The sequence below is a fragment of the Phycodurus eques genome, chromosome 10 (assembly GCF_024500275.1).
Source record: "Phycodurus eques isolate BA_2022a chromosome 10, UOR_Pequ_1.1, whole genome shotgun sequence".
Classification (NCBI taxonomy): domain Eukaryota; kingdom Metazoa; phylum Chordata; class Actinopteri; order Syngnathiformes; family Syngnathidae; genus Phycodurus; species Phycodurus eques.
In genome coordinates, this window is record NC_084534.1 from 23,344,818 (window position 1) to 23,416,906 (window position 72,089).

Here is a 72,089-nt window from a genome sequence, read left to right on the forward strand (position 1 = left end):
ATTATTAAATTCTCAATTAAGTGTGGATGCACTTATAGTTCATATACAATAAATGTAAAAAAAAACAATTTTGCTAGTGCTGTTTTGAATTAGTCAGAATTATTACCACTATAAAAACAGCAGCATTAAATTATTAATACAAATATTAGCACATTTAAAAAAAAGCAGTATTCAATTATTAAGAAAAAGTTGAAAATAATAAATTAATAAGTTATTTTCAATCATAAAATATTGATTTGAAAAAAATATTACGTTATTAAAGACAAACTAAATCAAATCATAAAAATTTGTGATACATTGTTAAATCGAATTTCAAGTATAAATACAATTGTTAAAATGCATGACTAATAATAATTGTTAACCAAAAATCATTAATAGAATTACAAACTATACTCTCCACGCCAAACTGAAGCTGTGTTTTTTTCCCCCCCTCAACTTTATGAGTTAAAACAAAATCAATAAATGATGGTGCAATGTATTGTTATGAACACTAGATAGCAATGTCGTAGCATTTATGCCTCCACTTGTACTGTGTGTATCCTTTAAGTATGCGAGTCGTTAAGTAATTGTTTAAGTTTTCCCCGGGTCCTCTAACTTTCTCCCACTTTCCAAAAATATGCAGGTTAGGCTCATTGACGACTGTAAATTTGGCATTGGTGTGAGTAGTTGTTTGTCAATATTTGTCAAGATTATTATTTATTTTATTTCAAAAAGGAGCAGCTGTTATTTTGTCATTCCCTCACGCAAAGCATCATTTAAGTGACATCACTGGCGTGACTATCCGGATGTAGTCGCACTTAAATGACTCAAATGCACTCTTCACACGCTACGATCGGTTCTGTCTGGTCACATGACAAAAAAAAGTGTACATATACCACATTGCTACTGCATTTTGACATCTTTTGTCTGATGTCTTATTATAAGCCCAATGTTGTGTCCTGTCAACGGGGCTAATGTAACCCCAAGTAACATCCGGGGCACACGCTTATCTGGAGCCTATACCAGCTGACCTTTGGCGAGAGAAGCGGGGTCCACCTTGGACTGGCCAGATTTGGACAAGCGACCGCTCTCATTCACACCAATAGATAGATTAGAGCAGTTCATCTCAAACTTTTAACCACCTAAAAGAAAATGTCATAAAAATCGCTCTCCAAGTTGCACCGAAATGACCAACATTAAAATACAATAGCGTAGTGGGCCTAAGTGGTCAACAAAAAACGGGCTAGGTTTTTTTTTTTATTCCTAAATAGCATATTCTATAATATTATAAGCCACTGTAACATTATGCACTATTTGAACATTACCACTGTGCTTAATTATAGAAAAACATAAAAACTGTACTAAAATAATGATTTGATTCAAATGTAATGCGCATAAAAGTTAAAAAAAACTGTATGTAAATAAAAGTTTAACAAAAAAAACAAAAAAAAACATTTTTTACGACTAACTGCAAAGATATTTTACAACAAAGTTAAATACAACTGAACGGTGATTAGTTTTTGCGAACCACCAGAGGGTCCAGAGGAAGAACCGAGCCGAGATTTGAATCCCGAACCTCCGAACTTTATGGCAGATGACCACGAACACACCGAACTGCCAGTGCAATTATCGTTTTTTGGGTTTTTTTTTTTTGGCCTCATATTTATTCTTGTCAACTCCAGTGTTGTGACTAGTTGTATTTGTGTGTGCGTGTGTGCGTGCATGTGTGTGTTTGTGTGTGTTTCCTGTCTCCTTTTGTGTTGTGACAGCTGAGCGGAAGCCAGCGCATGCACCAACAGCAGCTGCAGGCCGGACGAACTTCTTCCACGCTATCCTAATAAGATCTCATGTTACAGTTTCATACAAATACTTTGTCTATACGTCTCTTTTCATATGACTCTCATGTCGTCACAGTATATGAGATTATAGTGTATATGATTTATGGGCATCAGATAAAGAACAAAGATGACTCGATGTCTTTTTCAATATTCAATGGTGATTATTTTATTTTATGCATCACTTCCTGTCTTTATCATATTACAGTAATATGTCCATAAATATATGTAATATTTATTACTTTTTCCAACCATTGGACTTTTTGTTCAAATTTTTTCAAAAACTACTTTTTGGAGAATATACCAATGTTTATTTTAAAAACAGAACTTTTTCTGATGAATTAGGACTGTAATATCTACATCTTATGAGGCATTATAAATAATATTACTGTATACACATATCGTCATATTACTTATTTTTATTGCACATGGTTACTCATATGCACACAATTCCACGCCCACGAGGCTGACTCGGGATTGGATGAGCAACGTGAGAGCTCCCCTTGAATGGACGCACGCACACAACACACACCACGGACACACAACACGGACACACGCGAGGTTCGTCACTCGGTGTTTGACTCGTTTGGCGTCACGCGAAGCGAGGATTCCACCGGATTCCACCGCTGCAGAGCAAACATCTTCTCAGTCCTCCGCAGTCACGATGCGACTCGTTGCGTGACATCTGTTTTTTTTTTTTTTTTTAATTTCTCATTATTACTTTTTGTTTTAATTCAACACGAGATGTCCAAGAAGAAGAGCATGGATGTTTGCCTGCGCAGATTGAAGCAGGAGCTGGTACGTGCTGCCCTTTTTCCTTCTGTCGTCTCCCTCCTGTGTGCGTGTGGAAGTCATGCATTATTGCTAATCATTCATAATTATATAAATGTGTGGACGCCTGTTTAGTCAGGCTAGGAGATATGTAATATTGGAACTAATGTGTGGGTCATGACATTTGTGTGTGTGTGTGTATCAATAGCCACACTTGAGTCCTTGACACTGCTCCTAAAACATACATGAATACGAATACATTTATTATTATTATTATTAGTAGTAGTAGTAGTCTCCTGTTTATATTTTGCAATTACATTACATATTATATATTATTATTATATATTAAATATGATATTATATATATTATATTAAATATTATATTATGTCAAAAACTATATATATTTATTCATATATTTGTTTTATTTTATTTTTATTTTTTTTTAACAACTTTCCTTTTGTTGACTTTTGCTTTTTAAGTAAACATATATATATTTTTAATCGACTTTGATGGTTGATGACCAATTAACCAATTAAGACGTAGTACAGTAGTCCATTATTTTTTTTAATGGATATATGTTATGCAATATGAAATAAATGCAGCGTACAGTTTTTAAATAACATATTTATATCATATATAATAAATATAAATAAATATAATTATTGAAAGTAATTTACAATAATTTTAAATTCATTGTTGTTATTTTATTTATTTGTAGTTGTTAATGGTATTCATTTTTATTTATTTATTAGTCGGGCAGATGTTGATTTAGTCCATTATCTTTATATAACGTTACATAATATAAATGTGTTTCTATATAAAATAAATGTACATTATTCAATGAAATACAGTGTAGAATTATTAATAATAATAAGGATGATATATAATGATTTGAAAACACGTTTCAGTTTATTTTTAATGTAATTGATTTCATCTTTCCCCCGCCCCGTGTTTTTAGGTAGCTGTCGTCGTCGTTTTATGTTGGACGAAAAGATTATCGCTCTTCCCGCCGCCGGGAACAAACTTGAGCGCTGGCGTCACAACGGACAGTCGACAACATGCCGACTCATCGTTTTGCTCCTTCACTCACTCATTTGGCACACTTAAGTAGGGTTAGCGTGGCGGATTAGCGGTTGGCAGTAACGGCCGAGCGGTCCCGGGTTTGAACCCTGGCTTGCGTGGGTTTTCTTCCGGTTCTCTGGGTGGATCCCGCTTCTCTCACCAAAACGTCAGCTGGGGTAGGCTCACTTACTTGCAGGGTTCTTGCTCTGACAAAGAAGAAGCTTGCTCATTGGTCCGAGCACAAAGTGGATGTCCTGTGACAATGTGACACCCAGAAAGGACCACGAGGGTCGCGACCTAAAAGCAGACACCTTATGAAAGTGGGAACACTTTGCCGGGTGACGGGGGTAGTAAGGCGGCTTCGGTGTCCGTCTCTGTGGGGCTCCCGCTTTTGACCCTTGAACTTACAAGCTGCGCTGGTGCTGCCGACCCCTTCGAGTGTCAACTTGTGCAGTGGACGCTGGTGGCGAACAGTGAACTGCTAGTGTTGCCATTACAGTTCAGTGAAGCTCAACGCTGCGTGTGAAGGAAGGATAAGCCACATACAGTAAATAGTGTGACGTCATAGCGGTGTAACAAATAGTGAATATCCTGAGCAATTGGTGTACTAAATTTCACAAAATTCTTTCAATTGGAATTTCCCATTGAGGCATTACGATTTGTATGAATATAAGCTATTCCTCATAAATTGTCTTTGACAAATAAAATGACCAAAAAAAAAAAACACAACAACACAGGATTTACATTTTTGCTATAGAAACATGGAATAAAATTATGTAAAATAAAAAAATTCCCTAGACGGTTGAAAACTTCCAAAATAAATTCTTAAATCACATCTTAACATTTTTTGGTCTCTCCCAGATGGAATTAAAGTTTGTATAGCATTAAAGAAAATCTATTTAGAATTAGTATGCCACATTAAACAAAATAAAATAAATAAAAACATTAGAAATGATCCGCTTGGCATTAAAGTTTGCATAATGCATTCAAAAGCAGGTTAAATCTTAATACTATGTACCCATGAAGGAATATAAATCACATTTTAAATGTAAAATCAAGTTTCCCCTGAAAGCAGCCGCTCTTAAACTTTCTACACTTAAGTATCACCCCCGAAAAATTATGAACAACATTTAAATACAGTAGCGTAGTAAGCCCAAGTGTTCATCCAAAACAAGTTGTATTGCTAATAAGTATATTTCATGTCATTGTAAGCCACTGTAACTTTAGGCATAATTTCGACATTAACACGGCGGCTAAATATCGTAAAATAAAAAATGGTATATCATGAAACAATTAAAATACAATGCACATCACATGATTTTTGCAAGAAGTAGCGCCCCCTACATGATTTAAGTGGAACAACAACGATCAGAACATGCAGCGTAAGCGCTTCAAGGGTTAGCGTTGACGTCATGTCGCAGGCGACGAACGCAGTGTGAGTGAAGAATGCTTGAGCTGGTCGTCAAAATAAAACACGTCGTGACTCAGTCAGTCAGACAGATTGCCAGACCGTCACTGAGACGCGTTTGTGAGTCATGTGGTGTAAAAGTGTGCTTCACACCTGCGTTGGGGCGCACAAGTCGTCTGAGCCTTTGACGTGCTCACAGTGAAGGTGTTTTTTGGGGGTTTTTTTCCCCTTGTTTCTTTCATCTCGTGGTGGCAAAACATGACTTTGGAACGTCACCACTAGAGCTCGAATGCATGAAGGTGTGAAATGTGAGAGACGGATGAAACAGTAGCTTGTGTAGTTCACCCTAGAACAAGTTTTTCTTCGAGTAACACTTGGAATTTGCCAAAATGTCTGTTAAATGGCTGCTTTGCACCAAATGGTCCTTCCTGTACCCTTTCAGCTATCGGTTCTTAAGGGGCTGAATTTTCAAAAGAATCTCCAGGACAAGGTGGCTTTGGAGGAACCCAGAAAATGACCCTAAAATGTTTGTTTCAAATCAAGATGGCAGACTTCCTGTCTTTCCAGCTATATTTATTGAGACTTTTTTTGTGGGTCTATTCATGATAGACATGCTTACCAAATTTTAAGTAGCAAAGTGAAACTGGCTTTGGGGGCTGAAGCTTTAAAAGAATCTCTTGGACAAGTTCATCTTCGAAGGAGCCCTGAAAACGACCCAAAGATGTTGGCTTCAAACCAACATGGCCGACTTCCTGTGTGTTTTACAGCATGGCGTCTTGAGACTTTTTTGTGGGTCTACTCATGATAGACCTGCCTACCAAAAGTCATGCTGTTCAGTGTTTATCCAGCTCCGAAACATGGGCACACATGAGCTTATTTTCATGTTTATCTGAATGGACGTCACCGCGAAGCCTTCAACAAGCTTCACTTGTTGAAGACGACACCGTTGCTTGTTATTTGCTTTCCCGCTTTTATTAGCCTGGTGATGTTGACCTCGCTCCATATAGAGAGACCCTCTATGTGCTCCACAGAAGCCGCCGTTCCTGTGGCCTTGACACACACACACACACACACACACACACACACACACAGTACCATTCATTTTTAATGAGCCGGCTGGAGGGGCAGGAAGGGGTCCGATAACCTCCATTTTATAAAGCCCCCATCCCGACCCACCAAACAAACAACAAATCTCGCATGTTAGAGCCATAGAAGAGGTGCTCGTGTGTGTGTGTGTTTTTAATATACAAGTATTTGTCATGTAATTATAGAGTAGAAGAACTCAACTTATTTGACTGGCTCTCTCCATTCACGGTGGACACGTTTGGACATGTAAGCGGTGAAAGTGTGTGTGCACTGTTAACTTCTTAAAACAAGAGCAAAGTGACTGAGATGCCAACACATCAATCAACAATCAATTGCACACAAATGTATCAAGTCGTTTCACAACGAGCAGCGGTTTGGCAGATAGTCAACAATTCTCCCAAAATCAGGCTTCAAGCTGTTTATTTTCGCCACCAATTGAAGATTACGGTCAAACATAAAGCAAAGAAAATTACACGTATATTTCTTTGCTTTAGACAAAGCCATTTAGCTTTTTGCTAACAAACAATGCAAACCACCCTGGAGCGGCTAACAAATAGCATCGGTGCCGCTGTGTTGTATGGGAACTGATACTTAAACACAAACGAGTCATTAGTGAAATTCTTCTTCGTCTGAGTCTCTATGTCTGCCTTAAACTGATGGCCGAGGCATTAACATCAGAAGGAGCAGCACAATGTCCATTGAAGTAAAACCAAAACTGTTTAATTCTTTACAATCTATTTAATTATGTAATTACTGTATGTTTATGGGAAGTATTTTACTCATGAGAAAAAAAACGATTTCGAAAATGTAATTTTCGGGGGGGGGCTTGAATGGATGAATGGTATTTCCATTCATTTTAATGCAGAACGATGATTTGAGATCCGAGTGTTTTAAGTTACGAGTGTGGTCAAGCAACGAATTAACCTCGTATCGCAGGACACCACTGTAATCTGTCACAGAGTCAAACCATGGCCAATGTAATAATTAAAAAACAAACATTCTTAACTGTCATTCAAGTGCAAAAAGAAGTTCACTGAATTAAACTAGTGGAGTCTAGTAAAAAAAAAAAAAAAAAAGAAGCAAACTAAACATCACCTATTTGATGATGTTGTCCTGAGCAGCCCGGACACAGCAACAGAGCCACAACAATATGTACCTTTTTTTATTTATTTATTTTTGTATTGTCGGCATTTTAATTATTTAAAGGGAAATTTAAAAAAAAATTAAATTGCTTTTTATTTATTTTTTATTTTTTGCTGAACTTTATTTGGGATTAATCAGATGCTGACTCCCATTTAAAATGCATTTGAATGTGATTGGTTAATTCTGAACCCAGCCACATCCCCACTTATAAGAGGGAGGTTGTGTACACTCGTGCAACCAAAATATCTCAGTCATTTAATTTTAGTTCCCCTCTCAAAAAAAGAATTCTTTTTAATTGAGTTGAACAGCTTCTCGATCACATTAATGGTGGAAAAAACAAAAACAACAAAAACATTTGAACAGGGATGTGTAGACTTTTTATATACTCCAATATTGAATTATTATTACTACTATAATACAAATTACTCTCCGTGCATCATTGGGGCTCTGAAATCAGCAGTCACTATTTAAGGGATTCAAACAATCTAAACTTTATTGAAACACGGCCAAGACTACACACGAGCACGTTTCATCTCGTCTGAACATCACAGGAGCAGACTGATGATGCAAAAAGTGCACCAGGGCAGTAAATCGGTTCCCCACGGCTTCAGTTTCACCACCGCCTTTAAAATCGGACTGGACGGATGGGACTGGAACGAGCTTCTCAGGCTGTTAGCGCCTTTTAAAAGAGACGTCCAAAACGTGTGCTTCACTTTCAAGTCTTTTTAAAGCAAATAAATGCCAGGCGGCTAAAGGTTGAAGCTGACATATTTGGGCCACTAGCTTGAGTCGCGAGTCAGCTAACATGAGCAATAATGGGGCACTCATGTACTTTACTTTGTGATGGAATATAAATTATTAATGTCACCTTTGAAAAACACAAAAAAAGTCTGTGTTGACCTTCTAAAATATCTGCGATGATTCAATCTTTGATGAGCTGAACTTTGATGAGCTGAACACACGCCGCCAAAGGTTACAAGTTCACGGTGCATGATATTAACCGCACATTAGCACACCCATCCATCCATCCATTTTCTGAGCCGCTTCTCCTCACCAGGGTCGCGGGCGTGCTGGAGCCTATCCCAGCTGTCTTCGGGCAGGAGGCGGGGTCCACCCTGAACTGGTTGCCAGCCAATCGCAGGGCACATAGAAACAAACAACCATTCGCACTCACAGTCATGCCTACGGGCAATTTAGAGTCTCCAATGAATGCATGTTTTTGGGATGTGGGAGGAAACCGGAGTGCCCGGAGAAAACCCACGCAGGCACGGGGAGAACATGCAAACTCCACACAGGCGGGGCCGGGGATTGAACCGGGGTCCTCAGAACTGTGAGGCTGACGCTCTAACCAGTCGGCCCCCGTGCCGCCCACATTAGCACAATGATCAGAATATTAGATATAGAAAAAAAAAATAATAATAATGAAATTTTTAAGTTTTATTTCCCATATTTTGGAGATAAATGTGTGTCATTAGACAAAACAACTTTCAAACATAGTCATTGTGACTTGTCTATTTTTGTGATTATACTGTATTTAGCAATATGCATTTCATAATAGTCTTTTTTCATTTAATTGTCTGTAAATTAATATACATATATACAGTTCAATACATTTTTGATTATTTTGATCATTTTATTCATTCAGTTATTAAATGTACTGTATTTATTTTTACATTTGTAATTTATAGTATTTTTTTATGAAGAATTTTACATTATTAAATATTTACTATATTGTATCCATATTTTTGTGTAGGTGACAAGTAAATGAAATAATTACCTTTCAATTAAAAAATCCTCTTTTAAAAACACAAATTCTATAAAATAATACAATCTAGTTAAATGTGTTTTTATTTTTTTATTTGATGCTATTATTATTTAACATTTTTATAACATCTTGTGTTATTTTGTTTTTAATTTGATGAATTTCATACATTTTTTTTACTTTAAAAAAATACTAAGAATTTTCTATAAAATTTTACTAAACTTTTTAGAATGTTGATTGTTCAATAAATGTTATCATTTAATAGAGTTTAACAATTTTTACACTTTTTAATTGAATGACATTTCAATTCAGTGTTCATTTCTTTTAAAAAATAACACATTTTACATTTTGAAATGCACTTTTATTTTTCCACCTGATGCTTCAAGGATTACTACATTTTCAATAAATATTTTGACATTAGATTTTCATATATTTTTTAGTTTTAATTTTTTTTAAATGTATTACATTATTTTGTTGAAACCGTTTTTTTTTTTTTTTGCCATTAGGTATTTTCTCATAGCCACAATTTAATTTAGAAACATGAAGCCATCTCCTTTTGCATCACATTTGTGTTTTTTCCTGAGATTACAAACATTGTGCAACATGTCTTCCTCTCACGGGGCTTATAGGTTGTTTTACACATAGGGGTGGGTGGGGGGGCACCACAGTCATATATCACAGTCTGGTGTTGTTACGATCTTCCATATGTAACCATTTATAATTGAAGCCGTGGACTCTCATCGACATCTAAGCATATGGCCGAGGACCCCCGCAGTCCCACCCCACTGACTCTCACTGGCAGTCTCTCGTCTCATTGTGACCCCCCTTACGCAGTTTGGGGATGACTCTAGACTTGCAACTCTGATTGGTTGCCTCCATGCGAGACTGCTACATATATACATCCGTACACATGAGGGGCAGTTAGGTTGGTGCATTTGTGACATGACAGTGACGGTCTGACTTCATAGAAGGTAAGAGGATCACTTTGAATGATGTTTTATTGTTATTTTGTTTGTTTATTATTAGAATGATTGCAATTGCTGTTCATTATTATTGTGACAAATGATTCACCTTTTGGGGTCTCAGCATGCCCGAAAGTTCACCAATTTTGGCAAGCGTGCATATCTTGGGGGAAATGTATCTATTTTAGGGGTCTTGAACATGATCCCTCAAAAGTCACGCTGTTGCGTCCCCTGGAAAGTTTGAAAGAAATTAGCCCCAGGCACCAGTTTCCCCGATCAATATGAAATTGGGAGGAAATGTCTATTGTAACTGGTTGCATTAAAAAGTCTGAAAGACCCATGCCTAAAATTGAAAAAGGAAATCGGCCATTTTGGTTTGTTAGTGCTGCGAGTGGCTGGCGACCAGTTCAGGGTGTACCCCGCCTCTCGGCCGAAGATAGCGGGGATAGGCTCCAGCGCGCCCGCGACCCTTGTGAGGATAAGCGGTACAGAAAATGGATGGATAGATGGTTGGTTTGTTTGCGTTATTAAGTAGTCGGGTAAGCTAAGTTATTAAACTTCATGCATGCTTGTGTATAGCGTGCTACGTATGTACAGTATCCATGAAATGCGTGCAAATGTTCTTGGGTGACGACAAAACATGATGTCAGTGATTCACAAAGTGGGTCAGGGAGGGCAAATGATTCAGAACTTGGCCACCGGGGCTTTTCGTCTGTCTGTGTGCGTTCCAGAGAAGATGTTAGGTCACATGACTCAGCCTCGAGAACAGATGAGAAGCGAAAGCAAAGAGGAGGAGTAGGAGGAAGATGAGAAGAGTATGATTGCAGCAGCAGACAAAAAAAAAAAAAAGGCGTGAAAAACAAGCTTGACTGTCCTGATTACATTTTTTAGCAAGCACATTTTACGTAAGTTGGATGCTAGGAACTTTCTTCATGCACTTTATTTGGGATAACATGATGCCTCGATCTCATAACTATACTGGATCGTACAAATAGCAATACCACCACCAGCAGCAGCAGTAGCAACAACAACAACAACAACAATAATAATAATAATAATACAATTGGTATGCAGTAAAATCTCATATATTATATATACATATTTTTTAAATATATGTATTTATTTATATTGCACGTACGAAGACCCAAGTATATACAAATATCTTTCAATTTTTGTTTTCAATTAAAACATTTTTGGGGGATAAAATGTAATAGAACGAAATAATGGTAAATAAATAAATACACATTTTAAAAAATGAAATGCTATAAATGCAATAATAAGTAATTAAACATAAAATATTGATTTTAACAAACATTTAATTCTTGTTCTATTCATGAAAACATTACTATTTTGAATAAAAATAAAATGTAACATTACTTTTTAAATCATGTTAATTCATCAAAGAAATATTTTTGTTCATAATTCTACATTAAATTTTAAATCCTTTGTAATTATTAAATAAAAGTATTTTAAAAAATCTAAATCTTGAAACTTTATATACTGTTAAATTATTACATACATGTTTTTATTATTCTTAAATACAACATTACTTTTAAAATCATGTTAAATCAATAAATAATACTCAATTTTAAATATTTTTTTAGATATTTAATTGTATATATATTTTCCTGTGTAATGTACTGTGCAACAGTATAGTCTATAGTACATGTAATGGCCCTGAATTAGTGCAATGTGATGCTCGTGCGCCAGCTTGAGTATATTTATTTATGGAGTGAGAGATTTGTGGGTGCAGCATAGAGTACATGAGTGCAAAGATGGTAGCATACAGTATTGTACCGGTTTTGGTAAGTAAAGACTGAATGAGAGTGAAGGGGAAAGCTGGTCTGTTTTGCAGCTGTCATGTTTTGAATGCGAGCCATATGGGTCAACGTGTACGTCCATCCAAAACAGCCTGTAGACCCGCTGTCATGTTTCATTCTGTCAATTCATGCTGTTGTAATTGGATTAAAAAAAGGAACAGCTGGTCGGTCCAGATTTGGACACCGTGAAGCTGAAGCGGACATGTTCTGATTGTCATCACTCTCGTCACTCTCCAGGTGTCCATGAAGGAAGCAGGAGATGGCCTCCATGCTCAGATGAATTCCATGATGGGAGCCCTCCAGGAACTCAAGCTCCTTCAGGTCCAGACCGCTCTAGACAACCTCAACCTGACAGCTCCAGGACGGACACATCTGCAGGACGCGACAGCTTCTGACACAACGTTCATGAGTTTTTCGGAAGCAGATCCCAGGTTGTGCTTGTCCAACGACCCCAGCCCAAGTCCAGAGCCATCTACGGAGTTCTCACAAAGCAGATACAGCGAAGGGACCCTCTCTTCATCTAGTTCCAGTCTGGAGATGGATAGAAGCGAGGAAGGAGACCTGGAGGCCATACCGCGGAGATGGTCAGGCTATGCGGCACCGCAGGTTGATTTCTGCGGACCCACAGTAGGGAACCCTCCGCCCGAGCCCTACATGCAGCCTCCCAAGCGTAACCAACCGGTGGATCTGCCGGGCATCCTCTACAGCCTCTCCAGAGAAGGTCCATCCCTGGACAACGACTATTCCCAGGACAGCACGGACGATGCCGGCGACTGGACTTCGTCGCTCATGAACCGCTGCCGCAATCGCCAACCCTTAGTCCTGGGCGACAACGTCTTCGCCGACCTTGTAGGCAACTGGCTGAACTTGCCCGAGGTGGAACTGGAAGAAACAGGGGAGGAGGAGGAGGAGAAAAGGGAGGCGAGGGCAGCGGATGGGGGCGGCGACAGACCAGACACACCGGCTCACCCACTGCGCCTCAGCCGATCGCAGGAGATCTGCAGGAAGTTCTCACTCACGACCAACATCTTCAAGAAGTTCCTCCGAGGAGTCCGGCCAGACCGGGACAGACTGCTCAAAGAGAGGCCCGGCTGGATGGCACCGGAGATCTCCGAGGGCGTCCTGGTCAGGAGGCCCAAAAAAGCGGCTCCAAAAAGCTCAAAAGGCAGCTTCTACCTGCCTTTCTGGGCCAACGGACAGCAGAGTAAAGGGCGGCCAGAAATGCATCCGAGTAGCCAAAACCACTTCCAGCAGTTCCACGAGAAGCCGTTTGCGGGGGTATACTTGGACCGGAGACCACCGGAGGGTAGACTGCGGAAGGTGCAGCCCTTGTTTGACTACAACACAGCTGTGTGGGTCTGATGCCGCGCCAACAGACACCACATTGGACCGGCAGCAGGTGCGAGCTGAATGAACGTGTTATCCAAAACATGAACGTCACACTCACGGTCCTGGTGATCAGGTTTTGTCTGACAATCAGAAAACCTTCAACCTCTTTTGGCAGTGTCTTTTGTACAATCGACATGTTGTCATTTATTTCTGGCTGTCTGACTGGCTCTATCTGAGAAGACGGTACTTTAACGGTTTTTACCAGACACGACACTCTTGGGTCGAATAGGTTTGTGTTTCATATATTGTATGTTGTCACTATACGCACACTTGAACATTCTTTCAGTTTCCAAGATGCATTGGCAACTCTAATTAAAACGATTTTTTTTTTAAACAATTTCAAACCCTCCCGGATGTTTTAAGAACACGTTAGCCTGTTTTTAAGGGCAAGTCCTGTCTCGTGCAAGTGAGCAACAGTATATTCAGCCGCATACACTGCTGGGCCAATGGCACATTTGTCTAAAGTTACCAGAGGGTTGGGTAAAGGATAATAAAATTATTTTGAGACACCTGATCAAACACTAGTACCACTCCACCGCCACTGCGTCTACAACTTAACCAAGCAATCAAGTATGTGCCACTTACCAGAAGTTCACCCCAATCTGTGCATCCGACGCAACTCAGGGCTGTTTAACGTTTGACTTTGACATGTCACTTCTGTGGTGAATGTGGGTATTTCTGCATGAGAGGGCCTCTGCATGATACTGTTTCAGACAGTGTAGTCCGGCCTTGGCTTGAAAGTGGCTGTGGATATTTGCCCATCATAGCTAGCCATATGATGGGCAGACACATTTTCAGAAAAAGACTGATAACAGAAGATCTACTCGGTTGTTTAATATCACCCCCGATTGGTGCGTCGGTACTTCAGAGACCAAATATTTGTATACATCCTTTTAAACAGTCCGTTTTACCCACGATGTCTCCTTTAAACATTCTGTCTGATTCAGAGGCAGGAAGCAACAGACTGCCTCTGTGGTAACCAACAAAGGTTCTAATAGCAGTTGGTTCACCAAGTCAATGGGAAAGAGCAAAAACTGTTCAGAAAAGTAGAATTCTGAAGGTGATTAGATGAAGGCCATGTGTCACATCCGTCAAAGTTACAGAATAAAGTACATGCATGGTTCCGGTTTTGACAAGCCATCCACTCATTTTCTACGGCGCTAATGAGAGTCAATGGTAACTTGAGCCTAACCTAGCTGACTTTGGCTCAAGAGGTGAGGCGCTAGTGGCCAGCCAATTGCAGAGCACATACAGTAAAGACAAACAACCACTTGCACTCACATACACCTATGGACAATTCTTCAATGGACCCGAAAGTGTATGTTTTTGCAATGTGAGACGAAGCTGGAGTACGTTTTCCATCTTGTAAAATGCAGCATCATTATCATTTCAATGGAGAAAATTGATTTGTTGTACGAGTAAAGTAAGTTTTGAGCTTGGTCACGGAACAAATTCAACACGTGAAATAAACTCAAGCGGGGCTGGACTGATTAATCGGTTGATATTCGTCCTTTTCAAATCAGATGGATTTACACATTAACACATTACAACACAAGACAAAGATAATGACAGTTAAACATAAAAAAAATTGGCCAAAATTGGCAAAAGTAAAATCGGCCGATTTTTCTCTCTGTTTTAAAGTTAAACAAATGCTAAAGAACAGTTGCTAAAGTATTGTAAAACTGTTTAATCTTCTGCCTATAATTCATATCTTTATTGTTGTAAGCATTAAGGGACCCAAAAAAATTATATATTCTTTAAATTAATTGGCGGAATTTTGCCAAATATAGGAATCGGCATCAGCCGCAAAATTCGGTCGGGCCGTACTCGTTTTTTTTGTTGTTTTTTTTACTCATTTGAACTACGTGGGATGTGAAAACCTTAAAATGCCTGGGAATGCTAATATGAACTTTGTGACATAAGGCCGGGAACGCAACCAGGATGATGAGTGCTCCATCCATTTTTGGACCGTTGCATCATTGCATCATCTTGGCCCCAGCAGGACGTGAAAGCAATCAAGTGCATGACTAGTTCACTTCAGTTAAATTTCTCGTGGTGTTTTCTTTTTGCCAGCTGTCATGTCACATATTCTTAATGAGTCTGCTGTGTGGCACATACTGAGTCAACTGTCAGTCCACATGGGTTGCTGGCAGAGTGGAAGGGGGTGAGCATGGCACGGCCCACCACTGACTGCCATCTGCTAACAGGACAAGACTGGACATATATATATATATATATATATATATATATATATATATATATATATATATATAAAGTATGAAATGTCTTGATCTTACACATATTACACTTGGACCACTGGTAGAATGCAAGGACAATCTTATAAATGTCATTTATTGTAAGGTTTTTTGTTTTTTTTTCCTAATTGACCAATAGCCAAGGGGCCAGCAAGGATTAGACTTTAGCTCTTTTGCAGCCTCTTGGCCAGTTGATCCATATGTTGCAGTCTCAGGATGCAGGTCACACACAAATTTTGCAATACGACCTCACTCACACTATGCAGATGTCATTTTATTGGTTTGTTTGCTCCCAAATTGGGAATTCTCACCATTGTTGTGGATGTTTTTGTTTTGTTTTGTTTTTTAAATGAAGTGATCAAAGTGTGTCGTGCTTTGTAGACTTGTCACTTGACTCTTTGTATACAATAAATTTGCTTTAAGAAACAGAGAGCAGTTTTGCGCATCACTCGTTTTTTGTTTTCGTGTGGTAACTGCATTATAAATAAATTAGTAGGAAAATGTACTTTTGGAAAAAAAATACGTCATTTTTTATCTGATGTCATGTAAAAATATAAAATAAAATCAAGCAAAATAAAGATATGAACTAAATAGAAAATGAAACAAAAAAACTAATCAACGACTAGAATGTTCTGTATTAAATCCAATCAAATAAAAACACATTAAAATCCACTGCTACATATGAATGTGGATGTGATAAAATGTAAATCAAATTAAATAAAACCATAAAATACATTACAAATAATCTACTGTATATGAGTATGTATGTGATAAAATATAATATAAATGAGATAGAATTATAAAATAAATTATGTATCATTTTCTATAATTTTCTGAATTAAATTAAGAAATTGAAATTTAGAAAAATAGATATTAAAATACAAAACAATTATTGTAATTTGCTGCATCCAATAAAAAAAATCATATAAACAAATTACGATAATGTTCTCTAAACAATACCATTTTTAGCAAATGTTTATTGTAAAAAATATAAAATACATTACAAAGGAGGTACTATTATTTTATGGAAATAAATAATAAAATGAAACAAAGTAAAAACTAAAATACAAATAAACTCATCAAATGTTATGCATTGAATACAAATAAACTGATAGAATCAAATTAAATTATGAATCAAATACTAGTAACAAATGAATAAATGGGAATAATACAATAGAAATTAAACAAAACAAATTTTCCTAAAATAAAAACTAAACAACAATAATAGGACAATAATCTATCTGAGGAAAATCAGACATTTAAATCATGACATTTTTTTTTCAAGAAATATGATTAAATATATATATATAAAGTTCTTAAAATGCACCATACTGAGAATATTGTTTAATACATTTGATGACATGATGCTCGTTGTAAACGGATGTCCTTCGGTTGTTAGATTGTACCCAATGTGGCAAAAAAGTTTCCACGTGTTGTAGCCGCGATAAAAGTAATCGCATGTAACTTTGGATGGATTTTGCTTGAGAAAGCCGGCGTGGAATTCTCTCTCGGTCAAAGTGCTGCTGCATGACTAAAAAGTGGATGGAACTGCCTCGATGGTAGCTCTCGAAATTGATTTGTAAATATGGAGCGGCAGTCCGACAGCGTCTTCAATAAATAAAACGTTGAGAACATGTGACACGCTTCTGACCGCATCGACTTTTGTGTGCCTCTGAGGAAAAAGGAAAAAAAAAAAAAAAAAAAATGAGTTTGGTCTTGAATTTCTCTGGGCTCCACGCTGATGATATCATAGATGCTTGTCAAATGGAATAGATGCAAACAAAGCTTCGCTTGTTGCAGTTGTGGAGATGAAGCAGAGTTGATGTTACCAACAGACTTTCCACAAGCCACCATTTTCAGTCCAAAATAATCCTGACAATCCATCCGGATGTTTTAATCCATAGCATACTATGCACTCTTGATCTTGATATTCTTAGCAGCAAAGAGTTTACCGCGCACTATAGCGACCATTCCAATGTCATACTCCCAAAACTGGCATTTCATCTACTTGTGCGTCTGGTTGTCATGCACACTTTCATCAGTGACACAAGCATAGCATTACTATTTACAGTACATGCAGATTTTGGCCTTTTTTTTTTTTTTAAGTCAAAATGAATCCTGACAATCTATACTGCTAGCAGCATAGAATGAATTGTATATTATGGAGTTTCTTCTTCTAGCAATTCCATTTGTATGGAAATTTCGGCATGATTGTATTTTTTGTTTTGTTTTGAAATCATAACCAGCCTTAAAGTAGAGCCCGTGTGCCTGTGTGGGAGAGAACGCGCTCAACAGCTGCAACAGTAGAGCCGTCGTCTCAGCTAATTCAATTTGTGTGTCTGGACAACCCACCCCCCCACCAACCCCCGACTTTTGTCAGCTGTCGCTCTCACACGGGCCGAGACTAAAGTCACATTTTAGATGTATATGAAGAGTACTACTTGCACAGTGCTCCATCATAAAGTAAAGATGTTTAGTGCTTAGCTCAGTTCCTGTAGCTACTGATTACTCGCTCATAAAGTCACCACTGTAATGCAAAACACATTTTTAGCTTGTTTTCTACAATTGCACCATTTCTATCTTGCTTTCACTGTATCTTGATTTTGTTACACTTGTTATTCTGTAGTGACACCCAGAAGGATTCAATTCCCATTATAAATGACATTTACTTGCAAAATACACAAACGTTCGATAAGATTGATGCATAATGGCTGAGTTGTTTTAATTTAGATATTGTGATGCCATCCATTGCCTGTACACACTGTATTTGGCTTTTCCTCATCACGGTCGTTCGTGGATGAGATGCGGCCTATCCAACCTGATTTCGGGTAAAAGGCGGGTTGACGAGTTCTGTGGCAGGGTATATACAGTGGAACCTCGATAAAACGAACCCCGATATCACGGATATCGGATAGAACGGACCGTCGGGACGGAACAGTGTGTCCAAAAATTGTTTCCGTTTGTCACTTAAACCGCCGTTGACAAAGTCTGTCAGTTCCAGAATTGTACGGCGTTGTTTACTGGCGCTGAGGCGCAATGCAGGCAGAGAATGTCACGACCGAAAAGGCTAAAAAGAGTCCACAACGCACAATGAACATGAAATGACAAAAAAAAAAAAAAAAAAGTATAAATGAAGGAGAAGGCTAGCAGAGCTGTCGTAACAGGCTGCACATGCAAAGGCGCCTCTCCATCATCTCAGAGACAAAAAGAAATGAGTAAATGTCTTCGCCGTCCATCAATACAGAAGTTAACAAGGAAAATGTAAACTATAAACACATGATATTACTCGGTTGGGTGATTGCGGGTGCAACGATGCGTGCCTACGTACGACGCAATGCGGCCCCGCGTGCTTCCGTTTCCTCCCCCCGGCCACGGCGCTCATCTTTCAGTGATCCTTCAGCTGTGCGCCCACACCAGCTCCGCCTTGAGCCCGGCCGGCGCTGGAATGCGCTCACGTTTCACTTTTTCTAATCGGTCAGCATGAAGAAGACGGAGAAGAAGAAGTGGAGAATCGTCGTCACTCAGCATTGCTTTTTCTCCCACAGGAAACATGAGAGCTCTTCAATGGCGGCATGCTGAACCGTTGCACATAAACACCCCCAACGGCCCCCACCCCCAACCCCCCGACCCCACCACCACTCCTGAGCGAGAGGATTTGCGTGTAGACTCAATAATCAGGATTGTGCGGCCCTGTTTACACAGAGGAAAATCTAGGCGATGAGTAGCTATGAAAATCTGCCATAGATTAATCAGTTCCAGTCCCCCCCCCCAAAATAGAAAAATGTTGTAGTGTGTTTTTTTTAATGCGAAAACGTACACAATATAATATTCTATTCTCTGAAATTGTACGCTATCATTAACAAGAAATGAAACCAATTCAACTGTTTCTGTCACACTTTGCATCAATTGAATGGCAATTGTGCTGCTGCCCGCTTCGGCCACCTGGGGGCAGTATAAGACAGACGTACAGATGTACTGTACATGGATGTCGATACAGTATAGACCGCTCAGCTCCTCGCGGAGGATAAAAAATATATGACTGTGAGTGCGGTTATATTGAATGTCAAAATGTGTTGCTGCACCGTTTGTGTTCAAATATCATTTGCTTGAAGGGTTATAAATTATAAATTATGTGTTACGATTTGCATTAAGCTAGCAGAGAAGTTATCCTAGTTTTATGTTTAGTATCTATCTATCTATCTATCTATCTATCTATCTATCTATCTATCTATCTATCCATCCACACACACACACACACACACACTTGTGTAAAACCACATGGCAAAGCCAGATTGGAGCGTGAGAGAAAAGAGTTAAAACTGGGGCGAATTATTGGGGGATTTAACATCTGGCCGGTCCGGTCTCACACTCTTGTTCCGCTGACGTTTGCAGAGACGGACTTGGTACACGCACACATTGGAATATGCCGCATGAAACATTATTAATGCCACTGCATTGTGCTATACAGGCAAAATGCATTTCTAATGCTCACTGCTGCAGTGTTTGAAGTAGACCAAAAGCGTTGGGAGGCAGAAGAAGCAGCAGCGTGTGCAGATGTTGCCTGTGAACAGTCCCCCGCTGCGTTAAATAGGTCACCATGTTGGTGATGTACTGTGTGTGTGTGTGTGTGTGCGCGTGTGTTTATACTTGCTAGACAATATACAAAGCTTACGATATATCTAAGATCGTTCACAATTGTAAGCATTTGCCAATGAGTAGTTGAAGAAAAATTATAATTAAAATCCCCTTGCTATTTCTGTTTTGTCATACTCTCTCATGACATATCAGCAGTGTTCATGAACTACTTCATATTGTGTGTGAACGTGAACTGAACTTAGTTCATTTCTGCCTGATGAACGGAATTGAGAACGCACTCATTCTGGCGTCAAAGCACAGTTTTTCAACCAAAGTTCATTTTCATTCAAGAGTGTCAGGTTTTGTTAGGGACTTACAGCAAAAACCCTGCGAGGAATGCAAAGTTATCAAATGACCTTTCACCATCGTTCGATCGCGATTGTAGGGTGAACGCTGCAGCTGGCAGCTAGTGTGGACTGAATGGGTGGCAACAATGGGGAAATGAAATGCCAGTATTTTGAGGGTAATAGCCCGTCAGCAACATACTGGACGAAACAAAAAAAGAACTAGTTCATTTTTGGAATGGTGAACTTGCTTCAAAATGTTTAATCATGAACTATGACCTAAACAAGTTCATTTTTGGAATGGTGAACTTTCTTCAAAATGTTTAATCATGAACTATGACCTAAACTAGTTCATTTTTGGAATGGTGAATTTACGTCAAAATTTGTAATCATGAACTATGACCTAAACTTTTTGGAATGGTGAACTGTTTTGGACTCGTTGGTAGTAGAAAATGAACTTTCCCAACACTGCAGTTCAGTTCAGTGAACATCTAATCAACGTTGTGACAGGTGGCGGGGACCACCTTGGGCCCTGGCAGAACCCAAAAATGGCTAAAAAGAAAAGAAAAGGGAAAACTTTCAATCAGTATGTGCGCACAATAAAAACTAATAGCAATTCTTCTCGGATGCTGAATTTCCGCTCCCTTTTAAATCACAAAAAGTGGGAACACTTACATTTTGTGAAAGAAAGTTCAAAGTTGAATGGATGTGTGGATCACATTTGTCGGTTAAATTACGACAGAAAATATACCTGGGGGAAAAGGGACTGGTCGTTGCTTTTTCATGGGTTTACCATTCATTTGCAGTGGGAGAATTTTGGGAATTTTGAAGGAATGTTTCACCAAGGTTAGACAAAAGCATCCCGTCCGTCGGCACACCTCATGCGAATGCAAGGAATGCTGTAACAAAGCTTACTTCCTGGTGGACACAAATTGTCGTGTTGATGTTTGGATGAATCCACTAACTGTCACATTTATGTTTGATATAACATATCAAATGATACATGAAATGATACAATATATGCACTCACTGGCCATAACATTAGGTACACCCCTCCGTGGGCAACGGCCGCATCAATTGTCATGAAGCCCCTCCAAACCCTCTTAAGGCAAACAGTGAATTACGTGGTATTATCTCGGTAGGGTGTTGCTCTTATGAAATAGTCACACACACACGCAGATAAACGCACACAAATGCTGGTCGCCATAGGGTGCCAATGTCCTCGCCCTGGTTTTCATTAAATCATAAAGAGTGATCCAAAACGGGGGGATGCTCGCCGTGATTAATCCAGATTTTACACAAAGCTTTGCTTCTGACTCACACACATTCACAAAGATTCACACAAACACGCACGTTATTTAACGCCTCCTCCAGTTACTCACCACAAGTCATCCTTGACTCCATGCGTCATCTTTTATGTCGCACATTTATGAAGATTTAAAAAAAGAGTTATCAAGTCAAGTTTATTGATATAGCAATTTAGCACAAAATAGTTCCAATGGGCAGTAAAACAGGCCAAAATCTAGATTTCGGGAGCTGGGGCAGGGCGAGAGACTAGTTGCATACGAGGTATGGTTTTACCAATGGGAGAGTCTAGAAATAAGTCTTCAGTCGAGATTGAAACATTTGTACAGGGTCGCTGTTCTCTAATTTCCGCGGGTAAGGAATTCCAGAGTGTTGGAGACCAAATTGAGAATGCGCTATAGATTAAAACATGCTGACTTCATTTCATCTCTCTGACAGTCCAAAAGACCAGCATGTTGTACTAAGTAACAAAACCTGAAAATCACATCTCAGGTGGACTTGTAGCCATCATAGGAGAAGATTCTGGACGAAATGCAGCGTAATCATAATAACTGACAATGAATGAATGAAGGACATTTCTGTGAAATACGTGACTTGCAGCCTACACTCACTCGTTTTAGTTTCACTGATGTCCGCGAGTCTGCTTCTTCTTCACGTCTTTCCTCCTCAGCTCAGCATATCGTCACCCTCCAGAATTTCTAATCATACAGTATGTGAGTTGAGAGAATTAAAAAGTATTTCCAAGTACTTTCATGCTCATTAAGATGGACTAAATGAGGACGGCTTGGCTGGGAAACTGCGAGTGATCCCTTTTTGAAAAATGCAATTCAGACACTCACATCATCTTCTGCAATGTTTGTATTATTTTGTTGGAAAGTGTATTGTCGTCAAGTTTCGGTGACCCACTTTGCTTTCTTCAAGCGTCTCTCTCCAGCTGGAAGAGCGCCACTTTTTAGGAAGCAGCGGTGGGACGAGAGCGCAGAGACATCCTTGCTCTTCATTTGAGTCTGGGGAAGAGGAGGAGATGGAGGAGTGTGATGGGATGAGATGAGACACTCAGCACTTCCCCTGAGGACGAACAGAAGCGCAGCCATGTGTGTGTGCGAGCATGTGCCCGCGTGTGTGTGCGTGCGTCACAGCTACAGTAATTGAGGACCTGGAGATAAAGCGTGGCTGTGTAGCTGTGTTTTAAAAAAATAAATAATATTTTGGCAAAAATAAATTCGTTGGGATTAAAAGTGGTGACAGAGATTTGCTGAGTCCATTTAAGGACAAGGGTTCGGCACGCTTTGCTTCTGCTCATTTATTCCTCTGCTTTCCGAGCTACTCAACCGAGTTCATTTTGCTTTGACTTGCGAGCGCAAACTTGAGATACGATCGCTGTATGGTGGCAGTGAACTCGACTCAACTCGGTTCAGATCACAACAAGCGGCAGTTTGGCAAGTAGTGAGCAATTCTTCACAAAAGCGGCGTCGAGCTGTTTATTGCCACTCCAAGTTGAACTTTACTGTCAGGCTAAACATAAAACAAAAGAGAATTAAACATTGCGCATTTCAAACAACCACAGTGTAGCCTTAAGGCCACTATCTTAATGTTCATGCTAACAAATAATGGGGAACTCCATCGACGCACAAACACTCGTGATAAATAGCGTTTACGTTGCGGTGGATATTTGAATGCAAACAATGCTGCAACAAATGTAAACGTACAATGTAACACCACTCACGGTCATATATTCTTTATCCTCTGCAAAGAACGACTAATATCAGTCATGTACAGAGGAGCTGAGACCTCCATATATCTGTCTATCTGTCTTATAGTGCCATGACCAAGGTGGGCACACCGAAAGGAGCAGCCAACGGCCGTTCAAATGATGGAGTGTGACAAAAACAGTTGAATTATTTTAAATTCTATTTAATGATGTCCTTACTGTATGTTTTAATAACGTACAATATGAGTGCTATTTTCTCTTTAAAATAACACATCACAATGTTTTTTTTTTTTTTTACTGGAACAGATTAATCGCATATCCATTCATTTCAAGGGAAAAAGTGTTCGTACTGTACACTTTGCCCCGACTAAATGTTTACTTTGGATGTGAGAGGCTGCTAAGGACAGTGGTTAGGGCCAATGAAGCATACAAATGAGAAAAAGCCAAAGTCGACGTAGAATCCAGCGAAAGTAGATGGAGGTCTCTTTACTCTGTGATTAAGTCCTCTTCTAAAAAACATATTCCAAAATGAAACGTGCATTTCGAAGCTCAAATCACATGCAGCTGCTTGCGGCTTGGAAATTAAAGGTCGTTACGGTTTGAGCCACAAACCACCCCGAACAAAAAGGTCACCGCGCAGCCATGCTGGTGACCCACCCATGTGTGTTTGTAAAAGACCGACTTGGGAAGTCAGTCCTGTCAACAATGTACTTGAATAAAGAGATTTATTTTGGGAAAAGAAGTGAAGCATGTTTTTGGGTCATATTTTGTGCAAAGGAAGACCACGAGAAGGCGGTGAAGCTCTTTCACAACATATTGACAAACACATTAAAATTTCACGTGCGCTGCTTTTATTCTGCATGTCTGCACGCAGTTAGAGAGAACATTAGTGTAAATTGTCTCCTTGCACATGCAAGCTTGAATGCCTAAGTGCATTTACACGCTTAATAGATTTTTATTTTTTTTTTTAAAACTGAAAGTTTTATTTAATGTACACAAAAGTACGACTAAGTAAAAACAAAACAAATTGACTGACTAAAGTGTAGCCTAAGTATAACAACACTGTAATATGCATGCCAGGCCAGTAGGTGGCAATGTGACTTTGGAAAGAAACATTGCACTCTTGCTTACCGTGAGGGAAGTAATTCTTCAATCCCTTGCTGATTTTGTAAATTTGCCTACTTACAAAGAAATGAACAATCTAATAATGGTGTTGAATAGATTTTTAATGTCATTCTCCAAAACACAGCAAGGTGAGTTGTGAAATAGCTCAACTTTGGTTTCATCTGACCACAGCGCTTTCTCCCAAGCCTTCCCTGAGTCATTTCGATGTTCACTGGCTAACATGAGGCGGGCCTGTACACGTGCCGTCTCGAGTGGGCGGATTTTGCGGACACTATGGCACATCGTGTTACCAACTGAGATCCCGATTGCCTTCAGATCATTAGCAATTTCCTGCCGTGTACTTGGAGGCTGCTTCCCTTCCTCTTATGATCGTTCTCACTCCGCGAGGTACACTCTTGCATGGAGCTACGCTCTTGTCCCAGACATCTTTTGACAAGCTCCTTCAGTCTTGCCCATGGTGGTATCGAGATTGGAAGGTAAGAAATTGATTCCAAGGATACATATGACCAGATCAGGAGTATTGATCATTGGTTGATTGTACATGGCTACGTGCGCCATACAAACTATGGGATGGGAAAGAAATACTTATTTCACTCAATAAAATGCACACAATTATATAGTGTGTTCTTTTACACATTAACAGTTCTTGTCCACAGATCATAAAAATTCCACAGCAACAGTGGACTCAAGCGGAACGAGAATTTTGAAAGTGTAATCATCGATTCGATTAAAATGTGCAATCAATCAATTACAAAGCCCATATTGTGTTTAATTAGACTGCGCAGGCGTAACTAATGTTTTGGTCTGGCGGTTGAATGGTCTCACTGGGAAAAATCTAGTAGCAAGTGAAACACATTGTGATAATGATAATGAATGTGAAATCTTGTCAAGGTCTCTTGGAGGGGTCAACAAGGGCCACAGTGTGAGGCTCCGTCTGCTGCAAACAACCACCACTGTGTTTTTGTGAGACCCCCAGGAGCAACTGCCCACTAAAACCAGTTGGACAGTCTGTGACGGGACCCCCGGAGGGCCACTGATTCCACACAGCACACACGCAGACACATATAGGAATGCGTTGCAGATGCACATTCACAGGAACACACACAGCCTTGGGGCCACACACACATACACACACACACACACACATTCACGCATACACACACTTGCACGCATCGTTGCTCACTTTCGCTCCTTGCTGAATCTCTCTCCAGCAGCAGTTAATCCCAACAATGAAAAATGTCATTTTTTGTATACATTTGTAGCCATTATACACAACCTGAGCAAGGTAATATTATTAGATTGACTGTATTTTAGTAAGATCCCCGCGAGCATGGTAATGTTTGCTAATTAGCATGAAATAACTAGCAGTGAGTCTAGATTCTGGAACTACATTAAAGGAACATTTGTGAGTAAACGCAGACTACATTTGTTAAATTCATGTTCCGTGATTATCGTTACAGTTGGCTCGCACGATTACTGGATTGATGCTAAAAATAGACATTGGCTCCCCCGAAGACTGTGTTTTCTGGTTGTCGTCTGGCTCCGACAAGCCGAATTTGCAGTCACGCGGATTGGTCGCCGGGCGACATCATTCATTTATGTGGCCTGGAAGCAATGACACACATTTCCTGACTCATTGCACAAGCGGAGTACCAAGAGCCCATGAGGTTTGCAACGAGGGGACGGTGCCATTTCCCGTTAAAATACCAACTAATACAATTAGCGTTGACTGAAAGTGAACACCTCAGGCTGCTTGGAGGAGGTCACACGAAAAGCAGAGCAGTGTTTTTCGAGAGAGAACATAACTAAAACTATTAACTGAAAAACTCACCTTCAGTATTTGTGCCTAGCTGTGTATTTTTGTCATCTTTCTGTAATTCCCTAAAATGGCGCCCAAACCCTCAAGCACCACGTTGCTAGCGCTGTTAGCCGGTTAGCTTGACAGCGAACAGTAGCAAGGCTCCTTGCGGGGTTGAAGTTGGAGAAAGCAGGGTGGTAAACTTCTGAAGAGGATGGAGGGAAAGCTCTCGATTGCTCTTGGCAGTGGGAGATGTCAACAGCGGATTAGCTGCTAATGGCTAGCTGCTCAATGCGAGGTGCAGTACCGTAATCTCTCGTCTATAATACACGCCCCCAAAATTGCATTTACACAGCTGGATTTTCTTTGGACCTATGTATAATACACACCCCAGAATTGCTAAAGCACTGCCCAAAAAACTCAAATCGTGTTTAATTCATGTTTCATTCATTTCACGGTCATTGTAGGACACCGTCCCTTTAAAAGCACCATAGGCATGCACTGCACTGCCTGTAGCTAATGTTGATATAATGGTGCAAGATGAGGGTTACTTTCAACTGCAGGCCACATGCAGAGATGAAATGCTATTTTGTGACAAGTAAGTGCAACAAGAAGTGATACACGTAAAAAACGATAACGTCTTACCATTTGGACATCGGGAGATCAGTAACCATATTTTCTTTCTTCTCCTTCATGTATTTGGTACTCAGCAAGCAGCGTGTAAAATAAATACTCGAACAAACCTGCAGGACTGGAGTGGAACAGTTTTACCCCAAATACATTTTTAAACATGACGTTTTGTTTTGTTTTTTTATCGTGGGTTTGTTAATTATTTGTGAGCGCATCTTTCGAGCAAATTAATGTCAACATGTTCAGCGGTCGAATAGCTCGTCCGTGTTAAATTGTAAGTGTTTTATTTGTGTCCTCTGGTGTGACATCACGCTCCAATAAGCAGCCCTGTTCGGCTCCTCAGACTTGACTGCTTATGAAGTGTAATATGTATGTGTATTATTATGCGCGCGTGTGTACGTTGTGTTCAAGGACTCAGGTGATGATGAATGAGTGTGGAGTTCATTGTTTGTTGTGTGCAACTTCCAGTATACACGAATTGTTTGTAATATTATGTATGTATTTATTAAAAGATAAAATATGTAATGCATGGCAAACAGATCAAATATAAAATACACACATGTAGATTTTAACATTATATATAACATATTTCCTTAAAATATCAAATAAATATATAATACCTAACCATTTAATACACAGCAAATGAAAATATGTACATGCTTATATTATTACATTATCAAATATGTGTTAATACAATAATTCAATATGAACTAATATACTGTAATGCAAATACATAATGTAGTATGTTGATATTAGATCATATTTATTTGTAGAATAGTACAATAAAATATGAATTAATATATAATAATACAACGTAATTGTACTAAATATAAAATATATATTCATAAAATAATACCATTAAAAGTAATATATAAACAGAAAATAAAAAATACACATTTTATATTATATTACTACATATTTACCTAAAATAATGAAATGTATAAAATAATACAATAGAATATAGAGTAATAAATAAATAATAAAGCCTACATTAAATATAAAATACATGTAAAATATAAATATGTATTTATGTTTCGAAAAACTAATACAATCTAAATATAAAAATACACATACATTTACTCGTAATATCAAATACAAATAAAAATGTTATATTATACTCTTTTTATATTGTCACATTTACTAAATGAAACACATGATGACTATATAAATATTTTTAATTGGAAAATATGTACACCTTTGTTTGTGTTTCATTCATAAAATGCTACAGTAAAACATGATTAAAAAATATCTACACATAAATGCATTCATGGGGGACACTTAAAAGAAGAAAAATTGCAGCTTTACCACAGATTACATGATAAGATTATAACAATAAAAAGTGAAGTGAACTCACCCCCACCTCCAAAATGTTGAATTTTGTGTAACAGTTCTGTCTTTATTTATTGCAATATTCACGGAGAGAGAGAAAAATGAATGTTGTGGACTGGTACTGTATTTAGCCAGAGCAGCACACACGGACCACTGTACGCGTGTACTAGCGTTTGTTTGTTTTTTTACTCCAGCAGAGGCCCAGCGTAATTAAACACCAAAGCCAAAGTGACGACTGGACGTAGAAACAATTACACCTCCAAATGATTTTCCGGAGGGCTTCAATTATTACTGCTGTGCACCCAAGCTGCAAAATATTATTATAAATATTAAAACACACAGACACCATACGGAGTAAGCCGTAGAGGTGCGAGTAATGTATTTTTATCGAGAAGCTGGGATGTGCTTGAGTTGAATACAGAGCAGCCCCCGCAAGCCCGGACAATGTATTCATTACACCTCAAATCTCACAGTCACCAGTCACACGCACACACACACACACACACACACACACAGACACACACGTGCGTGCATAAAATGGCGAGAACAATGTGCAAACCCATCTCGAGGATTAGTGTGTGTGTGTGTGTGTGTGTGTGTGTCTTTGTATGGAAGCCATGTGATCATATGAGCCCCCCTCAGCTCCTTTGTCAGGGTTAGAAATCAATGCTTTTTGTGCACTGTAGATCCAATACAAAGTGATGCACAGGGCTCACAACATATGTAGTATTTACTATGTCTGGTTTAATAATTATTGTATATGAAGTCTCTCTTATCATTCTGCCTTGAATAAGATGACTAGTAACGCACGACTGTAGCTGATCGCCTGTATTTTTAAAGTGCATTCTGATACATAAGTCTGTGTGTAGTTGTTAATCATAATGACAATCATAACATATTAGTCATGAATATGTCCACAGTTATATGTTTTTGTTTTGGTGTGTTTGGATTGTGCTTCAAACCCATTTACACAATCATTTCATTATTATAATTATGCCTAGTGGTTCAAATAATATTCGATGAAATGACCTCTCTATAATGTTGTGAACATTGGCACTTATTCCATAGTTTTGGACTTTAAAATGATTTTTTACAGAAATAATTCCCCGCAAAATAGACTCAGTAGTCATTTTTGCCCTGTTTTCTGATGACATGTTTGATTTTCAACCAGATTTAGGCCCGCCCACATTTTGGTCGAAAACGACACGTCAGCCTGTGACATACATAATTTTTTAAAATGATATTTTAACAATAATTTAATAGTAATTCATTATGGCTCAAATGAAATACATTTTGACAAGAATTTAATAGTAATTATTTGTATTATTATTTTGTATTTTCTTGATTTTATCATTCTTTTTAAACAACATTTTAACAATAACCTAATTATTAAAAATACTTTGTAAACAGAAACATTCTAATATTTGTTTGGTACATTATTGCAGTATAAATACAGTGTTTATTTGTATAATATCTTAACAACAAGTCAGTCAATAACTTTGTAAAAATATTTTAGTTTTTCATCTCTCTATCTAGATTATATTGCAGAAGAGAGTGTCGCTGTATAGTGTCGATGAGGAATGATCAATAGCATGAATCCCAACGGCACTCGCGGTGACTTCATCACCGTGAAGCAAGGACAAGGTTGGATTAAAGATGTGGGAGGACGGCCTTGTTAAGTGGAATTGATGGTGAAAATGCCCTCGCACCTTTCCCGGCTACTACCGTGTACAGTATACGTCCTCTCCAAAGATGATGCATGCTCATGGCCAAGTAAGGGCGGGATCACACATTTCCTGTGGTAAAACCCACAGCATGTGGGATTTAAATTTGTTTTTTTTTTGCCTTATTACCAAACATGAAACATATAAGAAGGGGGGTGAGGTAAGCAACTCAACTTCCATAATCACAATAAATACATTGAAGGCAGGAAACGGCAGGCGGGAGGTCAAAGATATCGTCAGCCCCCCATCCCCCCCGCTCAGAAAATGCGTCGATATTTCCCTCGATGGCCAAGCTCATATTCTGCACAGAACACATTAGACGTACATTTGATATCCTGCACTGCACCGCAGCCTCCATTTTGACCACGCAAGCTCTTAATTGATCGATCTGCCAATGGAAAAGCGTGGGTGGGTGTGTGCATATTTACGTCATTTTTTTCTAATGGTTCAGCGAAGCTGCGGGATTCTCGTGTGTTTTTGCCACCGTTATTGCGCACCAAAGAGTTTGCAACAACGAGTGATTCGTGCCACTAAAATTGTGAAAATGTCCGGGAAGAATAATGTCATTGGTGGCTATTTTCTAGCCTCTTATAAACCTTTTATTTGCGATATGCTACGATGTATTGTAATGTATTTTGTAAATTCCATGATTGATGAAACTGTTACCTTTGCTGTAAAATGAAAAGAATTACACACATTGTACATTTAAACACAACACATCACGAGCTTAATGCTAACATACAGTGTAAAACGCTATTGGCAGGCTGATAAAAATTAGCATCAAAGTCAAGGTAGTCATTTACTTTCAAATAATGAATATTCACACAAACGCCGTAGGGACACAGATAGCAACAATAACAAGGTGCAACGTTAAAAGAAATAATGGCGTTCAAGGGAATTTGCGTTAATGCGTTATTAACCCGTTAATTTTGCCAGCCCAGTAAAGTATGTAACGATATCATTTCGATATTTATTTGTTGCATTGTATTTATTTGTATTGCTTGTATTTTTGTTTTGTTTTACTCTGCTGCCTGCAGAGTAAAACCGAGAAATAAAGGTTAAGTATTTTTAATTATATATTTTTTTATAAATTGAAATATTAATTCAATTAATAATAACAACAATAACAATATCCCTCCATCCATTTTCTGTACCGCTGTATCCTCACAAGGGTTGCGGGCGTCCTGGAGCCTATCGCAGCTATCTTCTTGCGAGTGGTGGGGTACACCCCGAACTGGTCGCCAGCCAATCTAGTAATTTTTAATGTATTCAAATTTATTTTAATGTATTTTATGTGAATTTTAAGATCAAGGTTGCAGTTCCAAGGTGAATGCAATTGTCGCCAGAAACCAAACCAAACACTTGCGGTAATGAATTGATTTGGAATGACTGTGACCTTTGCTCAGTTGCATCTTGCTGATTGGCTGATGTCTGGGAAGACATCCGCACACGTGAAGGTGACATTCCGCATGTGGACAGCGCTTTGATGTGTCTCCAGCCCACCTGCCTGGTACCTCAGGAGCATTCTTCCTACATCTCCACAGGGGGCAAGAAGAAGAAGCAGCAGCCTGGAGGATTGTGGCGCGCTACTTCCGAGTGAAAACACACACCTTCTAACACCGCTGCTCAACGACTAAGAGGATTTAAGGCCTTGACGAAGCTGCGGCGAAGGTGATAAGAGTGAAAGACAAGAGCGAGGCTGTGAGTCACATGGTTAAAAACCTTCTGCAGTGCCCTCTTCTGCTCCACGTTCCCCCTTTGGAGATGTAAGGAGCTTAGGTGAGGATACACAGAGGCAAAATGATAAAAAGAGGCCATAACATGGTTCTATATGAACTGAGACATTTGTCAAAACACATTTATTATTAATATTATTCATAAAAAAAAATTACATATTTGATACTTTTTATTGTGGTTCAAATCACTACATTTTATAACAGTATTGTCACACAAACGTATTTAATAACACATTTTTTAAATAATTTTCCAAAATATTGTTGTTAACAATAACTAAAAATTAGTTAAAATGAATACATTCATTCAAATTTTTATAATAATGTACAACAATTCAATTTGACTAATTATTTTAAATGTATTTTATAGTGTAGTAGTGATTATAATTTAAACATATTTAATGACTAGTTATATTTTGGGATCATGTTTTACTGTTTTTATTGTGATTATGATTTATTTATTTATTATGTATTTATTGGTATTTGCAATGTTTTACATTAATTTGTCTTCTATTTCTAGTGGCAGCATCAAAAAAAAAGGGAAAAAAAGAAAAATGCACTCAATGAGCGGAAATCTAACGAGTGCAACCTATTGATGAGAAAATTACATGTGACTACAATCAAAGACATTACGCAATGCACGTACGCACACTATGATTATACATTATCCCTGCTTTCGTTTAAGCATGTACAATGTGATGTGTGCTGAAATACTGCCCTCTCGTGCTCCGATTTTGTATTGCAACATTTCAGCAACTTCTTCGGTGTTTGAGGTTTTCGTTCTTAATGAAACACGCGGCACGAGTTGCTTGCGCCATCTGCCGGTGACCTTACACCCGCTCGCATGACGCAGCACATCAGCCATCCAGCCATTATCGTCACACACACACACATTATTAGTAAGAACTCTTGATTTTAGCTTTGACAATTGTGTTTTTGCATTTCATCAGCACGCCAGGGGCCCCGGATGAATCCTTAAACAGCAAACAACAACAATGACAATAAAAACAAACATTCCAGCTTGTAGAAAGTACTAACAACTTGAAGTGGATGCAGTGACTTTTAACACAGTTGTTTCTAGGCTTTTTTTTTTTTTTTTTCAGCCTCACAGGTGCACTTTGGATTCGTTGAGTTAATGTTTGACCCTTTTAAATATGAGGAAATGCCTGCTTTGGCATGATTCATCATGGTGCCCTTAAAGGAGAATTGAAAAGACAGTTAAAGGAGGCAGTAAACGCATCATTTGTGTTTTCCTCATGGAGGCAGCCATTCATCACCAAGCCGCCGAGTTACACTTCCTCAATTCGTTTTGGGGATCTGCGCATGTGGTGCATGAAGTGGGCACATCGGCAAACATGAATAGTACTCCACTCCCACTTTCATTACTATGGCGGCTAGCGGTGGAGCTCCCTGTGAACCCAATGCAGCGTTTGGCTTTCGTTACCATGATGACCGGGCACGCAGCTAGGGCGTTGCGACTAGGTGAGCGGCTACTAGTTATCGAAAAGCCCAGAGCCTGAAGAGAAAAAGTGACTACATTTGTCAATGAGTGCAGCAGATCCATGCTAGTGGAGCATGCAGCGCCCAAAACAAATTCTCCAACTGCCTTCGAGTCATTAACTTCGCCGAACATTCGAGTATGTGCCGTTTATCAGATGCTAATGCTCATTTGTGCTCACACTGGAGCTCTTTTTAGCTTAGGCTCTTCCTGTCGTTCAGCATTCATTTGAAAATGTCAGATCTTCACCCTAGCACCTGACAAGTCATGTGTGGATATACAGTATTATGTGTTTTTATGTACGTATGCATGTACTGTATGTACAGTATTTATCCAGGTAAGGCAATCGAGATAAAATACTTGCAATGCCAACCTGGCTGAATAAAAGCAAAATAAAAGCAAATAGAAATACATCAACTCTGCACTTTGATAGTTACACATTCACATCATATAGTTAGACATACAGTAATACATTGAATTCCATCATATCACATGGTTAATAAAAGGTTCATAACAGGCTTAAAACAGGTGCAGCGACCATGGACATCATCCCTCCTCACTAACCTTTTAAACCACGACAAGTAGTGCGGGCTTTGTGAGCGAAAAGGTTCACAAAAGTGCTGCAATGGAGAGTGCGGGTGGCGGTATGCGTGGTGAGCAGAAAGCGAAGACGGGGCGGGGTCTCTCGCCAATGAGTGTCGTATAGATAAACACGGAGGAGTGAATTTGTCAAGTCTATTTCTCATCATACGCCCCCTCTAATAGCCAAAGCCCACATGTATTTGTTAATGTGGATTCCTGTTGGCTTCTACAGGCGGAAGACATTCTTGTCATACTTTCCAGACTAAAAGTGAAAGCGATCATTACTCATCTCGCACAAATCCATTTTGGGAAAAACAAGCACACAGAGAAAAGACTGTTTGAAAAGTCTCAATCATACCAAATGTACTGAATACAGAACAAATCTGACAGGACACGTGACATCAACATGACACAAATGACGAAACCGTGAGGATGTCTGGTGGTTTTCAGGTTGCGCAATTGTGTTTTATTTCTACAGCGGGTGCGGCCAACACACACACACACACACACACACACACGCACACACGGGCACAAGCTCGCAATGAAGACTGGAGTAAGTGTTTCTGGTCAGCACCTTTCATAATAAAACTCAAAACATTTCCCAAGCCTCATAATAAACATCAATGTTTTTGACCCTCTTTAATCGGTCTAGGTCACCTACCTACCCACATAAAAAAAAATTAAGGGTGGTCTAAAAACTGTTAATATTTTAAAAAGGATTTAATTCATAATAATGTTTTACAATATTTGTAAATGGCAAATTAGATGTTCTTTTGCATGTTTAATAATACTTCATCAATAATGCAATCCGCAAAAAAATATTTACCATGTAGTTTGGTATTGTTTTTAATAAAGGTTTAACAAGTTTTTAACTTTATTGCATTGTCGTTCAAGTAAATATATTTCTTTTTACTTTTATAATATTTTAACAGTCGATTCCTAATAAAAAAAAATAGTTTTTGAAGCAGCTTGCAAAATATTTGTGTTCTGGTTATAATAAATGCATTTCATTTTACAGTCAATGTTTTTAAAGAATTTAATTAATACTTGTTAAAGTGATTTTGGGTGAAATACATTTTTTAAAATTGTAAGAACACTTTAAAATTATATTTGAATTACATTTAAAGTTTTAAATTTCAGATTTTCTCATACTATATGTATAATCATTTAATTGTAAATATTTTACCTTATTTGTGGTCCATATACATTTTTTGTTTTCATCATATTCACACAATAATTTAATTAATAACTTGTTCAAATTTATTTTGGCTTAATACATAGATTTTATAAAATGTTAATGATTTTGAATATAATTTTGTCAATTATTTTATTGTGGTTAAAGTTTATTGTTTGTACTTACTGTACATTTTATCGATAACTTAATTATTGATATAGTTTTACACCATTTTTGAAAGGTTAATAGGGGCTCAATTACATTTACTGTATTTTTAGTTTTGATGATATTTTAATAATTTAATTCAGAGCATTTTAAAATGATTCTGGCCTAACTACATTTATTTTATGAAACAAACATTTACACAAAAATATTTTTTAAAATTATATTTTAAATTATGTTATTGTTGTCAAATGTTTTTTTTTTCTAATTATAATTGGTCGATCATTTATTTATGAATATTATGTTTTTACATTATTTTTTTAAAAAAAAGTAGCGCTTCAAATGAATACATTTTTAGTTTTTATATTTAACAAGAATTTAATTAATGCATTTATTTGTTATTTTCTGTTCAAATACAACAAAAATTTTATTCTCTATTTCTACGACATTGAACTTTAGCCATTAACTACCGATTTACTAGATGTTTGATACAAAGTCTTATGTTTCGTGTCATGTGCTTTTATTTTGAAGGTGAAGAAAGTAAACATCCCGTTTGTCTTGCTCTCACTGCAGCCTGCTTGGCGAGCCTGGAGTTGTGTGGCAGCTTGAACTCTGCTCAAACTACACAAAATTCCAGTCATCCTCTCAGGTGAGCCTCAACATTTCATTTTTAAACTTAATATTAAACTTAGACAAACATTTGTCGTAAGTAGGCGCACAAAATGTTAGGGGGACTTAAATTGTAGTTTCACTTGTAAAAAGTATACCAATGTGGCATAGTCAAGGCCAAGTGTGTTGCTTATTGCTGCAACTTGTTAGCATTTTCCATGTTAATACTCATGAAATTCAGCTTTTGGACTTCGTTTATTTATGATTGTGACTTGAGTTTCCATGGCTGCTAATCACATTGTCAAAGCAAGTCATGGCTTGCCCCCAAATAATTTAGCCCCACTCTTTTTCAGGCTGCCTTCGCTACCACGCATCAGTGTATTTCCAGTCACTTCCAGAATAATAAAAATAACTGATAGTTTATCCATTTTCCTCAGTTAGGTTGGATTTCCAACTGAGGGGTTGAAGTGGCCAATTCTTGGATTTTCTGTTTCCATGTACATTTCAAGTGTCACATATGGCTATATTTACACTAAAGGAACACAACTTGCATGCGTAGTCGCCCAAATTGCATGTGAATAACTAAAGCAAATACTGCAGCGTCACCAAATGTAATACTACCACGCCCAATTTAAGCAACGTTTGAGGTAAATAGAAATTACTTATTACTTCAAATTGAGAGCCACCGCTGCTGCTATTTTTAAAAAAATCTGTAGGATTTTGTTTGCCTTAGTTATCTACACAGCGGGTAAAAATAGAAACTGCGATGGAGTTTGGCATGTTGTGGATGGTTTGTTGTTGACAAGTGGTATACAGGTACGGTATATCTTCTATGGATGGATGTTTTTCAGTATCAAAAGAGGGAATGTGTTGCCTGTAAAATGTCAACATGTCCTTCCTGCAGAGATCCAGTGCTCCTTCAGAATGGCATCAAAGTCCAAAGGGGCGTCTTCCGGGTAGCCCACCGACCACGAGGGCCCGTGCCTTAGACATGCAGGCGTGGGCGGCCGCCTTCCTGACGCTATGCACGTGGATACGGGCCGACGTTTCCCCAGGACAGCGCACGTGTCCTCCGGGTCTCCGCAGTCAGGTCGACTTCTCGGTCAAATACCAGCTGCCCCATTTCCAAACGGTGCACCCCATACAGAACGTGGCGGCCAACCCGCTCACTCCAGAGGTATACGTCGGCTCGCGGAACATAGTGGAGGCGCTGGACGACGAGCTGAGCAAATTATGGGAGGTGAAAACAGGGCCGGTGGGGAGTCCGGAATGTAAAACCTGCCACCTGTGCAACATTGAAGTAGATCCCAGCGATCCGGTGGATACGGACAATGTGGTGCTGATCTTGGATGCGGCGCTGGCTTTCCTGCCCTACCTGTACGTATGTGGCAGTACGCAACACGGCATCTGTTTCTTCATCGACATCGAGGCCATGCCGCCAGAGCCTCTGTGTTTGTACAAAGAAAAGCAAAACTCCCCCTCGTACTGCCCGGACTGTCTGGCCAGTCCGCTGGGCACCAAGGTCACCATTGTGGAACAGGCGGCCACGTCCTACTTCTTCGTGGCGGCCTCTGTTAATGACAAAGTAGTACAGAAGTTCCCCCGCAGGTCGGTTTCCGTGGTGAGGCCGCTCTCGACCGAAGACGGATTCCAAATGGTGATGGAGGGCCTTACGGTGCTGCCCCACCTGAGGGACTCGTACAGCGTCGATTACATCTACAGCTTCTCCACCCGCGACTTTGTCTATTTCCTCTCCCTGCAGAGGGAGAACCCCTCCAAGGACGATTCAGCATTTCAGACCCGTTTAGGGCGGCTGCCCGTGGGGACTCACGAGGTGTGGACATACCGGGAGCTGGTGCTGGAGTGCAGGTACGAGCCCAAGAGGCGGCGAAGGGAGCCCTTCAGGGACATTGTGTACAACGGACTCATTGCGGCTTACTTCGGCCGTGTGGGAAAGGATCTGGCTACTGAGCTGAGGGTGGACGAGACCGAGGAAGTCCTCTACGGTGTGTTTGAGCAGGTGAGCGTGGCGGGAGAACCCCAAAAGAACTCGGCCCTGTGCGCCTTCTCCTTGAGCGACGTCAACAGCAAGATTGACAAAGGCGTCGAAGACTGCTGCAGGTCCGGACAGGAACAATTATCCAGAGGATTGTGTCACTTTCAGACATGCGAGAACTGCCCACATGAGGTGAGTAACTCTGTGGTACAAAGTCCGAGATATGAAGTCCCCATTTCTTGACCAAAAGTGAAGTAACCATGACCACCACAATTGGTATACGTTCACATTCTAGATCAAATACAAGAGTCGCATCAAAAACGTCCTGTTAGGAAATATGGCCTTCTCCTCACACGGCCAGAATACATACACTAATCCTGGCATTTCAGAGCAAAGAAATATGAATTGTGTCCCTTGAACTATGCAGTTTAAATCCAGTCTTAGTCGTGCCAGATTTTCCATTTTAATGTTTACAGTAGGGCAGCACTGGAGGTTATGACATCTGCCTCACCGTTCTGAGTTTCGGGGTTCAAATCTCGGCTCCGGCCTTCCTGTGTGGAGTTTGCGCGTTCTCCCTATAAGCACGGGGAGAATATGCAAACGCCACACGGAGACGTTCCATTTGAGATTCCATTCCAGACTGCGAGGTAGGCCTCCGTACTAATATTAAAATGGAACTATATATATGCAGATCAACATGTTCACAGGTGAGACGTGACCAGTCAGTCCAGCTTCGAAGAGCTGAAGAATTTGGGGTTTGAGAAGATTCGAGTAAACTCTGCAACTCTGCCTATCTTTTAGATTTGACATGATAGTGTTTCAGTCAAGTCCACGTGTCACTTGAAAATCTTCACCCACCCCTGTGGATGTGAAACTCGGTGTGGGGGCGATACACTATAATGTACTATGTATTAGTTACACTGTTTTTTCACAATCCAGTAAAACTCAGAATGACTCACTCACATGCACAGTTTTAGAAGTAGGCATCGGACAACAGATTTACTTTGTTGTGTAATTTCACACTCAACAGGTGGGCAGGCACTCCAGAGATATGTATACAATCAATTAAAAAGTCAATCTTCTGTAATATGTTCTCTTTAGCAGCACGCTTATTATTTTTATAGTGCTGGACATTATTGGAGTGCAAAGTCGTGGCCAGTGAGCAAATATTACATGCAGTAAAGCTTGAGAAGAGAAATGAATGAAGGTGTGTGAAAAAGCAGAAGGCAAATGACAAGCCTGGGTCTGGGAGGGGTGCATGAGTCAGTCGTGCACGTTACCATGCTCTGGTTTTCCTCAACAGTTGCCAAGACAGACGCCAGATATAAACATTTTTGTGATACATTTTTACAGAGTTAAGCAGTCAACTCTGCATCTTTATCTCAGGAGTTCCACGCAAAGGTTTTGCTTAAAGGTGTGGTCTTTCCTTTTTTTATGGAGTTCAAACCGTGTCCTTCGAGGAGCCGTGTGGACACGGACAGGAATGCCTGCCAACAAATGCGTAATAAATCCTGCTGATAAAAAGGGGGAATTTCAAGGGGGGGTAGGACTGATCTCGAACAGGAAATTCGAGGACGGTGGAAAATATTCTGGGATACGTGGTGTTCAAACCAAGAGTTTCAAATAGTTTGCCTTAATTCGCTCAAAAATGTCACAGTGGAGTGCACCCTCAGATGACCAAAAGAGTCGCATGTTAGAACATGTTTAGACAGCTTCAAAGTGGAATGTTTTTCCGTGTTTCTAACAGTCATTCCTATCAATGAATTGGCATGCCTCTTATTTAATGTTTATGTGAGAGCGCTTCAAAGGTCCCCTTTAAGTTGCTCTGAGGCACTCAGTCAACATATGGAGTCTGTCCTTCCAGTTTTTAATGGCGCACTAGTTACTTTTGACTGCAGACAAGGTGGAGAACTTCCCCTTTTAATGTATACACAAGTGCGTGTGAATGTTTATGCAGACCGGGTCAAACATACGAACAAAAGTAAATGCGTGATAGTACTACAGTGGTTGTGGGAGGTGGACCCTATGTTCCAGCAACAGGCAGCGACAGATTAGCAAGAAATTTACTCTAATTAGGTTGCGATGCAAGCTGAATCTGTGAAGAGAACAAAAATAATAACAATAATAACAGTAACTTTAGTCTAAACAAGCACTGTGTCTAAAACTGGTCCCTCCCAGCATTAAGGTTCTGGGTTCTTATCTCGACTCAGTTTGCATGTTTTCCAGGTGCTTGAGTCGGTTCTCTCCAGCTTCTTCCAGTGTCCAAAAACATGTAACAGGTGCATCTCAATAAATTTGAACTTCATGGAAAACTTGTTTTTTTCAGCAGTTCAGTTCAGAAAGGTTTTCACTTTCTCATATATCGCATAGATTCAGAGTAAAATATATCATGATTGTATTTTTTTAAATAGGTTTGATGATTATAGCTTACAGGTAACAATTCACCACCTCAAGAAATATATACAGAATAATACACAAGAACCAATAAAAAATATTCGAAATATAGAAATACTAGCAGGTTAAGGCGCCCAGAGGGAAAGCCCAATACTCCAAACCTCATGAGTAGTTCACGTGCAATAATACTGTGCACATCAAACAGTTCAAGGTTTTATTGCAATGCTTCAGGATAGAGAATATTTGTTGTCATCTTATTCTCTGCCAGCATACACAAATCATTAGACCCCCCAACCCTTGAGCAACCAACATAAAACTGACCATGACAAAAACATGGAGAACGCAAATCCAATCCAGCAACTTTCAGAGACTGACCTTATGACTTGTTGATACTCATTGCAAAAGAAATTGATATTGAAAACTGAAGCCTTCCGAATTGAACTGATAAATCATTATAAAATGGTATTCGGGGTAGCAATGCTGACTCAACTTTAGAAGGACCTGTGATTATAATAGCTTCAAACACATTAGGCAACATCTATATACTTAAAGCTCAAAGTTTTTGTGTCCGTTTTAAAAGAACCTCCTAGAGCAAAAACGTTTTTGCACGTTCTGGCACGTTTTTGCACATTTAGCACGTTCCTGCACGTTTTGCAATAAGTCTCCATCTATATACTTAAAGCTCAGACTTTGTGCATCGGTTTTCGGGGAGCTTTCTGGAGCGGGAACGTTTTCTTGCACGTTTTTTGCGCGTTCTTGATTCCGGCACGTTTTTGCACGTTTTGCTATAAGCCTCCACTTATAGTACATGTTTCTGCATGTTTTTACATGTCCTTGGTCGCATGTAATAGTAAGAATTACCTGTCATGATATGTATTATTAGTTTGGTATCTGGTAATCTGTTTCACTTTATGAATTGACTTACTGAAATAAACTTTACCATGGTACTGTAATGTAATGGGATGCAACTGTATCTTAGTCAGGTTAATTGAAAAATTGCACCTAGGTGAATAGATATATGTCAGTATGTAAGCAGCCCAGGATTTAGACCACCTCTCACCCAAAGTCAGCTAGGAAAGGCTCACCACGACACCGCACCAGATAAGTGGTATATGAAAAGATGGCTGGAGTCACAACCAAAGACACTAGATCACGCAGTTATGAGTATACCAAATAGAAAGTCCAACATACAATCTACAATATACCAAATACAATTTCTGTTTGTCACAGTCAGGGAACGACAATTGCACTGACAAACCCACGCTGGTGTCAAAACCGTACTACAGAATAGACCTCTTCAACCGGCAAATGAGGGATGTCCTCTTCACGTCCATCCTGGTTACCATTAATGGGAGACAAACCCTGGGCCACTTCGGGACTTCGGACGGAAGAATTCTACAGGTAGCTAACTTAAATTGTGACGGTGACTGCATTTGCCGTATTGCGCTACTTGTTTCACTACTGCTACCTTGTGGTTTTAGGTCATTCTTACATTGGACACACCCTTCATTTTTGCCAACTACTCTCTCGGGGACATGCCAATATCAAGGACAGCAACTGTGTACAATGATGACTTGCTTCTTTTTGTGGCTAGAAATCAGGTCATATTTTTGCACCAACCATCATGAATGCTGTTTGTAGCTTCTCTTCACACTTGTCTTCCTCTGTCTCGGATCCAGTTGTTTAAGGTGCCGACCATAGGACCGGGCTGTACACATTTTGTGACGTGCTCTATGTGTTTGACGGCTCCGCGCTTCATGAACTGCGGCTGGTGCTCAGGAATCTGCTCGAGGCAAGATGAGTGCGCCTCGCTGTGGAATAAACATTCTTGTGCGCCAGTCATAACAGAGGTAGCTCTGCATCCAGCTCAAACCAATGAGAGAGTTGACGACACTTACGGGAACGCTAATTGGATTTGATTGGGTTTTTTTTTTTTCCCCTTTCAGTTTTACCCCAAGACAGCACCAGCTGGTGGGGAAACCGAGCTGACACTTTGCGGCAGAGAGTTTCAAGCTCCTCTGAGACGCCCCATCATCAACGGTGTCACCCACACTGTCACTGTGGGCTCAGGGACATTGTGTACAGTCCTCCCTGACAAAAGTAGAAGCCAAGTGTGAGTAGCATACATGCAAAAAAAACACACTACAACACAAAGACCACCCACTCTTGCAGAAAATAATCCCAGACCAAGCTTTCTGACACAGGCAGCACATTTTGCTCTAGAATGACTTAATAGTCTTGAGATTTTATTGGACTCAGTGCAGAATCAAGACAGCCTGTGCCGGATGTAGCAAAGCAGCCCCAGAACATAAACTTGTAAGCATTAAGTTGATGTGACAAGACAAAAAGCTCATCTGTCCAAAGGACATTCTCAGAGAATTGTGGTTTATCAGTTTGCCCTTTGACTAACTCCAGTTTCATCCATTTCAAGTTATTTCAGCGACCATTGTGGGTTATCCTTCTTGCTGAATGGTAGCAACCAATTTATCCTGGTGGAGGCAATCATGGCTCCCATATTGAAGCCCCAGAGGTCTACCTAGGCTGAATTCTCCCTCGCGGCTTAATAAGGTCATGCTACATTTGTCTTGATGCAGGCTGGTATGCAAGCTGAAGAAGAAAGTGTCAAACCACAATCTGACAATCACACTGGACGTGCACGAGGGGAACACGAGGGCCGAGTACACCATCGAAGGCACAGCTCGGGTGTCTGGCTTCTCTATTGTGGTGAGATGATTAAAGGTTATACAATAGAAGCCCTGTCATCGTGATACAAGAAATTATCATGTGTCTAATCAGGAGCCCGACATAATACAAATTAGACCTGAGCATGGCCCTGTTTATGGCGGTACGCTGGTCACACTGACGGGCCACAACCTTGATTCTGGGATGCAGAGAGAAGCCTTCATAGCAGAAAAAAAGTGTCACATTGAAAGGTAAGCGACACCATAGTAGTAAAGTTAAACCATCATACATTTTGGAATTATAGATGAAAGAGTTTTGTGCTGTCTGAATGCAGTCGTTACTCACTGGCCCCTTCATTAATTTAAGCATGGTTTACACATAGCAACAATCAGGCAAAATTCAAGCATTTTGGCTCCCGGGGATCAAAGTAGCAAAGACCCAATGATTGGATGTCTCTGAAAGATTATCCTGAGCGATTATCCTGTGGTGTGTCAGATGTGATTTCCCCTCAAAGATCTTCTGGGAAAACAGTCTGTGTCAACAGTTGTAAATGTTAAACCTGTTCAGTATTTACAATGGGAAATCATGATTTGTGTTGTCAGTTGTGCCAAGCCACAGAAAGATAGCCAAATAGGAAACAGATTTGGGAGGAAAAAACATTTTAACAGACCCCAGACAACAGGATAGCTCTCGGGATAATTTTCCAGAGACATCCGATAATCAGGCCTTGGATGACTTTAATCGGAAGGGGGTGAAAATGCTCAAATTTGGCCCAATTATAAGTATGAGTGCACAACCTCTTTATACACACCACATTTGATGATTGTGTCCAGTGTTTCTCTGGAAGGAAGTGGGAATTGGTCTTCAATTGTGTGCCTCACCGCGGCTGCGACAAACGTTGGGAGTGTTCCCATCAAAGTCGTCATCGACAACTTCGAAGTCACCACCACTAAGACATTCATCTATAAGAAAAACCCTGTTATAACCTCTGTGTATCCTGACTGCAGTTTCGGCAGGTACGACGGAATGAACTGATCAAAAGTGATACAACACAGTATCTATTGCAGGTAAATCAAGCTGTTGCTCATTTGCTTGTTTATGCTGTCACTCAGTGGCTCCAAGTTGGTGATCATGGGTCAGAATCTTGACTCTGCACACAAAACTGTGCTCCAGTACATGTCCAATATCACCCCATGGAGCCCCCGAGAACAGGTAGGTTTAACCCTCCTGTTATAGACCAAAAATGTTCGTTGATCAATGTGATATGCAATATGTTTAATCATTTTAGGTTTTCGCGAATTGGAAAAAAATAAAGCTGCAAACAGTGATGAATGGGCCCTTGCACCCATTGTTTCATGGTGAATCATGAAAATGATCAGAAAACTCTGACATCATGTTCCATCCACATTAGATGATATTGGCATAAAAGCTTGGCAATTTGGCACCTCCCATCTGTCTTGAATACCTGATTCCAGTTGGCCAAAATATGAGTGAATTCCCTAGTAAGAGTTCATCAATGTTTGAGCTCTGGAGTTCAAACCAAATTAGACCACCTCCTATTCAAATTCGGGCATTAGTCCTTGAAACGTTTTTGTGCGTCCAGCCATGGTAGATGCTGCCACCGAATTTCATGTCGGGGGGATACTTTTTCCTAACTTGCCAAAGGGTGGTACCAAGTGGGGTTTTTTTTTTGGGGGGGGGGGGGGGTCATGTTTGGGACCTCTAAAAATCACCAGGATACACACGTTTGACCACTAGTCCACCATGAGTTAATAAGCAGTACCTGAATTGAAATATCTGTTGGCAACTACACTCGGAATGCATGAGCAATTCCAGATAAGAGTTTCATGTGGATACACTGTGGTTGCCTAGAACATTTTTGGTTTCATTGTGGCCCTTGCCAAATGTGATCGTTTCGTCTCAGGAATGTAACGGCACTAGGAACGCTACCCAAATGACGTGCCAGGCCCCCGTGTTTCCATTTGACATGTCAGAAGACAGGTCAAACACTGGGCAGCTTTTCATTCACATGGACGGCTTGGACGTGTGGCACAGACGTTTTGACTACCACCCAGACGCCAAAGTCATCCCGTTTGAAAGTGAAGACAACATGTTGCTCCTTAAACCGGGAGAGACTGAAGTTTCGCTGCACGTATGTTTACACAGAGTTACGTCACACCACGGCAATGCATGATGTGCATAATGACCTGTAAATATCCTGTTTAAAACAGCATCACAAACTGAACAGAGTGAACTTATGCATGAAGATAATCATGACAATTGGGGGCATGGACTGTAACGCCCAAGTTCTCTTGAATGAGCTGACCTGCAGGATTCCGAAGAGCCAAGTGATCCCCAGCGAAGGATTGCCTGTCAGGGTGAGATAGTGAAGCTATCAAACCACAGACATTTACTAGTAAATAGATTTACCATCCACAGCATCCATTGGGTAATCCAGTTAATATTTAGCTCCATGAGAGGGGGAAAATATGAGAATGCTTGGCATGACGGAAGCTCAGTAAAAACCTTAATGTTCCCATTATTACTTCTCTTATAGTGTCAACTAAAATGGATGTAATTTTGAAATGGAATAATTTTTAATGGTTACCGAATATTCATTTTTTTTCCACAGTTCAAAACAGTTCCCAGGTGTCTGAATAACATGTCTGGGATATACTTTGTGAAAATCTCTTTCCTTTGTTTTTTTCTCACCTGGCTAAAATTAGTGTGATTTGAAGGGGCAGTCCTGTCTAATGCAAATGAGCCACTCCACAAATGACCACCCTCCCTTCTAATGCAAGATCTACGCAGAGTATGGATTTCATTACCAACATTACTAGGGGTGGTGCTACTTGTTGAGTCCCGAGTCTAAAAAAGCGACTGTGAACCCCATAAAGCATAAAGCATGGCTTGTATTTTCATGAGTAGAAGCAGAACTTCACCACAAAGCTGCTAAATTACACTTAGTGTGAGGATTTGTGCATGTGGCATATGCAGCAGACACGAGGGGTTGAATGGACGATTAGTCGACGCGTTGACTTTACACTCCGCAATGATGGATTGAAGTTGACTAATCGCCAATCGTGTTTTGGCATTAACAACACGGATGCCTCGCTTGAAAGTAAAAGATGATCGGCCCACACAGCGAACTAGAAGCGGTGCTCAGCCAGGTTTTGCGTGGGGTGGGTTATTACGTCAAATGGGAAATTCAAATTGGCTTACTCAAAGAAACATTCTCAGAAATTGGCATCTTACAAAAAATACTAGGTTGTGCGCACTCCAAAGTACTTGTATTTGTATTTAAAGCAATTATAAAGCAAATTTCCCTTAAAATGTCATTAGATGTTCAGGCGTACATGATAGTCTGGCTGATGACTGATGACTACCATCTACCACTAAAGGTCTCTGTGAATGGCGAACCTCACGATGTGGGCATTGTCCTCTATGAGGACGACAATCACGACTCGGTCATCGCGGCCATTGTGCTGGGTGTCATCTTCGCCTCGGTGGCGGGCGCCGGAATCGCCCTAGTTGTGATGATTCATTTGAGGAGGAAGAAGCGAGGTGAGGCGTGAGCATTTGGTAAGCAGTTGTCACAGTTTCTGGTTTCAGCGTTTCACTGCTACTTATCACGTTTGTGCTTTCAGCCATCATCGAGAGTCGTTTAAACACCAGGCTGTCGATGAACCGTATGGCCAGCCATGCTGAAATGTCGCCGACGGGCGACTATAGGCAGGGTGAGACGCTGGCACACACTGATGAGAAGCACCGAGTGGTTGGCATGACTGCCAAAAGCTCTTAGGTTAAGGGTTAGAATCTTGGCTCCGGCCTTCCTGTCTGGAGTTTGTATATGCTCCACGTGCTTGCACGGGTATATCCGGCCTCCTCCAAGCATGTCAGGTTATTTGAAGACTCTAAATTGTCCATAGGTGTAGAAAAGAGATGGATGGATGAGAAGAACCACATGCTCACATGGTGTAGTCACGTCTGAAGGTCCTGGGGTGCAGTGCAATACAAAAGGATGACGGTTTCAACTTCCTCCTGACACCTGTCTGCAGTCCGTCTGTCTGTGCTTGTTCTAGTAGATTCCAGCCAAATGTCCGCTTCGGGAGGAATGGCCTTTCAAGGTCTGCTGTATGGTGCCAGCTACGACCACCTCGCCGTTCCGCTGATTCAGCGGAACAGCGTCTCAATGATCAGCCTCAGCTCGGACCTGCTCGACGAGGTCAAAGATGTCCTCATCCCTGCTGAGATGCTCAGAATTGAAGATAGTCAGAGCATTGGCAAAGGTAATGAATGCTTTTGGGGCTCTGGAAAGTCATCAAAGTAAACAGTTATTCCTATTTCATGTCATTTTTTGTCTCTCATGTAGGTCACTTTGGGACTGTGTATCATGGATATCTAAAGGACAGCAATAAGCAAGAGATCCACTGTGCTGTTAAATCATTGAATCGTATGTAAACAGTGTTTTATCATCATGTCTTTGAGCTTTTTGTTTTTCTTGATGCAGGCCATAATGTGCCAACAGGGATCACAGATTTAAAGGAAGTGGACCAGTTTCTCAGAGAGGGAATCATTATGAAGGGCTTCCACCATCCCAACATTCTGTCTCTGCTTGGCATCATGCTGCCCAAAGAAGGGCTGCCCCTGGTGGTGCTGCCTTACATGAAGCACGGCGACGTGCGGCATTTTATCCGCTCGCCGGAGAGGGTAACGTTTCACAATCGAACCTCCTGGTACATTTGACTGTCAATGTTCGCTCTGCAAACCTGTGCGGATGTGTGTTATTTTTTAATCATTGGATGAGTCTGCTTTGTTTAATGTTTACGTTTGTCCTAGACAGAATCCAACAGTAAAAGACCTCATCGGATTTGGACTGCAAGTTGCCAAGGGGATGCAGTATTTAGCACAGAAGAAATTTGTGCATAGAGACCTGGCTGCACGCAACTGCATGTGAGTGTGAAACAAATAACACACATACATTGGGGAAAATATAAATTTTCTTAGTTTGCTCACTTACAAAGTAATTAACGGTCTCAAATGTTTACAGTTGTCCGATTACAGTCAAAAATGTGTAAAAACAGAGTGTGAGAGTTGTAAAATGTGTCAATTTTATTGGGTAAAATAAGTATTTGATCCCAAAAGGTGGAGAAACCCTTGTTAGCCTAGAAAGATTTTGACCTCTAAATCGTTAATCGTTAAATAGTTTCTTTGCTGCTATTGGAAACTCCAAGCTTCAGTTTCTTCCACAGGTTTTTTATTGGGTTCAGGTCTGGAGACCGACTAGGCTTCTCCAGCACCGACGGCAATTGATGCTCATTTTGTGCGTCTTCCACTTTGCTGCCAATAGTCGTCACCTTCTCACCAAGCCTTTTGCTCTTGGTTTTGTAAGCCACCCCAACCTTGCGTCGGTGTTCTTGTCCTTGTTCCTTACATCTTTTGACAGCCTTTCCTATGGTGGTGTAGTGATTTGAACGGAAGAAATGGCTTGATTTATACGCAAGACGAGTTGAGCTCAGGAGCATTTGTCATTGGTTGATTGCGCACAGTTGTGTAGCACATGGGGACCCGACAATCTGTGGGAGCCAGGATGCAGGCAAAGTTGTTGGGAGTCAAATACTTACTTCACTCAGTAAAATTCACAACAGTTTATAACTTCTCGTATGTTGACCGAGTGGTGTCTTTGCTCACTCGTAAGGCTTGATGAGACCTTCACCGTGAAGGTGGCAGACTTCGGGATGGCACGTGATATTTACGACAAGGAGTACTACAGTATTCAAGACCACCAGAGGGCAAAGTTACCCGTCAAGTGGATGGCCATCGAAAGCTTGCAGACACAGAAGTTCACCACCAAGTCGGACGTGGTGAGTAGACAAGGCGCATGTGCTCACTCACCAGACACAACTTTAAGACACAACACGAGACTTGCATCTCCTTCATAAAGGTAATGCTCAGTTTTGATTGACACTGTCAGAGAGAGATTAAAAAATACATCTATTTCAAATATGATGAATTATGTCGGCGTGTCGGTATATTTTATGTAGATGTCACTGCAAATCATTGTAATTAATTAGAATTTTAATCTGTAATATGAACGGTCATGAGCATTGTATATATCAATTCTTTTCTGACTTTTGGGGTTCTAAAGAGGTTTTTGCAATTACTCATTCTTGTTCAAAATGGTCAAACAATGAGCGCTCGCAGAAATTGGAAAGCCTCTGCTTTAAAGCACCTCATGAAGTTGGATGGTCTCTTTTGCGACATCTCGTATAGTGGTCCTATGGCGTGTTGGTGTGGGAGCTGGTGACCAGAGGGGCCAGTCCATACCCACAAGTGGACCCCTATGACATCACGCACTATTTACTAAGGGGCCGTCGGCTACCTCAGCCACAGTATTGCCCCAATACTCTGTAAGATACTCTTCCAATGACCTCAGCATCATGATTTTGTCTTGTTTGCACAATCACGGCTCCCGCGTTCATTCCACAGCTATTCCATCATGCTGGCATGTTGGGACCCGGAGCCTGAACGTAGACCGACGTTCCTCAGCTTGGTCGCAGATGTGCAGCACATCCTGTCCTGTCTCACTGGAGAGCACTACATTAACCTGAAGGTCAACTACGTCAATTTAGACCAAGCCAGGGCGTACCCCTCACTGACTGCATCCGCGGATGAGGCCGAGGGCTCGGAGTCAGACACAAGCGGCCAAGATGGCAGCTGAGGACCACTAAAAATGATAAGAACACACGATCCAGCTCTTCAGGATTCCAAAGAGAGACTTACTGGAAATTCTTTTATTTATCATGTGTTGTCTGGATTAGGAGACACTGTATGTACTGCGTGACTAAGGCTGGATTTACACTGTGTGGTTCAAGAGACACAATTGCAATTTTTTTGCTGGCACATTTGGGAAATGCGTCATGGCAATGTACTGTAAATAAACAAAGTGGATAAAAATGTGGATACGCACTGATCAGATACGCCCCGTAAATACAAGTGCAGTGTAAATGCACAGATTGCCTATACCCCGACGAAGCAAGCGCAGCATCAACTTGCAGATCGGATACGCCCCGTCAATGTGTGTTCAGCGTAAAGGCACAGTTCAATACAAGTGTGGCATAAATGCACACACAAAAAAAACATAGAACCTGAAATAATGATGATGGCGTCTTACAAATTTACTTACTCATTGTGGAATCTGGTCCTGTTAAGTTAAGCTCCACTAACTATATTCCCGAAAGTATTCGCTCCCCTGCCTTGGCTCACACATTAATTTAAGTGACATCCCATTCCTAATCCATAGGGTTCAACATCATTCCACCCTTTGCAACTATAACATCTTGAACTATTCTGGGAAGGCTGTCCCACAAAGTTGGGAGCGTGGACTTTTCCAAATTCTCTTGGTATGCTGAAAGATTCTGAGTTCCTTGCACTGGAACGAAGGGGCTGAGGCCAGCTCCTGAAAAACAACCCCACGCCATAATCCCCCTTCTACCAAAAATTACACTTGGCACAATGCAGTCAGACAAGTACCGTTCTCCTGGCAACCACCAAACCCAGACTCGTCCATCAGATTGCCAGATGGACAAGCGTGATTCGTCACTCCAGAAAACGGATCTCCACTGCTCTGGAGTCCAGTGGAGGCGTGCTTTATACCACTACATCCGACGCTTTGCATTGCACTCGGTGATGTATGGCTTGGATGGAGCTGCGCAGCCATGGAAACTCATTCGATGAAGGTCTCTGCGCACTGTTCTTGAGCTAATCTGAAGGCCACATGAAGTTTGGTGGCCTGTAGCGATTGACTCAGCAGAAAGTTGGCAACCTCTTCGCATTCTGTGCCTCAGCTTCCGCTGACCCTGCTCCGTCAGTTTACGTGGCCTACCACTTCGTGGCTTAGTTGCTGCCATTCCCAAATGTTTCTCCGTTCTTACAATACAGCTGACAGTCGACTGTGGAATATTTAGGAGCGAGGAAATTTCACGACTGGACCTGTTCTACAGGTAGCATCCTATCACAGTTCCACGCTAGAATTCACTGAGTTCCTCACAAATACGAGTGAATACTTTTGGCAATATAGCGTCGTATTCTGTTGTATGAATGACACCGGTTAATTGTACCCTCTGCCATCTAGTTTTTTTAGATTTTCTCACATTTAATTGTTCCGTCTGTTACTAGCTCTCACTGGAATAGATAAATGAACAAAGATAGAGGATTTGTCGTGAATCAGTAATATTTGGACCAATTGATTGAAATTAAATTTAGATTCTAATCTAGAGCGAAAGCACAGACAATGAGATTTCTTTTATTTGAAGCAATGGGGGTGGGTGTCAGCCCATGGCAAATAAACACAATATGCTTAATATTTTCTGTTATTAATGTATTATTGTTTAATTCCGCATTGACTCTTGTGGAGTTATACTTGCACGTGTATGTATCACTTGAAATGTACATGGAAATAAATATGCACAAATTGCAATTGGGCGCTTGGACCTGCAGTATACAGTAAATCCAGCCTATGATTGGTGGGACACTGTGCGAGTTCCACATCTTGTTACAACAAATGACCTTAAGCAAAACAGAGCTTGAAATAAAAAATTTAAAAAGAAGATGTGAAATACAAGCAAGGCCAAATGAATGTAAACTTTAGTCTCCGGGTAGACTTATTCAGTCATGTAAAGTACATCGGCATTAAGCGAATGCTAACTCAGGGGACAACTTTTGTGGATGTAATTCATAATTTCTCTGAATATGGATCATGTGAAAGCAGTGCACTTATGCATTACCAGGGGTTCTCAAACTGGGATCCCGGGACCCCAGGTGTTTGCAAGCTGTAGCTTCGGGGTCCACAAAATAATTTGCAATAAATTATGTGATATCATTTTTTTTTTTTTTTAAACTGCATACCTACAGTACATATGAGAACTGGCGCCAAATAAAACATACTAATAAAATAATAAACTCCTCCCTGCAATGATAGTGACATAAATCTGAAATACTCGAAAGATTTTTTTTTTTATATTATAATTTTAGAACAAAAGGCATATTACAGGAATAAAGGCATAATTACAGGAATAAAGGCATAATGTTTTTAAGAACAATAGTTGCATTTTTTCTCCAAGAATCTAGTCCTATTTTTTTAGAGAACAAAAACATCTTTTCCAGAATTAAAGGCGTTGTATCACAATAGTAACGTTGCATTTTTTTTAATTCACTTGTTAAAATATGACTTTCTTCCCCAATTAAACTTTAACTTTAATATCGTATTATTGTGACTTTATCCTAGAAAAATATCTGACTTTATTCTCATAAGAGAATATTTCATCCCGACAATACATCTTTGTTCTTTAGATAAATATGACTTCCTGATCAAATTACCCCCCCCCCCAAAAGAAAATTCATAAAATAAATACATTTGTGAAAGTAACATTTCAACTTCCCCCCCCCCCCCAAAAAAAAACAGACAAATAATGGCATTTAGGGGTACACATGGTAATTACAGTGTGTTTAATTGCCGTTAGGAATATGAGGGGGTCCTTGGGAAAATTTCTCAGCAAAGTTTGAGAGCCCCCATATTAACCAGTGGGACTTTCCCTGGGCTGTACACATGGTTCAGGAGGTTCGAGCAGTACCTTTTATCTGAGCTAGAAGGCACCCAAGGACTTCCAATGACGTTACTACTGTTATGATGATGACGTCGTGATGCACCTCACGACGTCAACATACAGTTTAAGGTGTTACAAAAATACCCACCCAGCATCCAAAATCCAAATAAAGTATAGATGCAAAAGTGGAGCTTTTGTCTTTGTGAAACCACGGCGAAAAACTGCATGCTTCTGCTTAATCTGTGTATCACGCATTTGTTATACCCTCTGAATAATATATCTCTACAAATAGTTTTAAAAATATATATAGAGAGAGAGAGTATATACTTTGCCTACTGAAAAAGAATCATGAGGTTTGTCTTCGGGGATGAGCAGGTTGTGAAAATACTGCAATGTTTCTTGTAAATAATTGATTTTGGGGCAGCATGGTGAACTAGTGGTTAGGATGTTTGTCTCACAATTCTGAGGTTCACAGTTTGAATCTCAGCTCCTGACTTCCTGTGTTGAGTTTCACAGCCTAATTGAAGCAGCGATCAAAACAGGGTGAAAGGTTTTACATTATTATATTCTGGCATTGTAATGAAAACCATCCTCATTGCTGACCCCTTAGTAGGACCCTCTTAAAACAGGCTAATTTCAGCGAGGCTAGAAAAAGAGGGTGAAAAGTATACAATAATTCTTGATCGGGAAATTTTACGGATAGATGTCACAGGCATGTTATTAAGACACATGCAAACTGTTTTAAAATGTGAAAACATGTATGCGTGTCTCATTTACTTGAAAATCAAGTTTCAGTGACAAATTAATCAGATTTCTTTGTCTTGGATGTTGCGCATTATTAGTCAATTAGAAATCAGCAGCTCTAATTTGACATGAACACAGCATGAACGCACGCCACATTAACCTCAATGACATCGGCACGATTGTACATAAACCACTAGAGACGCGCATGCACAAGCACACGCACGCACACACACACACACACACACACACACAAGGGGCCAACCCAGAATGAGTAATAGCTGAAAAGGTTGAGGCCGTAAAGCCTCTTTAAATATTAATTTTGTTGTCTTTGAGTATACAGATTTATAAATATTTCACGCTCACACACTTGAACACTGCGCTATGCTGCAAATACCATACGGCAGTGGTTTGTTGTGCGTTTCAAAACAAAGCAAACAAGTTTTTTTCCCCAGTTCAGTCTCTTGAAAAAGATTTCATATTTGTTTAGTAGTTTTACTACCTTGAGTTAGGAATAATGCAATCATGCTGGCCTATGTGGATGCACCTTGCACAAACTATTCGGCACCTGTTATTATATTAAGCAAATAGAACATTTGGAAAAAGCTGATTTAATGTGTTTGGTCTTAATTTTAAACATGTCAAGATCATAGGCATTTTTCCAGACTCCTAAATGGAATTCCAGTAACCCTAAAATTTGAGAATTAAAAATGCTGTCTATACCTTTTCAAACAAGCAAGAAAGGTTTTCAGCAACTATTCTTGTATGCATGTATCATGTACTGTATTTAAAATCTCTGGTTTAAAATCTCTTTACAGTACTGTACATGTATTGATGAGAATATTTGTAGGCGTGAAATTGCAACTGAAACGACTTGTGTTTCAGTTTTTGAATAGCAAAAACTTTCATCACAGCTGCATCTGTTGCTTTGCAGCACTCTCAGCCACTTTTCCCCCTCCCCTCTGAATCGAATGTGCTACCCTTGAGCTCGCCTACCGTCGGCACATACCTGAATAGCGAGGCAATCTTCCTCGCTCTGTCGCACTCCTCCATTGTTGAACTCGCATTCACAGAGTGGATGGAGGAGCTGAGAGGTCACAGATGGAGAGAAGTGTTATGTTTGTTCCCGTCTCTCTTGCTCTCGCTGTGTCTCTCTCACAGCCTCCGAGTGAATGTCTTCACAGATGGGGAGTGTGCCGAAGGACAAATGTGCAGAGCAATGAAAGCGTTTTAGACGTCACGGGGGCGCACTGCTCGCTAACTGTACTTGTTAATCGCCATCCATCTTGTTATCAATATGCCGGCCGACTGTGAAGCCTTAGGAAGGCACAAGAGACGATGCACAAAGCGGGGTACACACAATCTGGCATCATTTGAGCATTTCCCTTCCCTTTCAATCAAAGTCAGCAAAGGCCCGATTATTGGATGTCTCTAAAAGAGTATCCAGGCCAACTATCCTGTTATGTGGGTTGTGTAAAAAGTGATTTTTTCTGCTCGGAAAATGCTCAGGGTTGACATTCATAAAGTGTGTTGCGATAATCAGGCTTAATTTGAGCATTTAAGCTGCCTTGCCATCAAAGTCAGCAAAGTTCCCATTATTAGACGTCTGTAAAAGATATTGCTGACCGATTATCCTGTGGTGTGGGGAGTGTTAAAAGTTTTTTTTTAAATCCCGGTCTGCTTGGAGTACAGTTGGGGTCAACCATCATAAGGCGAGGTCCACACATAACAATAATCGGGCCTAATTTGACAATTTTATTCCGTCCCCTGCGATGACAATGAGTTATCGTGTGTCTCTAAAAGATTATTCTGAGCGATTATCCTGTGGTGTGTGTTGTATTAAGAGTGATTTATTTTTTTCTTCCCAGATCTGCTCGTAAAACGGTCGGGGCTCACAGTGGTAAATGTTAAACCTGTTCAATATTTACAATAGCAAATAATTAAGTGTGTTGGCAACACTGAGTTTGCCCGAAAGGTAAGCAGAGCTGCACAGAGTTTTAGCATTAGCTAACAATATTAGCTTCTGATAAGTGGCTCTTCTGCTGTTAACTTCCATCACTGTCTACAGTGCTCCGTAGCAGTCACTTGTTTAGATTCGGGGAACTAAATGCAGTGGCTTTCGTTACCATGACGACTCCGGCAACGAAATCCAAACTCGCCATTGGTTCATCAGTATGTGGGGTGGCTCACTTGCAAGAGGTAGGTGCCACCCTCGCAAACTGGCTGATTTCAACAAGACAAGAAATTGTGTGTAAATTGTCCTATAATTCTTGATCCTTGGGGTATTTTGACAAGAATATTTAAATTGTGAAAGAAATTTTTTTTATGTCTCCTCTGGGTTCACTCTAACTGCTGCTCTGTGTCGGTCATTGCCATACAGATTGTTGGAGTCACAGGATCCCATTGGGTTAACTAGTAAATCAAGGCAGGTCTATGTTTAAAAGTATCTTCATTCTTTATTGGGTCTAGGTTGGATTGCACAAATGTTCTACTTACTTCTGACCATGAAAAGCACTGTTGCTGAGACCGTTTTGTTGAGTTACTGTATTTACACTCTCGCTTCCATTTTCGAGGCAGCCGAGCATCGTTTTTTTTTTTTTTTTTTTTTTTTGGGTGGGGTGAATGGACTGAATATTACAATAGTAATACCATTTCCTTTTGAGAGAGAGGTGGGGAGTGGGGGGGGGGGGCTGTTTTTAACCCCCAATTTGCTGTTTTAGAATTTTAGTTGTGACCTGTAACTTGCTATGTACACACACAATTCACAAGTTCAATCATAGGAACTACGGATTTGGATCAGGATGATCTGTGTCTCATAACAGATAATGCAAATCTATCTTGTTATCTTAATGCAAAAAAAAATAAAAATAAATATCCATCGATTGTCAACACCGCTTATCCTGGTTAGGGTCACGGGGCGCTGGAGCCTATCCCAGCTGACTTCGGGCGAAAGGCGGACTACACCCTGAACTGATCGCCAGTCAGTCGCAGGGCACATATAGACACGGACAACCATTCGCACTCACATTCACACCATCGCTGAGTGGGAACTGATCCCACGCTGCCCGCACCAAAGTCAGGCGAGTGCACCACTACACCGTCAGTGACTTATAAAAATAAATATATAAATAAAATAAAAGGAAAGGTAAAGACTGAAAATAGAAATGAGACTTTCTCTTCGGTTGATCTGTATTTGTCCTCCAAAAGCCATGTTGTGGCTTATGCGCTTGTTTCTATGGCAACCATCATTTGCTACCAGGGGTGTGTACGAAGGCGGAAAGACATGGTTAAAAATTAGCAAACTGCCTTATGCACGGTCCATAATCTAGCCACGTTGACTTCTACTGTATGTGCATGTAAAATGAGTGTGTAAACACATTACACAGCGAGAACATATTATCCATTCATTTAGTGGTAGGCCACGCACGATCGTGTTCACACTCATGGATCGTAGTGCAGATAGCTCAAAGTGAATACAGCGGTGCCTTGAGATACGAGTTTCATTCATCCCGTTACCATGCTCGTGACTCCAAACGTTGGTATCTCAAATCCTCTTTTCCCATTGAAAAGAATGGAAATGCCATTAATCCATTCCAGACCTCCCTCAAAAACAATAAAAAAAATTTGTAATGAGGATTTTAATGAGGGAAAATCGTACTCTATCATATTGTACTGTCAAAACATATAGTAATGACATAACTAAACAGAATTTAATTTTAAAAATTGTTTTTGTTTTAGTCACATTGCATCAGTTGAATGCTGCTCCTTCTGGTGTGCCTGGAAAAAGTCATTTAGTCATAATATGTGCCCCTTAAAGCAGGGGTCACCAACCTTTTTGAAACTGATTGGTACTTCTTTGGTACCGATTAATGCGAAGGGCTCCCAGTTTTAGACACACTTTTAAAATAACGAATTTGATCAAATTACCTTTAATTATGTTTTTAAAATTAATATTCCTTTATGTTAAGACACTGATCGTGTTCATTATTTCTCCCAATAATTAGAAATAATAACTTAACAAGGTAGAAAACAGACATAAAAATCAATATGCAACACTTTATTTCTATTAATCTCTTCAAGTGTTTACATTTTCAAATCATCACTCCTGCAACATTCCTAGGAAATCACAATGTCCCACCACTGGTCACCTATTTTTCGAACAGGCCCCGTTGGCTACTCATTTGGCTCTTGGTGACCACTGCATTAAAGCACGTTAATATAGTCTCTTTTTTAATCCCCCCCAAATGTTAGTAAGACCAAACACAAATTAAAAAACAAACCATTTCAATAAGACAATGCTTAAATTTAGGCAGAACAACTATGCACAAAACTTTACGAAGAATAACACTCATTGCCAGCAATAACAGCAGCCATTTGAAAACCGGTTTCATTGTTCAATAAAGCACTTAACCGGCAGCAGCGAGACGGGCAGCCCTTATAAACTCTGTATTAGCTGAGGAGAACGCAGAGATAAATTACATTTACGGGCAGAGATTAAGTAATCACGAGGATATGAAACTTGGGACTTGGTCCAGGGAGCGTGAACGAAAAATCCAATTAAAGTGAAGATTTTTACCAGCTATTTGCAAGGCTTAAATTTTAAAGTTAAACTCTGGAGTTGCACAAGTGCACATCTCATGACTTATAAGCTTGTCCCCCTCCCTCCTCAGTGATGCACCTCATAAAACCGAGTGGTTGCTTTGACAACAGAAATCATAGATGCACTCTGATCATCACCAAGGACATCCGGTCTCACAATGTTGTGGTAACTATGGTTACCCCAAAGAGCACCAAATGTTCCACTCCAAAGTGTGAGGGTATCATCTGTGACACTGTGCAGTGGCACAACGCTCCAATTGCAAGTAACTTACAGAACTTTATACAAATAAGTACTGGTACAGGATTGATTACATGGTGTGTATATATATATATATATATAATATATATATAACCTTTTGTCCTTAGTAGGGTGGTGGGTGAGTGGGAGGCTATCCCAGCTGACTTTTGGTGGGAGAAGCAGGGTCGACCCTGGACGTGTATATCATGACAGGAGGCACGAAAAAGTCTCAAGAACCCATGCATTTAAATTGAACAGGAAGTCGGCCATATTGGTTTGCGGCAGCCATTTTGGGCGAATTCCAGGGCTCGTACTGAATTCACCTAAATGAGCCCCCGATCGCACTCAGGTAGACAGATGGGCAACGTTATTTTGCAAAAGCATTTTTCCTGACGCCATCTCATGTGAGCGGAGCATGACGTCGAAGATTGATGATCTTTTCCAGCATTGGCCATGAAAAAGGGGTGCGAAGGCCCGTTCATCGCTGCTTGCACTTATTTTGCTTTTGTGGTAGTAATTGCGGCGGTGTACGACTGCACTGCATCATCCTCAGAGCTGATTCGAATATGTGACTATTTTCGGTTGCTAAATCAGGTAACCGCAATCCTGCATTAAATCAGCTCTCAGTATGACGCAGTACAATGCCTCTCTGCTTTGTTATGCTTTTCAAAAGTAAGCATCATTTGTCTTTTTTTTTATGAAACATTCTTCATCGTGTCTCACTTGATTGTTGCAGTTGACACCGATGCTGTGCGTTTCATGGATGCGTCCGTTCAAGAAACCTTTGCCACATTCTCTCCATCATTGCGGCTCCAGTTTCCTTTAAGAGCAGTTTCATATTTCCCCCAAAATAAAAAAATAAATGGGAAAAAAAATAAATAATCCACTGCTGCGAAAAAAGCTGTCAAGGTCTTTCGCTGATGCTTGTGAGAATAAAAATCTCAGCTCTTCAGTGGTTTCCATCGTGGACTTGTTCGCATGCTTTCGGTTGCCATGACAACAACATTGAACTACACATTAACTCGTCTTTTACATGCATGAGTGTAGAAATGTGGAGAAAAGAGAAAACTGACTTCTGACTTCCATAATGACGTGTGTTGATGATCACCTGGCAGAATGCTAGACAATTTAATAGGAACACACTACCATGATCAACTCTGACAGATTTTTTGGTTTTCTTTTCTGATTACTGAAAAGAGCATTTGAGATTTGCTCGTGTAAAATTAGTGTCAAGCAATAGCCAAGTCCCTCGCTGTTGCTATGGCGACATAAGTCACACATTAGCGGTGGTGGCGCGCTCGTCGAAGTACAGTTACTGGAAGGTAGTCACCGAATAAAAGGAAGTAGAACATTTCTGGAACTGCTGGAATTGCACAATCCAAAAGAAATCCATCATAATGAGCGCCTCGATAAGACTGGAAAGCGCAGACAGTTACTCTCTTGTTATCCTTTTTTTGTCTTAAAATGGAACTACCTGAAGCTTTTTTTATCTCAAACAATTCACAATTCCAGAGGCTTGATTACTTTCACAGGAAAGTCTGCGTTTATTTTCATTTCCAGGTGCAAGTCTTAAAATATTCTTAAAGAAGTCATTTGACAGCCGACACAGTGAATTGACTGCTGCTTGCCGAATTGGCGATTATAACATCCCCATTACATGAAATCAAGACTGACACGAGGGACTCTCGCTTTGCACTTGTGATGCAGATGAACAGCAAGTGCGGCCCGAGAGAGCCATGAAAGCACCGGCAGCTAGAAAAAGGGAGAGTAGGTGGATTTGCAAATGGGTGGCGAGCAGGTTAAAGATGCTCCACTGCTCTCCAAGTGCTATTTTACCTGTAATGTATACGGCCCTTTTGGCAACATTACTCATTTCAGGACAGATACAGGTACACTTACATTACATAAGCCGCATAAGGGTCTGCCTACCACATAAAAATCCCTGCAGATTCTTATCATCCATCCATTTTCTATAGCGCTTATCCTCATTAGGATCAGGACTGGTTGCCAGCTAAGCACAGAAAACCAATCATTCACACTCGCATTCACAACTATCGACAATTTCGAGTCTTCAGTGACTGTTTTTGGGATGTGGGAGGAAGCCAGAGTATCCAGCGAAAACCCACGTAAGCATGGGAAGAACACGGAAACTCGCGGTTTGAACCCAGAACCTCTCGACTGTGAGGCAAACGTGCTAACTACTAGTGCACTCGGCTGCCCGTCAAATTTGATATAAAGAAAAAACAGTGGTGCCTTGAGATACGTGTTTAATTCCTTACGTGACCACATTTGAAGGTCAAAACATACATCTGAAATCATCTTCACCCATTGAAATAAACAGAAATGCCATTAATCTGTTATCGCCTTCCCCTAAAAGACTCAATTTTGAATTTTTGTTTTTGAATAAGGAAAAATAATATTGTGCTTTATGAAAACATAGAGTAATAACATAAACAAATAGAATGTAAAGCATTAAACAGTTCGTGCATCATGATTTAATGCCGCAATCCAATTTAGTTTGCTGCTCCTTCTCATGTGCCAGTGTTGGCCGCCGGGAGGCAGTTCCGCACAATACAGTCATGCAGACACAAACGAAGAAGAACAGACTTTTTCTTCTACTACTCCTCAGTAAGTTGCTGTAATATTTGTCACTTTTCGTAGAGGATGAAGAATATGTACCTGTGAGTATCGTTATATTTTCTGTCACTTATGTTCAAATATCTGTTGCTTAAAGATTGTAAAAACTATCAATGCCAATTGGCATGTCAATGGGACTTTCTATGATAGGGAAGCGTTAAGCGAGCGGGGGTCGTTCTTAAAGCAACGTAGCTTGGTTGTTTTTAAATACACGGAGTGTAATTCTCTTTGTTTTCCGTTTATAGTTTGAGAGCAAACTTTGACTGGGAGTGCCATTAAAAAGCATGAAGTCTCTTTTTTGATGAAATTGTTCACTGCTTAACAAACTGCTGCTTATTGTAACGTGAGTTCAATTGAGTTTACTGCCATCGTACTGCGCTAGTCGTATCTCAAATTAAGTTAAAGCAACAACAAAAAACCCCCCAAAAAAACAGTTGAATGATGGTGCAGATCTCCAAAAACTTTTAAGTCGGGTCACTCGTATCTTAAGATACCACTGTATATTTATTGCCAAGGGTAAATGAAAAAAAAAAAAAAAAGTGGGAGGAAGCCATAGTTAAAACTCCACACAGGAGGGCCTGAGCCCAGATTTGAACCCACAAGTTCTCCATTGTGAGCCACACCTGCTGACCGCTATCGCACCATGCAACAAATCTGAAACTACACTCCGTCGTAAACCGAGGACCCCTTGCACTTGTTTTCATTCATGACGATGAAGCGAGAACGATCGCAGCGCGCCTCTGACGCACGCAGTAGTCGTGCACCCTGGGCACGCCTGCGTGCACCACCCCCACCCTCACAGCTCGCTGCTACACGTGCGCGCTCCCGCGAGCAAGCTGACCTGTTGGAAATGTTGCGCGGAGCCTGCAAAATCTGAGAGGTCCCCACAACGTCGAGCGGAAGAAAGTGGACACAAGATATAAGGAAAACGCCAGAAGAGAGGGTTAAATAATTCTTACATAACCGATTCACTTCATTGAAGGTAAGTGTGCATCTTTTGTGCAAAAATATTGACATCTGAAGACTATCTATTTGTGTATTGCTTGGAATATCAGTGTCATTTTGGATAAAAGTGATAACGGGACTTACTTACTTCTTTCCTTACTTACTTTGTGCATGAGGCTTCTTTTTTTTCTCTTTTTTTTTTTTTGCCAAAGACTTAGTCCAAACTCCATGCAGATGCAGGCTGCTTCTCGGCTTAACATGTTCACAGGCTCGCAGTGTCCCTGCCTCCGCGACCTTGTGTTCAACTAGTCATCGTTTCGCAGCCGAAAAGTCGTCTTGTACCCCGTGAGGCTGCACAATGAAGGATGAGGAGTGAGAGAGAGAGAAAGAAAGAAAGAGGGAGAGAGAGAGTTGCAGGGAGTTGTGCAGGATTTTTGACTTGACTGGATTGTGCAGCAATAAAAAAGATAATAATAATTTCAGCATTTATTAAATAAATAGATAGACTTATAATTCATGATCAGGACAATGAGTGGTTATAGCACGGCTGCCTTACACCTATGAGGTTCTGGATTCAAACCTCGAGTCATCCCAAAAACATGCATGTTAGGGTCATTGAAGTTGAAATTGTCCATAGGTGCGAAAGTATTTAAAAAATAATAATAATAAATGTTAAATAATTTTAAAGAACAACCTCAGATTTATTGAAAAAAATTGCTTCAGTGAAAAAGTATAGTATTGCACTTTAAAATTAAATCAATTTATAAGCCCTAGTAATTATTACCAGTCCATTTTATACATGAACATCATAATTCTCAAATGTATCCTTGGTCACCACCACCACAGTGTATTATGTGTTTTTTCACTTTCTAGCGGGCCAGTTTTGGCTAGCGGGCCATATGATTGACACCCCTACTATAGACTATGAATGGATATTCCCTCGCTGTGATTAACTGGTGACCAGTCCAGGGTGAGCTCCACTTCTCTCGCCGAAAGTCAGTTGGGACAGGCTCTAGCCTACCAATGACCCAAACGAGGACTAGAGTTACAGAAAATTGATGAATGGATGATCAAATATGACTCATCTGTATTCACATCACCGCTTCTATACTTGGCATCACCACACAGACAAAACCGACTTCCAAAATGGAACATGGACAGTCAACACCAATCACTGGGTGTAAAGTTGCCACGCTTCCGCATTGTTTTGGCGTTACGTAAAAGCTCACGTCGGCGAGGCGCAGCTTTCAGTCCCATCAAGCAGCAGTGATCAGCACGATGCTGCATCGACAGCAGCGCAGCCGCATACTGTAGCACTCGGTCACCATGGCAACTAAACAACATCAGAGAGAAGCTGGTCAGATGAGCCGGTGACGCCAGATGAGGACATGAATGGTCGTCAAAGGGGCCCATTTACTTTCTCATCTGTGTTTTCTTTGCTGTGTAAAACCGACACCTCGTTTTATTTCTCATACGGTCACAGAGAGTATGTTAGTTGTCACGACTGACGTTCGTATCGTAAAAGAAGGCTAAATGGAGTACATTCTTCCCAGTTTGGCTCAAACACAAGACCATCTGTCCTGCATCGTCAAGCCTTTGAAGAGGTGCCGCTCCGATGAAATCTGCTGCTCTGGCCTGCTGCCATCCAAAAAATACAAACATGATCATACAATACGACATCATGATGTTTTTTTTAAGTGCATGAATAAGAGTAAATATATTGGGGGGCAAAAACTACAACTCTTTGAGCTCAGATTATGTAAATATATTTAAGTGTCTTGTGAATGTGTATACTGTGAATTTGTGGAGGCTTATTATGCATTTTTTTCCAAACTTTTAAAGCAGCTCCCAAAGTCTCCTCAAAAGCATGCTTTTAGCTAAAATACCCCAAGGATATACTGTATAGGATAGAGATAAATTATAGGATAAGGATAGATTATAGCACATTTTCCACCCTCTTTTATAACCTTGCTGAAATTTGACAGTTTTTAGTGGTTGGTCCAATCTCATGCAAATGAGTCACTGCTCACCCCGCCCCTTCTACCGGTGGGCCAACGCCGAAAAGGGCTTTTGTTACAATGACAGAGGGACTTAATGTGTCCTGAGTCCATAAATACTGTAAAGCGAGTACGAAGACAATGAAAGCGTAGATTCGATTTTCTTCCGTAGAGGTAGGACTTCACCAAATTTAAAAATGGCTCGCTCACAGACCCATTTTTGGAACTAGGAAGATAATTTAAGATTTACTTGGTCGTTTAACTGTACACTCAATGAGTGAGCAGGCACTCCAGAAAGCCAACTATTTATATACAAGCCATTAACATTGTTTTGTTTTTTCATAATATATCCCCTTGCCAATTATCTAATTTAACATGCAACCTATACACAGTTCATCTACTTTCTTTCCCTTTTTTAAACAGTACACATTTCTTTGTGGTTGCTTTTGGGGAAACGACTTGGCCATTCCCCTCTCAAAGGATTCCACAATTGCTGCAAGTGAATTCCGACGCATTACTGAAGAGCTCTTCATTCAGATCGTCCTCAAAAGGCAAAGATAAAACATGTCTCGAGTCAGCATTACATGCTCTCTGCCGTCGTCTTTATCAAGGAGAACTTCCTTTATCTGCGAGCTGGGGCAAAACATTTGGTGGCAGCCTCGTAGTGTAGTGACTGCTGATGTATCACTGGACTATATTTAACGGTCACAATAGAGTACATATAATTGCGCATGCACATTGTGTTAAATTCAAGAGATTTTCCTAGCGCTTAGGATTGCAGATGAGCTAGAGCCCATCCCAGCTTAACCTCGGGTTAATACGAATTTATTTTATTTTTTTATTCAACACTAAGTTGATGATACTTGAGTCGACATCGACTAATCAATGACGTCATTGATGGTTTTTTTTTTTGCAGTCGTCAACGAGCTGTGCGCGTCTCCAAACAGACTCACTCACTCACTGCCATCCTCAGTTGCACAGGCCACACCCCCGACTCGTTCATCCAATCACATTCAGACACTTGCTCATCCAATCACATTCAGATACCAACATGGATAGGAAGGCTGGAGATGAGAATTGAACCCCAAACCTCTGGATCTATGAAGCAGACTTGTTTACCACTACTATGTTGCCCTAAACACAATCTATTGTCTCATTTGGAACTATGGTCTGGATAATATTTTGCTGTTCACTGCTGGTGTAGTGGTGCATGTGCCTGACTTCTGTGCAGTCAGCGTGGATTCAGTTCCCACTCAGTGACAAAATATTAACGGTAATACCGGGTGTAATATTTAAGGAGAAAGTACGTGACTCAGACAATCCTTACTCAGACTAATGGAGAACACGAAATCCTCCCCTTGAGGACAAAGACAACTCACATTATAATGGGGTAAATGCAGAGCTCAGTGTTAGAGTAGCTTTTGTCTACTTGTACCCAGCCTCGGGAAAGCTTTTCTTTACTTGGGCATACATGTGGAACACAAACAGCCCCGTCAACCTGTCTCGGGTACAGTTTTTCAAGAGTCGAAGAGACTTCACCGCCTTCAGCTATTCTGGGCTGAGGCTCAAATGCACTTTATTCTCACCGATGATGTGCGCCCGGTGCGCTGTGAAAGATTGGCACTGCATAATCATGAGTAACCTTTGAGGCAATGGTTGCCATAGATTCCGGCCAAACTACAGCTAAGGGTGAGCCACAAAAGTCAACATCATCCTGCTGCTACCTTCTCTCGTGTGACTTGTGTAACAAACAATTTAACAACATTATGATTGGGTTATTCTGTTTTAATACTGAAATGAAAGTTTTTTTTTTTTTGTTTTTTTTTTACTTTGTCTTCTCCCCACTAATTGTGCTGAACTGCCCTGGTTAAAAAAAATTAATAAATCAATAAAGCAACATTTTTAAAAAGGACTGGAGTGTTTTCCAGTGGTTCCCAAACTTTTCATAGTCCGGTACCTATTCACACAATTGACCTTGAGCTATGTACCATGTACGTCGGAGCCAAATCTCACCAAATTCAACTATTCAATAAATTACCAGCATTGTTAATTAGCAACACTCCCTATTTTTGTTGAGTAAAGCAGGCTACACACTTATCAATATTTAACATCTTTACCAATGCTTAAAATCTTTACTGATTTTTAACAGCTTAACCGATTATTATTATTATTATTATTTTTATTTTTTTTTAATGTGAAAGACCCCACACATGATGAGGAAAAATTTGGTGCGCTTACTGCTCTTATATTGTGTGGCGCATTAGAATTGACCAACACAGCACACCGCACACATCTCCACCAACAATCACGAGTCTTATTCCCCACAATAGGTCATCTGTCGCAGTACCAAAACTGACCAGTAAGAGGCCGCATTGCGCAACAGGGAATCGAGACTGCTGGACAATAGGAAGAATTTGTTTGTGTCTGGCAACAGCGCGAGCTTTAGTTCCGTTTCATGTCACAATCATGCAGTTTTTGCTTTGGGCCAAATCGGTGTTGACCACACCTATAAGACTGTAAATATCGAACAGATTTAACATTTATGATTTTCGACTCTGGCCATTTTCGTCACTCTTAACACACCCCACACCACAGGATAATCACTCAAGATCATTTTTCATAGACATCGGGCAATCGGGCTTTGCTGACTTTGATCCCAAGGGCCAAGAAATGCTCAAATTAGGCCGAATTGTCAGTATGTGCATACACCGCTTTACAAAGAAAGTGCTCAGGCAGACAAATATCCACTATAGTTTAGCCGCAATATCACTACCACTATCACTTTGCAATACAATAATTGAGTAAATGGGCACGCTATTCACATGTATTCATTTCATGTTTATTATTACAGTTGTGATTCGCAGTGGTATAGCCCAAACTCCAATTATAAATTAAAACATACTGAGGCTAATAAAGGTTTTAGCTCCACAATACAGTAGAGAGCATATCTGCAGAGACATCAGTCTCAGTAATGAGCCCCCTTGCGGACCCTCCAATGACTCTCAACCTGCTTGAAAGCAATAAACAGTATTAAAGAAGCTCCTCCTAGCATATTCATTGCTATGATTCCATTTTTTTCCTTTTATTTTAAGAAGAAACATAATGCATGACGGAGCTTTTACAGCCATGAGCCATCTTTTGCTTTTTGGTGGGGTCTCGACTGAGGCTCCAGACAGCAGCGAGCTAAGTCGGATTTTTCTTTTGACTCCCACTCTTCTCTGCTGGCTGCTGTTTCTACTGTGGTGCCTGCCAAGAAAGCGTCTGTTTACCATAAAAGCATACAATATTTACAACCACAATTCCAATGAAGTTGGGACATTGTGTTAAACATAAATAAAAACACAATACAATGATTTGCAAATCATGTTCAACCTATATTTAATTGAATACACTAAAAAGACAAGATATTTAATGTTCAAACTGATCAACTTTATTGTTTTTAGCAAATAATCGTTAACTTAGAATTTTATGGCGGTGATTAAGGATAGAGATGGAAATATGTTGACTGGTGCCATTAGTGTGCTAGATAGATGGAAAGAATACTTTGAGGAGTTGACGAATGAGGAAAATGAGAGAGAAGGGAGAGTAGAAGAGGCAAGTGTGGTGTTCCAGGAAGTGGCAATGATAAGTAAGGGGGAAGCTAGAAAGGCATTAAAGAGGATGAAAAATGGAAAGGCAGTGGGTCCTGATGACATTCCTGTGGAGGTATGGAAGCATCTAGGAGAGGTGGCTGTGGAGTTTTTGACCAACATGTTCAATAGAATTCTAGCGCATGAGAAGATGCCTGAGGAATGGAGCAAAAGTGTGCTGGTGCCCATTTTTAAGAACAAGGGTGATGTGCAGAGCTGTGGGAACTATAGAGGAATAAAGTTGATGAGCCACACAATGGAGTTATGGGAAAGAGTAGTGGAGGCTAGACTCAGCACTGAAGTGAGTATTTGCGAGCAACAGTATGGTTTCATGCCTAGAAAGAGTACCACAGATGCATTATTTGCCTTCAGGGTGTTGATGGAGAAGTCCAGAGAAGGTCAGAAGGAGCTACATTGTGTCTTTGTGGATCTAGAGAAAGCCTATGACAGAGCACCCAGAGAGTAACTGTGGTACAGCATGCGGAAGTCTGGAGTGGGAGAGAAATGTGTGCATAATACAGGACATGTACGAGGGCAGCAGAACAGCGGTGAGGTGTGCTGTAGGTGTGACAGACGAATTTAAGGTGGGGGTGGGACTGCATCAGGGATCAGCCCTGAGCCCCTTCCTGTTTGCAGTGGTGATGGATAGGCTGACAGATGAGGTTAGACTTGAAGCCCCGTGGACGTTGATGTTTGCAGATGACATTGTGATCTGCAGTGAAAGCAGGGAGCGGGTGGAGGAACAGTTAGAAAGATGGAGGCATGCACTGGAAAGCAGAGGAATGAAGATTAGCCGAAGTAAAACAGAATATATGTGCATGAACGAGAGGGGTGGTGGGGGAAGTGTGAGGCTACAGGGAGAAGAGATAGCAAGGGTGGAGGACTTTAAATAATTGGGGCCAACCGTCCAGAGCAATGTTGAGTGTGGTCAGGAAGTGAAGAAACGGGTCTAAGCAGGTTGGAACGGGTGGAGGAAGGTGTCAGGTGTGTTATGTGACAGAAGAGTCCCTGCTAGGATGAAGGGCAAAGTTTCTAAAACAGTGGTGAGGCCGGCCATGATGTACGGATTAGAGACAGTGGCACTGAAGAGACAACAGGAAGCAGGGCTGGAGGTGGCGGAAATGAAGATGTTGAGGTTTACTCTCAGAGTGGCCACAAATGAGCTCATCAGAGGGACAGCCAAGGTTCGATATTTTGGAGACAAAGTTAGAGAGAGCAGACTTTGATGGTCTGGACACGTCCAGAGGAGAAATAGTGAGTATATTGGTAGAAGGATGATGAGGATGGAGCTGCCAGGCAAGAGAGCTAGAGGAAGACCAAAGAGAAGGTTGATGGATGTCGTGAGGGAAGACATGAGGGCAGTTGGTGTTCGAGAGGAGGATGCAGGAGATAGGCTTACATGGAAAAGGATGACGCTCTGTGGCGACCCCTAAAGGGACAAGCCGAAAGGAAAAGAAGAAGATTTAGGGACCTTTTCGAATCATTCTTCTGCGGGGTCTCAACTTGATCGCAAACCAATTGTTACAAGTGCGTGTATCCGGGTGAAAATGTACACATAAATTGTATTTAGGGGGTCCCAAAATACAATCAATAACGCCCTCTGAAAAATAGGAATCTTGAAAAAAAAAAAGCCTGTAGGTACAGTCAAAAAACACACTAAAAACCAGGCCAAATTATTTTATTTATTTATTTATTTATTTATTTTTGTTCACGCCATGTAATTGTGGGTGGAGAATGGCGTCAAAATTTGATGATCAGTTTTCGGCTTCACCATTAAAAACGGGATGCGAGGGCCCATTCATCACTGCGTGCAGCTTTCATTTTCCTTGTCTTTGTTTTTTCTTCAACAAAGATTCCCTGGCTAGGGCAGGAGCTGCCATGCCATTTGGTTGTCTGACGCTCGGGGAGAAGAAGGATTACAACAATCCCGCTGAAGTCACCGACAAATATGACCTGGGACAAGTCGTTAAGTCGTAAGTCAGGTTGATGACTGAGGTAATGGAGAATGTTGACAAAAATATAGGGACCCCATTTTTCTTTTACAGAGAAGAGTTTTGCGAGATATTCCGGGCGAAGGACAGGAACACGCTGAAAATGTACACCTGCAAAAAGTTCAACAAAAAAGACGGCAGGAACGTGAGGAAAGCGGCCAAGAACGAAATCATGATTCTAAAGATGTAAGTGGAGCTCGGCGACAAGGCTCATTAAGACATTTTCCAAATAATGTAGAAACAGATGACGTGGCAGATTTTACTCTCTCCATCGAAGAGTGATTTTTGTTATATTAACATTTTTCCTCAGTGTTGCTATGTGAAGGTTGGAGTGTGAAGCAATTACTGTACTTCACAACAAGCGAAAGTCACAAATAACACAATAATTGTCCTTGTAATGCTTCTGCTGCCCCCAAGTGGGCAAGATAATCTGTACAACACATTTCCCCTATAATAAATAATGTTTTGTACTGTAAGTCTGTTTGGTCACAACGTTGAGGGTCTAGAACGTCATATCACTGCAAGAGTCAGTAATTCATCAATTTTCCTTTTTAATATATTGGTTATTGCATCATCACTGCTGTGACCCTGTCAAAAGGCCTATATCTGGTGAAAGTTACTCAGTGTTTCCCACTTCTGTACTGTGAAATATATAGGTGGACTCAGTCCCATTTTTGTGCCAAGCCCTTCTATTATGCCACTTTCCCCTTTCTCAGGATAAAACATCATAATATCCTCCAGCTGGTTGATGCCTTTGAAACTAAGAAAGAGTACTTTATCTTTCTGGAACTGTAAGTATTTACGTTCACCTTGCGAAAACACAGTGCTGGGCTTTTTCATTTGAAAAAGTGTCTCATCTGCAGAGCAACAGGCAGGGAGGTGTTTGACTGGATCTTAGATCAGGGCTACTACTCGGAGAGGGACACCAGCAACGTGATGAGGCAGGTGCTGGAGGCCGTGGCGTACCTGCACTCTCTGAATATCGTCCACAGAAATCTAAAAGTACGGCACTCTGCTGACTCCCAGTCATGAGTGAGGTCCACTTCATGACATCAACTCACTCTATTAATAAATGCTCGTTGTCCTCACACAGCTGGAGAACCTAGTGTACTTCAATCGCTTGAAACACTCCAAAATTGTTATCAGTGACTTCCAGCTGGCAAAACTGGAAAACAGACTTATTAAGGATCCGTGCGGAACCCCGGAGTACCTCGGTGGGTCAAGTTTGACATGTTGAACATCATCCCAAAACTATGGAAACGCCAAAGAAAACTATGACAGTTTCTTTCTTACTTTCAGCTCCTGAGGTCGTTGGGAGGCAGAGATATGGACGACCTGTGGATTGCTGGGCAATTGGGGTTATCATGTACATACTGTAAGTACAACTGATTAGAGATTGGAATAATAAATTGATAAATTGATCATTAAGAATTTGGTAGTGTGTACACTCCTGTTGTCGGCTAAAGTACGTACGCATGGCAAGGCTACGTGTGGCATAACAATCACATGTTCGTCAAGTCATAACAATAGATCTCAAAACTGTGGCATAAAAAGCACACTCTCATCTATTCAAAACAATGATTGTTAAAGCTGTGTGGCCTAACAATACCATATTTTTCTCCCCAAAACAATAACTCCTGGGTTGTGGGGCATAAAAATCAAACGCTTGTGTAGTCAAGACAATCACACTCAAAGGTATGTGTTGAATAATAATCATGTTTGTTTGGACAAAACAATAACTCAAAGCTATATTAGTTTTTTTCACAAATCGATACGATTGGTCAGTCCCCACCTGAGTATGTTATTTTTTCAAACTTTTTGACCAGTATAAAGTGTTAAATGTGGCTTCATCTCTGACGACGCAATGTTAATGGCTCAACAAACATGCCGTTTTTTTGTGTTTCCTAAAAAGTGATGGTTTAGGAGAAGCGAGGATTACATCACAAAAAAAAAAAAAAAATTTAAAAAATTTAAAAATACATCTAATGAATACAATAATGAAAGGAGGTGATGTAAATAATAAGGTACTCTAGTGTTGTAAAATTCCCATTACAACTCTATGGCAACTCCTCTTGGAAGCATTACTCTACTCAACACAACATCAGCACTGAAACAGGAGTGCAGAACATTCAGAAAGTGTTTCTCCACGCAGTAATCGATTGTTACAGTGACCCCATGGTCGATGAAGAAAAATTGTTTGACTTAAACTATTGTTTTTTTTGGTGACTGAATAGTTTGTCTGGGAACCCTCCTTTTTACGACGACTCCGACGAAGATGACCCTGACAGTCGGGACAAGAACCTCTTCCTCAAAATTTTGGCAGCGGACTATGAATTTGACTCCCCGTACTGGGATGATATTTCAGATTCCGGTAAGCGATTCCAGTCCATTTATGGCATAGCGCTAGCAATAATTACCTGTTGGTTGCCTTTTCAGCCAAAACCTTAGTGGCATCTTTGATGGAGGTGGACCAGGACCAGCGACTGACCACGCAGGAGGCTATTGCCCATGAATGGTACAGAATACGTTTTTAATGCAACTCCACACATAACATGCATGTAAATGCTGAAAGAGGCTGTTAGTCCACCTAGTGTAGATTTCCAAGGTGAGAAATGAATATGCCACGTTGCTATGAACAGCACAGGGGATGACTGATCAGTCTTCTTGGACATGCTGACACCAAGCGTTTAGACTGAGAAAAGTAATTCACACATCTCACACCACTGGACATCTGACAATCGGACCTTTACTAACGTTCATCAGAAGAGAGGAAAAATGCTCATGTTAGGCCCGATTGTGGGTATATGTGTACCCTGTTTTAGCTGTGTTGTCTTTCCACAGGATTTCGGGGAATGCTGCCTCC

General features: G+C 40.4%; 3 protein-coding genes across 5 annotated transcripts in view; all 3 read left to right on the plus strand.

Moving 5' to 3' along the window:
* Nucleotides 1–2,533: 2,533 nt before the first annotated feature.
* Nucleotides 2,534–22,664, plus strand: inka2 (inka box actin regulator 2). Of its 2 annotated transcripts, XM_061688074.1 has the most exons (3): nucleotides 2,534–2,612; nucleotides 12,067–13,228; nucleotides 22,619–22,664. In XM_061688074.1, exons 1-2 carry the CDS (start codon nucleotides 2,559–2,561, stop codon nucleotides 13,189–13,191), a joined length of 1,179 nt encoding a protein of 392 aa, XP_061544058.1. In that variant the 5' UTR covers nucleotides 2,534–2,558; the 3' UTR covers nucleotides 13,192–13,228; nucleotides 22,619–22,664. The 2 variants fall into 2 exon arrangements, with proteins under 2 accessions (XP_061544058.1, XP_061544057.1); XM_061688073.1 differs by lacking the exon at nucleotides 22,619–22,664 and having other exon boundaries at nucleotides 12,067–15,491.
* Nucleotides 22,665–35,742: 13,078 nt separating this feature from the next.
* Nucleotides 35,743–52,219, plus strand: mst1ra (macrophage stimulating 1 receptor a). Of its 2 annotated transcripts, XM_061687921.1 has the most exons (21): nucleotides 35,743–35,812; nucleotides 36,677–37,960; nucleotides 41,393–41,563; nucleotides 41,644–41,763; nucleotides 41,842–42,012; nucleotides 42,109–42,275; nucleotides 42,757–42,886; nucleotides 42,959–43,095; nucleotides 43,678–43,860; nucleotides 43,957–44,056; nucleotides 44,769–44,996; nucleotides 45,076–45,222; nucleotides 46,246–46,408; nucleotides 46,492–46,581; nucleotides 46,903–47,133; nucleotides 47,217–47,297; nucleotides 47,373–47,554; nucleotides 47,688–47,797; nucleotides 48,543–48,708; nucleotides 49,118–49,254; nucleotides 49,334–52,219. In XM_061687921.1, the coding sequence occupies exons 2-21, from the start codon at nucleotides 36,764–36,766 to the stop codon at nucleotides 49,563–49,565; spliced, it is 4,143 nt and encodes a 1,380-aa protein (XP_061543905.1). In that variant the 5' UTR covers nucleotides 35,743–35,812; nucleotides 36,677–36,763; the 3' UTR covers nucleotides 49,566–52,219. The 2 variants fall into 2 exon arrangements, with proteins under 2 accessions (XP_061543905.1, XP_061543906.1); XM_061687922.1 differs by lacking the exons at nucleotides 35,743–35,812; nucleotides 48,543–48,708; nucleotides 49,118–49,254; nucleotides 49,334–52,219 and having other exon boundaries at nucleotides 36,680–37,960; nucleotides 47,373–47,580; nucleotides 47,688–47,778.
* A 9,302-nt stretch (nucleotides 52,220–61,521) lies between these two features.
* camkva (CaM kinase-like vesicle-associated a) overlaps nucleotides 61,522–72,089 on the plus strand; it is a 12,410-nt gene continuing 1,842 nt past the window's right edge. The window contains exons 1-10 of the mRNA XM_061688142.1: nucleotides 61,522–61,646; nucleotides 69,088–69,208; nucleotides 69,281–69,412; nucleotides 69,943–70,017; nucleotides 70,090–70,228; nucleotides 70,320–70,440; nucleotides 70,526–70,601; nucleotides 71,461–71,597; nucleotides 71,663–71,741; nucleotides 72,068–72,089. The exon at nucleotides 72,068–72,089 is cut by the window's right edge and continues 66 nt beyond it. Of these exons, the coding sequence (XP_061544126.1) occupies nucleotides 69,114–69,208; nucleotides 69,281–69,412; nucleotides 69,943–70,017; nucleotides 70,090–70,228; nucleotides 70,320–70,440; nucleotides 70,526–70,601; nucleotides 71,461–71,597; nucleotides 71,663–71,741; nucleotides 72,068–72,089 (876 nt within the window). The 5' untranslated portion in view covers nucleotides 61,522–61,646; nucleotides 69,088–69,113. The remainder of the gene's footprint in view (nucleotides 61,647–69,087; nucleotides 69,209–69,280; nucleotides 69,413–69,942; nucleotides 70,018–70,089; nucleotides 70,229–70,319; nucleotides 70,441–70,525; nucleotides 70,602–71,460; nucleotides 71,598–71,662; nucleotides 71,742–72,067) is intronic.

What these genes read in the sequence shown, in the direction of transcription:
- inka2 (XM_061688074.1), top strand. Translation starts at nt 2,559, where the DNA reads ATGTCCAAGAAGAAGAGCATGGATGTTTGCCTGCGCAGATTGAAGCAG. An exon ending in GCAGATTGAAGCAGGAGCTG is followed by an intron (nt 2,613 to 12,066) that starts GTACGTGCTGCC and finishes GTCACTCTCCAG; the next exon opens with GTGTCCATGAAGGAAGCAGG.
- mst1ra (XM_061687921.1), top strand. Translation starts at nt 36,764, where the DNA reads ATGCAGGCGTGGGCGGCCGCCTTCCTGACGCTATGCACGTGGATACGG. An exon ending in TGTCTGGCTTCTCTATTGTG is followed by an intron (nt 42,887 to 42,958) that starts GTGAGATGATTA and finishes GTGTCTAATCAG; the next exon opens with GAGCCCGACATAATACAAAT. An exon ending in TAGTCAGAGCATTGGCAAAG is followed by an intron (nt 47,134 to 47,216) that starts GTAATGAATGCT and finishes TCTCTCATGTAG; the next exon opens with GTCACTTTGGGACTGTGTAT.